Below are 72,089 nucleotides of genomic sequence, written 5' to 3'. Positions count from 1 at the left end.
GCTAGAATAATATCAGGAGCCGTCCAATTTTCCCATGCCATCTTGCTCAATGAATTCAAATGTTCTTGGCCTTAATGTCACCAGGAACTCCTTGAATCCTGAAGACATCTATGTAAACCTGGAGTTCCAATTGAAGAGTTCCTACTTTTTGAAATACTAGGGTGAAAGGATTGAAGACGTCTTATTCTCCCAGGTCAACCAAAACACCAGGTGAGTGCTCTCGTGCTTGACTGTGAGTAATTCCAATCTGGTCTTATCAGAAAAGTTCCCTGACACAGGCAGAACGTTCTATTCTGGGCCTGACCAAGAGCACACGCCCTTGGCCCCTCTGGGCCCCCAAGAGACCATATTATGCTTCGTATTTTCTGTTTGCTTGTTAAGACCAATATAAGCCTGACCCCTACTCCACCACCTTGCACAATATTCTATCCTGCTGGACGGTTTGCCTGCCCCTCATATGTTGAAGACCAAGTTGGGCCTGTCGGTATTTCCTTTTTCCGAACACAAGTTTAGCTCCATTTGTTCAGAAAAGCCTCAAGAAAATGTGCCCCACAATACTACCGGATATCAGCTGTAGCAATTCTGAGAGGTGGAGTTTCACATCTCCTCAAATGCCTGGCTTTCACTGTACCCAGATATATTTCCCAGGGACTCGACTTCTCCTACCCTGCCTCTCAAGGCATGGGGTGAAGTTAACGTTATGGGACAGGAACTTAACCAACATATGTAGCTTTAATTGATCATGAGAGACAACAGTAAGGCTGTCCTTCAGGACTTGTTACCCTAAGACATCTTGCCTTGAAAGCAAAGTTTCAGGCACACTGTAATGACAGGATCTGTGGTCCATCATGGAGAGAATGGGGACAATATGAGTTCTTGCCCTACCTGTATTTAAAGGGTAATTAGAATATTTTATACATTGCAACCAGGCATTTGTTTGACCAGACCCATTTTCAACAGTTATTTTTAGGAAACTTAGTTATGAGGGAGTCAGAATAAAGAAAGAACAGAAAGGTAACTCAACACACTAGATGAACTTTAACGGAAAGTTGAACAGTAATGACATGGCCCCCCCCCACACACACATATATGTGTAAATATATTAAGAAACTTACAACATCATGATTTTCTCCTAAGACTATCCTCTTTTAGGCTCCCTATATTTGAGTGTCTAGAATCCTGTATCATTTGTCATGTCCCATTCTGCTTTTGTTTTTTTTTTTTTGGGGGGGGGTACAGTTGTGGGGCCTGAACTCTGGGCTTGGGCACTGTCCCTCAGCTCTTCAGCTCAAGGCTAGCGTTCTACCAGTACAGCCACAGCTCCAATTCCGGCTTTTTTCTTTTTGCTTATGTGGTGCTGAGGAATGGAACCCAGGGCCTCATGCATGCAAGGCAAGCACTCTACAACTGGGACACCTTCCCAGCCCCCCATTCTGTTATAAATCTAACTTTCATATATCACGGAGAATATGTGGCATTTCTCTCTCTGATTTTGGCTTTCTTCACTTAATATGATTTGTTCTAGTTCCACGCCATTCCTGATGAATGAGGCTGTGTAAAATTCCATTGCATAGAGCTACCACATTTTTTTGCATCCATTCGTCTATTTGGGGGCATCTGCGTTGTTTCCGTATACTGGCTTTTTTGAATAGTGTGGCAATGAACATGGAAGTACAGGAGAATTTATCATATTGGGGTTCATGATGCTTAGGGTAGATGCATAGGAATAGTGTGGCTGGGTCATACAGAAGGTCTGTGTTGAGATTTTGGGGAACCTACTGAATGCTTTCCACAGTGGTTGTATTAATCTACATTCCCATCAACAGTGAAGTAGGGTTCCTTCTCTATCTCCCTGCTAGCATTTGTTGTGGTCAGAGTTCAAAGTATTCGCCAGTCTAACTGGGGTAAGATGATATCTTAGGGTTCTTTTGAATTGTATTTCCTTTATGACCAGGGATGATGAATATTTCCTCATGTGTTTTTTTTTTTTTTTTTTTTTTGCCACACTCACCCCTTCTGAGACGTCTCTCCTTAACTCCATTGCCCATTTAGTGATTTGTTTATTAGTTTTGGGAGGGGTTATTTCTTGAGCAAATTGTATTTGTTGGGTAGTAGGCCTTTGATATATTGCTGGTAATAATGTTTTCCCAATTGGTTGGCTGTCTTTCTAGATTATTAGCTATGTCCTTAGCTGGTCAGAAACCTTTTTTTCAATATAGTCCCATTTGTTGAGTCTCTTTCCTATCCATTGTGCCCCTGGGACTCTATTCAGGAAGTTCCTGCATGTCTGTACCTATGAGTTCTCAAGCCGTTTTCCCTTCTTTTACAGTACTTTAGAGATTTGGGTCTGATGTAATCCACTTTGAATTGTTGTTAGTGTGTGGTGACAAGTAGGGATTCACTTTTAGTTTTCTGCATATGTCTGTCAAGTTTTCCCAACACCAGTAAAAGGCTATTTTTTTTTAACTGTTTGCCTTTGGCTCCTTTGTTGAATATGACTATAAATATGTGGTTTGATGGCTGCATCTTCTAATCTGTTCCTTTGAGCTATTGAGATGATCATGCAGTTCTTGACCATGGCTCTGTTGATGTGATGAATTACATTTATTGATTTAGCTATGTTAAATCTGAAAGGAATCCCTCATATCCATCCCAGGGGAGAATGTGGAAGCTGGAGGCAAGCAGACACAGGAGAAAGATTATTATAAGGTTATTAAAGGGGGCATATTTCCAAGGAGAGGAAGCACAAGGCATTAGTTCCACTCCAGGTAGCTGGATTGTCTGGGGGCAGGAAGTGAGGTAGGCGCATGCTCAGGTGAATCTGGACAGAGAGAGGGAGTGGCCAGCTGTTTGGCCAGAACTCCAGGGCAGGGCGGTGCTTAGGTATGGGTGGTGCTGAGGAACAAATGTGAGGATAATACTAACAAAATCAGCTTTCATCTTTGAGATGAAGGCTACTTGGTCATAATGTAAGGTTTTTTTTTAGCAGTTTCTAGATTTTTTTGGCTAATATTCTATTGAGGAGATCTGCATTAGTGTTCATCAGAGAAATTATTCAATTGTTGTCTCTTTTTTTTTCAGAGCCTTACCTGATTTTAGGATGAGTATGATATTGCCTTCATAGAATTAGTTTGTGATTAATCCCTGTACTTCTATTTCCTGGAAAAGCTTATGGAGTATTGATATTAGTTCATCTTTAAAAGTCTCACAGAATGCAGTGGTTAGTCCATTGAGCCTCCGCTTTTCCTTGTTGGAAGACTTCTGATTACTTCATCTATCTCCTTGTATGCTATTTGTTTGTTTAGTTGTTTAGTTGGTTCAGTTTAGGCAGTTAGTATGTTTCTAGAAATTCTGCTCGGTTTTCCTTCTTTAGTGAGTGTAGATTTTGAGTGTAGTACTTTATAATTATTTGGATTTCTTGGGTGTTTGTCATAATATTACCTGTGGTTTCTCTTATCTTGTTTATATAAATTTCCTCTCTTCTTTTTATCATTAATCTCACAATTAGTCTGTCAATTTTATTAATTTGTTTTCCAAAATATCCCCAGCTTTTTGTTTCATTGATTTTTTTCTTTTTGGGTCTGGTCATGAGTCCTGAACTCCGGGCCTGGGTGCTGTCCCTCAAATCTTCAGCTCAAGGCTAGCACTCTACCACGAGCCACAGTGCCACTTCTGGCTTTTTTTCTGTTTATGTGGTGCTGAGGAATCAAACACAGGGCCTCAAGCATGCAAGGCAAGTGCTCTACCACTGAGCCACCTTCCCAGTACTTGTTTCATTGACTTTTATGGATAGTTTTTTTTTTGTTTCTGTTTTGTTGAATTCTGCCCTAATTTTTGCTACGTATCTTCAGTTAGTCACTTTAGATTTGAGTTTTTCTTGTTTTTCTAACAGTTACAATTGCACCAGGAGGTTATTTACTTTAATGTTTCAATTTTTTTCATATGTACAATTAGTGCTATGACCTTTCTAATCAGCATTGTCTTTGTTCTATCCCAGAGGTTCCATTGTGATGTGTTTACATTTTCATTGAGTTGTAAGAATATTATTATTTCTTCCTGAATTTTTTCTGTGACCTGGGTGTTAGTCAGTAGTGTGCTGTTCAATCTCCATGTTTTTGAGTAATTTCTAAAGTATGATTTGCTCTTAATAATTTCATTGATTCCACTGTGTTTGGATATAATGGTAAGATTTATGCCAATCTCCTTGTATTTGCTTAGGTTCTTTGCATGTGTGATCTATGTTTGAGAATGTTCCATAGGCTGCTGAGAAGAAGGTGTATTAGGTCATTGTTGGGTAGAAAACTAGATGTCTGTTAAGTCCATTTTTATTATGGTGTCATTTAGTTCAGAGGCTTCTTTGTTTATATTTGTTTGGTTGATGTGTCCCCTGAGGAGAGTAAGGTGTTAAAATCTCCCAATATTATTGCATTTGAGTCTATTTTGTTCTGTAAGGCTGAGAGTATTTGTTTAACCTGTTTAAGCACTCTATTGCTTGGTGCATAGATATTGACCACTCTGAATTCCTCTTCATGCATCAATCCCTTTATTGGTATTTAATGTTCTTACTTGTCTCTGTATTTATTTTAGTAAGTCTACTTTCAGATAGTAATATGGCTACTCCTGTTTTCTTGCAGGGTACATTTGAATGGAAGATCTCTTTCCAACGCTTTGCTCACAGTTGGTTTTTATCTTTGGCTGTGAGATTGGTCTCTTAGCAAAAAACAAATGAATAGATCTTTTACTTTTAATCCAATCTGCTTTTCTTTTTCATTCGTTGGGGAATTGAGTCTGTTAATATTTAGGGTTATTATAGAAATGTGTCAATTTTCTTGCCATTTACTTATTTTCCTGTATTTTGTTTCTTTTCTTTTCCCATGCTTACTAAACTTGTCTTGTGTTGGTTTCTGTCTGATATGTTTCTTTCATTTTGTTTGTTTGTTTGTTTGTTTTCAGATTGTATTCCTCCTTTTAGAATTGTTTGCAATGCCAGTTTGATGTTCAAGACTTCTATATGCTTCTGTTAGTGGGTGAGATTTTCTCTCTTATGATGGGGAATTACTCTGTTATTATACCAAATAGGTTTTCCATGCCTCTATTAAATTATGCTCCCTCGTTGATTCTAATTATGCATAGATTTGATTTCTTGGCTGCTTTGGCCAAATCTTGGATTTCCCTTTGGAATGTTCTAAGTGTTTTTTTTTTAATTGTGAAAATACCATACAGAGGGGTTACAATTACATGGGCAAGATAGTGAGTACATTTCTTATCAAGCATTGTTGCCTCCTCCTTTGTTTCCCCTTCCCATCCCTACTCCTCTCCATCCCCCCACCCCACGCCAAAGTTGTAAAAAATTCGTTTTTCGACATAACGTCTGCCTTCTGTTCCAGTTTTTCTGATTTATTCTTGACTCCTGATATGCTTTTATCCATTTCACTTATTCTATTAACTATGGCTTCCACTGGTGTTTGCATTGTGGAAAATGGGCCTTTTATGCTATTAATATCAGTTCTCCAAGTATTAATTTCATGTGTTAATGAAGGGTTTACTGTGTTTTTTTTAAATTTTCTTTGTCGGTTGTGGGGCTTGAACTCTGGGCCTGAGTGCTTTCTCTCAGCTGTTCAGCTCATGGCGAGCGCTCTACTACTTGAGCTACAGCACCACTTCCGGTTTTCTGGTGGTTTTTTGGAGATAAATTTTCAAAGACTTCCTGCCCGGGCTGGCTTTGAACCATGATCCTCATATCGTAGCCTCTTGAGTAACTAGGATTGCAGGCATGATCTATTGGTGCCTGGCTTAAGAAATCTTGGATTTCCTTTGTCATGTGTTCTTTCTTTTTCTTTTTCTTTTTTTTAAATTTTTTACCAGGGAAGAGCATGAATGTCATTCCCCACTATTGCAAATTATGCAATTGAGTTTCCCACATTTGGGGAAATCACAGGGCTCAGCACATCTGGAGTGCAATGGATAATCCTCGCCCTGGGAAAACCACCTTGGTGATCATGGTATCTCCCCTGCCAGGTAAATATTCATGTCTTCTTTCTCCTATTGATACTTTCACATTTCCCCTTTTATTTCTTTGGCCAATTCCATCATCATTTCTTTAATGGTTCTTTTGTCCTCCATCTCTTCTTCAATTTCACTGGGGTCCTTCCCTGGGTTGTTGTTAGATTTGGGATTGGATTGTTGTCCTGATAGTCCATGAATCATGTCTTCTTTCACTGTGATTTACAAATTTGGGTCCTGGGATTGTGGGGATCGTGGCCTGAGCTTGGCCTGCTCACACCAGAATGATGTGACAGCCCTCACTTGCCCCGGGCTAGTTGACACTGGGTAGGACAGCCCATGCCGTGTCACTGGGCCAACAATCACATGTGCGTGCGCTGTCTCTGGCTGGATGAGAGGAGCTTGGTCCCATCTGCAGTGGGGGCTGGCAAGGTTAGAATTAGGGCTTTGGGAGGGTTGGGTTCCCCACATGGGCACAGGATTTGTTTATGCCTTGGCCCTGGCTTGGGTCTGTCCCCACATGTGGTCTATACTTGGCCTCCTATGGCTGGTGGGCACATGTGCATGCTTGATGTATCTGAAGATGAGATCTACCAGAAGCTGTTCCATTGGAAATGTCTGCTGGAGACAGGCATGACGTTTGTGGAGAGGCAGGCACCCTAGAGGGGAACTCTCTGCTAGCAGCCACAGTGCGATTCCTGGGCTTCTGGTAGGGGCCTGTGCACGCATGAGTTTGGGCTTCTGATGGGGGAGTGCTCTACCAGCACCAGCAGGTGCTCATGATAGGGGGTTGCTTCTCCTGTAGCTGGCACTCATGTTCACTTAGCGACTGCAACTGATGAAATGCTTCTCCTGCAGCTGCCATGCAGAAGCATTTCATGTTTCCTGAAGGGAGACGCTCTGTGGGTGCGGGGACATTTGTTTTCAGACCAGTATTGTTATCCGCTGATAGCCAGGGCTGTTGAGGACACCGAGTCTTGGCGCCCAGCACGTGTGAGTCCCTGTGACCTCCTGCTGGAATCCAACATGTGGGATGTGGGCAGTGAGGAAGGGCTCAGACCTCTTTGACATCTTCAAGTGTAATTTTCCTTCATGGGTTGGAGGGAGAGGGGTCCGTGTAAAGATCTGTGGGTCACCACCAGCTCTGATCACCTGTGGGAGGGGAGGGCTTCATCCCAGCAGGGAACTGGTTGTGAGGGTGACCAGCAGTGCTGTGGCAGATCTCTGTGTCTTTGCGAGGAACTCTCAGGTTGGCTCCCATATGCTGGACAGACATGGAGCCGCTCCTGCAGCTCTACTGTTTTAGTTGTGGGCTGAGCCATGGTGACAGGGGAGCTCTCTGGGTATGGGTATTGTGGTGCCTCGCCTCTGGTCTCTTCTGGGTATGGCGTTGTGGGAGTATTCTGTGTTTGCATTCTGCAGTCTGCTGGTTATGGAGCCAGGGCAGCCACATGTTGTTTTCCTAAACTTCTATATTTACCCTTGTTTTATAATGAAATAGGGATATTAGGTCTAAGTAACATTGTCTTGTCCTCATTGTCATCATGGAGTCTGGATGGGTGGTGGAGGCTTTTTACCCAGCTCTGTAAAGCCTAGAGGGAAAACAGGCCATTCTGGGAATATGCATTGGTGTCATGCTGTTTGGTCCCAAGAGAGCTCTGCTACATATAATGCTCAATCCTGATTGCTCCCCTAGATGGTTTGTTTTTGTTGGGTTGGGTCTTTACCCCAAACGTGATTTTTTTGTCTTTACAAGCTTTGTGCAAGATACATTATAGTCTGCAGGTCTTTGAGACACAAGTCCTTCTACAGTCACTTGCTTTCTATTAAAGATTCTCAGTTTGAGCTCTCAAAGTCTGGCTTCTCTGTTTCTCATGAACCAATTCCCATATAACAATTTTAATGAATATTTCCAGTTGAACATTCCACATCAGTCTTAACCATAGCAGGGCAGATACTCTCCTTCTGGGGCTTTATCTCCAAGAGAATGCTGTTTTAAATTCCTCTGTCTCTCTGTCATCACAGAGAGCAAGTAACTTTTTAACCAGGTGTCAAATCCCCATTTCAAGCTTTTAAAAGTAATTTCTTACCTCCAGATCTAGAAGGCACAGACCACTGTCTTCCCTCAGGAGCTCTGGTTACCCAAGTGTAGTAAATCCATCCTTTTCTGTGGTATGAAGTATCTTATCAGTGAATAGCACTAGATCAGCTGGAATTTCATCTTCTTTTAACTCTTGATCAGGATGCAATCTTTAGGCTTACCTTAGTATTTGGGAACTCAAGATGTGGAGTCAGCAGTCCTTGTTGCCTTGAGGGATGAGAAGGCTGAGGAAATACTGAACACATGTTTTTAGAGGAATTGAGAGAGACCAAAAGACCAGTACAGATAAGGAAGACCATCGATTTGAATCCTGGGTTTACCTTCCCTGAGATGATCCTTTAAGGCCTAAAATCCCTAGGCACACATATGTTCTGATAATATCTCACATAGCTGTGTCTCCCAATGGCTCTGGCCTATGTTCTGTAGTGGAGCTTCTATCAGAGACATAAAGGCAAGAGCTAGCCATGTGGCATGCGGTGGCAGCTTCAGGCAAATATTACCCTGTTTCTCTGCACTCAATCTCTTGTGAAAATCTGTTACACTTAACACAAACCCACTGGAGATTTCTTGCACAATCCAAGGTTGATTTACCAATCTTTTAACAGACTCTTCTCATTGATAAGCTGAAACATGAACTATCATAATTTCATCAAGAGAATAAGCACTGTTTAAATTAATCTCTCAGCCCACATTTCCCAAAGATATATATCACATTGAAAGCATATTTATAGTCCATATACATTGTTCCCTTTTTTCTTTTAATATCTTTAAAGTCTGGTTCAGGGCAAAAAATTCACAAGTCTGTGTAAAGTAATTATTATGCAATCTCTCCAATTTAACTCTTAATTTAACTGAGGGAGGATAAACTAGGAAAGATAAGGTGAGCGGCAGCCAGGGATTTAGAAACAGGGTATTTAGAAAGATAGCACTATCTCCGTTGTTTTAAACCTTGTGCTCCTTAATCAGGTGTAGTTTTTACACCAGGGGAAACAAAAGAACAAGAGCTTCTTTCTACATATGACCTTGCCTGCTGTCCCCAATTGGTGTGCTCTAAAAGCTGAGAATGGGCATCATAGAAAAGAGACGTATCCTGGAGAAGGAAACACTTGGAAAAATGGCTCCTCCTGGCAAAAAAAATGCTTATCATGAAATATGGTTACTAGGCCTAAGTAATGCCATCTTGTCCTCTTTACTGTTAGGAAAATGAAGGAGAATGAAAAAGGATTAGAGTGGATTCTCAACAGGCTAAAACTGTTTGTTGCCATTGAGAAGCATAGATCTTCCAGTGATTGTGTGGATTTGGGGTTTGGTTATATGGGTCTTAACAAAGAAGCCAAAAAAAAAAATAAGATTATGGTCTCTTGGGTGTTCAGGGCAGTGTCATTGGCCAGGCCTGGAATGGATACTGCTTGGGTTGGAGACCAAGGACAAACTGTAGGCTATGGTCTCTTGGGGGTCAAGACTTGGACAGACTCAGAATGGAATGCTCTGCCTAGGGTAAGTGGGCTTTCAGCTAAGCCAAGGTTGGAGTGGCCTGCTTGCAGATGGGCACATGAGTGCCCACCTGGTGTTTTGCTTGACCTGGGGAAATATGGCAGGAGTCAATCCTTCAGTTTCATCTTGACACCTTAGTATGTAATAGGGAACTTTCACTTTGAAGAACTATAGATTAGGCATAGGTCATTCTGAAACCTTCGGGTATATCACGGATTGTTAGGCTGTGGGGAATACTTACTCCTGTTTATTACCCTAGATAACTATTATAACCACCTTGAACATGCTGTAACTGCTCCCTTACTCCCTAACTGACCTGTTTTTCTTCTGTAAACACACTTTATTATTCCCCATACCATACAACATTTACCCTGATGTGGTTGCTGTCTTTATAAATTTTATGCTAGCTACAAAACGGCAAGTTTTTTTTTTTTTGGGGGGGGGGGGAATGAGTCTGCTTGTAGTTGCTGGCTTTCTAATAAAAACTCCTGATTTGACCCCTCAAACCGTGGCTTCTCTGTATCTCACCATATAAGACTTAGAAGCCCAGTGCCAAGGGGCTACTTAGGTTCCTTGAAGCCACTGGTTGACAGAAACTACACACAGGAGATAACTTTTGAGATATCCCAGGGCCCCATGTACTTTCCACTGCTCAGAAAGCCAGACTCTGGATGCCTCCCACACCACTAAATCTTTTTGGAATCATTCAGCCGATCTGCAGAGATGAGTAAGATTCTGCTTCTGATTCTGGAGATCCATCTATCTGGACTATGGTGGAAGTGGATCACTTGTAGTCACACCCTCCTCCCCGTACCTCCAACAGCCTCTCTAAGGCTGAAATGTCAGCAAAGAGTTTTGGAATTTTCAGGAACTGGTACCAGTCTGCTGTATAAACTCTTATCTTCTGTGACTTTGTTCTTTGGTTTGTGCCTGTTGGTGATTTTTCTTCACCCCTATTTTTCCTTGCCAGACCTTTGGTGAGTTCATTCCTTTCACTTGTCCTTCGGTGAGTTAACTTGTTTTGTTTTCCTGAATTTGGTTTTTGGGGACTATTCTTTGTCAGAAGGTCTGGGCCTGACAAGAAAATTCATTCGATCTAGCAAGACATGTGAGGTCCTTTTTTTTTTTTTTTAATTTAATTTAATTTTATTTGTGAACATACTGTACAGAGGAGTTACAGTTACATGGGCAGGATAATGCGTACATTTCTTACCAAGCATTGCAGCCTCCTCCTTTGTTTACCCTTCACATCCCTTCCCAGCCTCCCCCCTCCCCCCCTAATCCCAATCCTTCTCCTTCCCTCCCCCCCCCCCCCCGCACCAACGTTGTAAAGCTCGTTTTGGACATGACAACTTGTACTTCTCATTGTTGCAACAGGTCCTTTTATCTGTCTGTTCCATGCATCCACTGTACTTGCATCTCAGTCTCTAGAGATATAGCTCGTCCCATAGTAAGACTACTGTCCCCCAATGTCTGCTTAAAGACTTAATAAAAGACGGTTTAAGAAGAAAAAGTTAACCTCTCTGTGTAATATAATGTGGCTTTAATATAAGTTGATATAAAAAGTGCTCTAGTCTAAAAAATTGGTGAAACACAGACTAAGGCCACTGATTAAAATACCTGGTTAAAATTGTGGAGACTATAAAAATAACTCCTAGCAAATTCAGAATCCTTTGTGAGTCAAAATGCCCACTTTGGGTGTAGGATGTGGGTCATTAGACCCATCTTAAGCTTCTATAATGTTTATAAAATAATTTGGGAGAAGTGTCTGGCTCTCCCCTGAGGAATTCCAGTAGGACACTTTCTCTCCCCTAGTAATTTTTGCAGGCCCTCAAGATTAAGGTCCTTCTAGGAAGTATTACAAAGTCAGTTCATATGCAAGTGTGTCTCATTACCAAAATTGTTTTAAAAGTTTTCTATTCTTTGTAATCTGTTTAAGATTAGAGATTGTGTTGAATTCTGTTTGTGGTTGGTTATTGGAAAAAGTTCGTCTTTGTTTTCTAGCTGATCACATGGTTCTATATTGCTAGCAGCATAATGACAGAACTTAGAACACAGTCAGCTCAGAAATTTATTGCAATAAAGAATAAAAAAACCTATGCCACAGAGAGTGGAAATATCAAGAGGCCAACAAGAAACACAAGATCTACTAAGAACAGAATATTAAGAAAGACAACGATAAGAACTCAACTTTACATTAGCATGCTCTATTTAACACTTTTTCCCAAGGGACTAATAGGGAAATGACCAAAGGAGCCTTATTAACTCTGTCTTTGTTCCCTTGCTCTCTGTTCTATTTCCATTTTTGGCAGGTTTCTATGCCTAAGATTTCTGTTGCACTCAACCTTCTTTATTGGAGTTTTCTTGAACACCTTCCCTATTCTAGGTTTCTTGAAAAACCTTACATCTAATTTTCCTTATTGGAGGTTTACTATACAACAAAACCTGGAGATTACCTTGCAAACTAGATGCTCAATCTCCCAAAGCTAGACATGCTTCACAAACTAGATGCCCAATCTCCCAAAGCTGGAGTCATGTTGTAAATTAGATGCTTAATTTCCTAGATCCCCAAGGAATACTGTACCAATCAAGGGTGTTGGTGTTTCTTGCCTTGCTTCATGCACGATTTTGCTTTGTTGCCATGGCACTTGCGAGAGTTCCCTTTTCCTGAGAAATCAGGCCTGGAACTCTTTAATGCTTTGCTTGCTGTTAAACTTAGGTATAAGTTAGACCTATTTATCATAATCCTCAAACTGTGCTGTCCATTCAGTCACACCTTCCACCACTCTCTTCTTTCCCAGGTGATCCCATTTTCACTCTCCAAGTTCTTCCCCTTTTAGGGATTATTTGTCCACTTCCCACTGATCAGAAAACTTTCAAAGTGTTTACCTTCAATTCTCAGGAAGGCCAAGTAGTTTTCCTTTCTTGGGTATTCTTCTTAAACTTAGATCAGCGTTTGATGCCAATAAATCTCATTATAAATTGTATTACACTAATTAAAATGATTCCTTTGATTATTATATTTTGGCAAGACTGGGATTAAACCCTGACCTTCATACTTACTAGGCAAGAATTCTATGATTAAGCCATGACTACAGCACTTTTGTGCATTGACTATTTCCAGATAGGTCTTAGTCTTTGACCAGGTCTCTATAACATCTATAAATCTCCCACTTTACATTTTTTGTCTTAGATGAGACAATTCCCATGCCCAGATTCTTCCATTGAGATGTTGTCTCACAGTCTTTTATGTTTTCTGGTCTGGAACTATGAACTTTCTGTCTAAGCCTCCTTCATAGCTGGAATGTCAAGTGTGTGCTACCACATCGGGCTGTTGTTTGAAAAAAGGACTCATGAAAATTTTGCCTCAGTTGTCCTTAAACCATAATCCTCTCGATCCCACAGTAGCTGGGATTTCAGGTATAACCCACTCCACTAACATCTCATTCAAAAAAAGTCATTCTTAATGTCCTCACACAAGTGCATTCTTTCCTTTACGTCCAATTCTGTCTGAATCAGGGTTTTGCCCAGTATTTGTGCATTTTGAGTAGAAATTCTATTATATCTTCACTTCCTCATTTCTGATAATGAACAATGTTGGAACAAATGAATATGTAAATATTAAATTTAAATTTATCTAATGAATTTTCACAAAATTAAAAATTATATATATTTAAACTTATATTTAGGTGTGCTATAGTGTAAATATATTACAATTAGTATATAATTATATATTGTATACATATTATATACATATTTAATTACATACTGCACGAATTTCTATATATACATTTGCATTAAAATAGTGAAATCCATTCTAAGATGTTTTATATTTGCACTATGTTTTATAATTCTCTAAAAAATCATTGTCTCAATATTTTAACAACTATTCTTTGGCTATATGAAAAAAATATGTCTTTATCTTTGTTTTACATTTTTGATGGTAATAGTATTTGAATTTAGGCCCTCATGGTTGCTAAGCCAGCATTTTATCCCCTTACCCTTCCTCCCCCTTTTTTTGGTGCCTGTCCTGGGGCTAACCTCAGGACCCAGGCACTGTCCCTGAGCTTTATTCTCAAGTCTAGTGCTCTACCACTTCAGCCACTTCAGCTCCACTGCTGGCTTTGTGGTGTTTGATTGGAGATAAGAGTCTCACAGGCTTTCTTGCTTGGGTTGGTTTTGTACCTCAATCCTCAGCCCTCAGTTAACTGAATTGCACAGATTAGTCATGAGCCACCATTACCTAGCTTCTCCCAGTTTTTTGAGCCCAGCCTCTAGCTCTTTATGGCTTTAGGTATTTTGTAGGTAGATTTTGGATTTTTTCCCAGGACCAACCTCAGATTAGGATTCTCCTACTTTATGTCTCCCAGGAAGAAGTCTATGTTACCCCACTTGGCTTGGTGATTGAAATGGGGGCCACACTACACTCTTCAATCTCTGTCTCCCTTGTAGCTGAGATTATAGGTATAAACCACTTCTCCATTACTAGAAATAAATCCTTCATTTGATTTCATTAGACTAATTCAACTTCTTTTATAAGCTTTGTTCAAATAGTTAATCTTTAGGCCAGCTGTGCAACAATAAACCTCATAATTCATGTTTTTAAATTTTCATCTTATGTAATTAATTAGGCTGGCTCTGTATCTAATAGTTTTATCTGAGATTTCTGAATTGTTTTTACCAAGTATATACCCACAGGAATATTTTCACAAAAGTTACATGCAGGGAAAACTTTCTGAATAGAATTCTGACTAGAAATTTTGTCTTTCTCCCACTTGAATTTAATAAAATATTCTAGAGAAAATTATCTTCCTTCCTCAGGGAGGTTTAGTATTAAATAAGACTGACAAGCTATGTAGATGAGAATTTCTTTTCCTAAATATTTTTAGGGATTCTTTCTCTTAATTTTGGATGGGAAGCAGAATAGAGCATATCTGGCTTTGTATCTTTTCCTCAGTCATCAAGGCTTTTCAATGTGAAGATGTCTTTTTTCTTTCCCATAGTTGGAAAATATTTTCCAAATTCTTGATAATAATAATTTTCGATATATGTCCTATGTCTTCTCATTTGCTAACGTGATTCTGACTGATAGTTGTCATTCTGAGTTCTGAGTTGCTCTTCAGTCTCTTTGCTTTCCTGCTGTGTCTTTAAATTCTGTTATTTTACCATAGAAAATTTCATTTTATAAAGTGTTTTAATTTTTAATCGTCAATAATGTTTCTTCTTAGCATGGTGTCAGTGCCTGATGCCTTTAATCCTAGCTACTCAGAAAGCTGAGATCTGTGGATTGTAGTTTGAAATCAGCCCAGACAGAAAAGTCTGTGAGAGTCCTATTGCCCATTAACCAGCAAAAACCTAGAAGCTGAACTAAGGTTTAAGTGGTAGATTACAAGCCTTGAGGACAAAAGCTAAGCAATACATTCAGGTCCTGCATTCAAGTTCCATTATCAACATCACAGAAAATTTAATGCTGCTTCTTTGAACACCAACAACCAATCTGTTCTCATTTTATATATTTCTTTCCAAGAACTAACATTTTTACAGTCACTTTTTCCTCCTCCAGGATACTTTCTTTTCCATGGCTTATTACTTTTGATGAATTTAAGTTATTTCAATTTTGCATTTATAATGAATAATTGATTTGACTAGCATAGGTAGCTTTCTGATTTTACTTGCCATCCATTGCCTTTTTAACTCATGTGAGTCTCTGTTTAGATTACTTTCCACGTCTTTCAGTTAAAGTAGACTGGTACTCAGTTCACTCTTCTCCAGTTGTCCAAGAGTGGAAGGGGTTGTCTGCAATTAAATCTCTATGTCAAGTCTAAGAATTTCCAGGACAATTATTTCAGTATGCCAATGAATATTTCTCTATCTCCACATTTTTATGGGTGCGAGGCTGGTCCTGGGGCTTGAACTCAGGGCCATGGCTCTGTCCCTGAGCTTCTCTGTACTCAAGGCTAGAGCTCTACAATTGAGCCACGGTGCCATTTCCAGGTTTATATGAGTAGTTTAATTGAGAGTCTCATAGACTTTCCTTCTTGATCCGGCTTCAAACTGTGATCCTCAGATCTCAGCCTCTTCAATAGCTAGTATTATAGACGTGAGCCATCAGTACCCATGTAAATAACACCTTTAAGTTCCCTTTGGACTTAGAGACTTTGCATGACTATAGGACTTTCAACTCATCACTAGATGCGGAAAGGCATCCATGTGTGATGCTTACGGAAGAACACTTCAAGAAAGAGCAATAGGTAGCACAGAACCCAAACTGGCCAAATCTAGAATCCAAACTAGGAACAAAATTGTCTGAATAACCATTAAATCTTTGAGCCCCTTGGTACTGAGTAGCTTGATTAGGAATCCCTTGGTATTTGGATATTTTTCTCTTCCTGAAGGTAATAGTCCAGGAAGAAAAGTTTTCATATATTAATGACAAGTAGTGTTCTAAGGTAACACATACTCTTTCCTTGAACACAGTGATCTAGAGAAGAACCAGAGAGATTTAAATCTCCCATTTGAATAGTTTTATTGTCAATACATCTTGGAAAATAGTTTGAGGAATGTTGATTTTTGTTTTGCATTGCAAATGAAAATACTTGCATTATTAGGTGTCTAGTCATGTGAAAACAAAATTACAAAATACGATATTATATGTAAAGACATTGAAAATATTGTTTAAGGTAGCTTCGGAGAAGTCCTGTGCAGAGATTCAGGAAGAATTTAATGAATGGAAAGAGCTTATGTCTTCTCTCTACCATGCTCTGGCCACATGGACTTCAGGGCTTCATTTCTTTCTACTCAATGAGCTTTCGAGTCTGCTTCATAAAATGGGGTTCCTGATGCGCAACTCACAGAAGTATTGGGGAAAGAAAGGGAAATGAGAAATGGAAAATACTCAGTAGGATCATCGTATATTATTAGGGTTTCTTTCTTCTGCATTTTCCACTCTAATTCTTCCTAACATGAAATCTAATTGATAAATCTTTTTAAGTTTCTTAAATTATTAATTGCTTCAAATTGGTTAGAAAGTTTTACAATTTTATGACAATTATTCTATTAAAGCAGATGGTCCATGGTGGATCATGCCTATAACCCTAGGTACTCAAGAGACAGAGATCTGAGGATCACAGTTGGAAGCCAGCCTGAGCAAAAAAGTCCCACTGATACTCTTATTTCCAATTAACTACTCAATAACTGGAAGTAGTGCTGTGGTTGAAGTGGTAGGGTACTAGCTTTGAGTACAAAGAGGCTTTAGGACAGCTTCAGACCCTGAGTTCAAACCCCACAACTGACAAAAAAGAAATGAAAACTATTTAAGCATGAACAAATTTCGTGGACAAACTGAACATAAAGATTAGAAAATCTATGAGGGAATTGAAATTAAAACATCATATATTATTATACTATAATGCTATATTATAAACAATATTTCCACTATTGTTATTATGATATAATATACAATAAATTATGACATAATGATATATAATATATGATTATATAATTACATATTATAATGTATTATATATAATAATTATATAAATAATGAAATATATTATATAATTATATAATTATGAATTTTATTATACAGCTATATGATATATATGATGTAATATATGATTATATAACATATAGGTACTTGATACATATACTATATTATGTACAATTATATTCTATAATAACTATATTATATTATATAAGTCATATAACTCATTATAATATAATAGCTTATATAACATAGAGATATATATGATATACTTACATATCATATAATACATATGATATGATATTCATAGTATCATAACATAATATAGTTTAACATATATGTTGTACTATGCATACAATATATTATATAGACAAATATAATATATAACATGTCATATAATATATTATAGAATATAACATATGAAACAACTATATACTATATAATATATAATATATATGGTATATGATACATGATATATATCATTATATCACAAAATTCGATTTCTGTAATGTTAAAAGAACTCAACAAATATCATCATCCAAATAAATATTTTGAAACAGTTTTATTTCCCTTGAAAGAAACCAAAGGAGATGCAAACACTAGTTCATGTGGACAGGCTTGTAACATGAGACATAATACAGGATACGTATTTTCATTAACTGACATAAAAATTATTCTCCACTCTTAGCATAATTGCATTTCACAAAACAGCTAAAGGGACAAGCACTGAAAATGATGTTATCACATTTGGATATTGTTGATACAATGACCTACATCTATACTTACAAATTCATGTATGTTGGAGTAGATTCCAACGAATGTGCTACAAAGACTGACTTCTCTAGAGTAACAGGGAGAGATTTGCTAATTTGGCTGTGAGTATGACAGTTCATCCACAGAGATCCCCAGAGGCATTAGAACCTTAGCAGAAGCTCAGCAGTGGTGGCAATAGAACGACATTATTGGGGCAAGACTCAGAACTTTTTAGGTGCTCCTAGCACCAGTTTATTACTAGCTTACCTTTGCACATCAAGACTTTCTTCTACTTCAACCTCTTGTCTCTTCAATGAGGATATTGTGTAGTACAGGAAGATTATTTTACTCTACTCTGGCCAGCTTGAAGGCACCAAAATTGAGGGTATGTTTATTTTCTGGTGTAGAGGGCCATCATCGTTAATCCTCTTTGAAAATCTGCTAGGATTAGAAGATTATTTTTTGGCCAAGTGAAGAGTGTCCATATGCACGATTTAACAAGTGGTACCTAAATGAGAATCCAGTTTCCTCCTTTCCCTTGGTAGAGGACTCTTACTCTGGGCCCAGATTACACAGCATGCAGGGCTTTATATCCTGCGAAACCCAAGGGAGAATAACTTTGACCAGCCTGTCCAACTGTTGTTTAATCGGAATGAGCCACCACTATCATTTTCCAGGGTCTAGGATTCCCTAGGTGCATTGTGGCCTGAGCAAGAATTCAGCTGGACCAGCCTTTCCCCAGCTTGCCCTGCATGGCTGCCAGTACCCGCAGCTGCCTGGACTGCAGTGACTTGTGGGGGCTCTGGCACATGTCTGTGTTTGGAAGATCAATGCTCTGTATCCACGCCATCTGGATGGACCTTATTTTTTTTTAGAATGAAATCCCACAGCTCATAAATATAGGCTACGTTTAAGCATACAGATTTAAGATTCAATTCCATGCCAGCTATTGCTTGTACCAATGGAAGCATTTAACTTTTTGTAGTTCCTTTTTCTGTTTCCAGTGTCAATGTACTGCTTAATCGAGAGAGTTTGTTCAAATATACTGGATTATGGACGAATCTCTATAAGTCCTAGATAAATGTTTCAATATTAACACTGTTCTGCATATTTTGTCATCTGTGTAAAACCAGGACAAGTGAAGTGGCCTGTCCAATAACAACTTGGCTCAAACCCTACACACTCCAAAGATAAGACTGAGCTTCTGGGTGATAACTTGTAATCTTCCAGAAAATCCCACCCATCTCATGAAAGTATACTTGTATATCAAAGATCATATATAGGGAAATTAGTAATAAGAACAATATTCATTGGGAAATTTGTTATAAGAATAGAAAAATGTATTGTACATAATTTAATTATAGCCATGAGAAAAATTATGGCTAGCACTTTTAGAGAATTCCTAACACTCTAAAAAAGAATCATGGGGTGAATCTGAGCTTACACTAGCAAGGCAATCAAGGCCGTTAAAGAAGGAAATTTGGGTTGCCTGGTGTAAAATTGACTTCTGGTAATTGAGTAAATGAAGTAAATTAAGAAACTGCCCTGTGTCTATGTGGACAATTCAGAATACAATTCTGGAGGACATAGCTAGGTGCATATCTCTGTTTGTCCACCCTTCATGAATCTTCATTTACACTGTCCTCCATCAACAGCAAGAGAGTTAGATGACATCAATTTAAAATCCCTGGGAAGTTACTTTTCTTGTGGAATTGCACTACCTATTAGCCAGCTGCATTAATGTTTTGAGAACCCAGACTCCAAGAATAACTGATGGAATGTGGCCGGTGTGACATCATGTTACAGAAATGACATCATGTTATTCAGTGAGACAAGACATACCTTCTACTGTCATTAGTTTGATGTATGGAACTAAAATTTCCAGGTGAGGAAGTCAGGATAGTATATTGAAACAAGTCACTGTGGGAGAAAGCTGTGTTATTTCAGTCCACAGCTAAAATCAATGGAGAAACAGTGAGTTGAAGCCATCCTGACCTTTGTTCAGCCAAATTTCCAACATGGACTGTGAGGTTCATTGCTTTACAACTCAACAGAAAAGAGAAAGCCTGGTGTAGGGGATTTGGTGCTTTCTGTGTAGACAGAAATCATGGTTGATTTCAGGCCATCAGTGTGATGTTATTTGGTCCAAAGAAATCTTGCCATTAGCAGCATGTGGAACAGCTACGAGCCAAGGATAGCCTAGTTCAGTCTTTTGTTAAATGCAAAAACGTGAGCAAGTCCATTGGAAGCCAGAAAAGGAGCTGCATTTTCAACTCACATAAAAACACACTATAAAAGTCATTGTTTGAAGCTAAATATTAAGTTAATCAGTCAAGCAGTTAATGAAACGGACAATAAAAATAAACTGATATGTTGTGGTCTCAATCTTAAGACTAAAAATTATGTTTAGTAAACAAAGAAATACAGTTGGTAATATATGACCTTTTCTCCAAAATAGATGGCAAAAATCTGTGTGTGCATGTGTGCCTGTGTGTGTGTGTATGTGTGTGTTTGTGTGTGTGTGTGTGTGTGTGTGTGTGTGTGTGTGTGTGTGTGTGTGCTGATCCTGGGGCTTGAATTCAGGACCTGGGTACTGTTCTCAAGCTTTTGTGCTCAAGGCAAGTGCTCTACCACTTGAGCCATAGCTTCAGTTCTAGCTTTTTGGTAGTTAGAGATAAGAGTCTCATAAACTTTTCTTTCCTGTGCTGGCTCCAAAGTGAGATCCTCAGATCTCAGCCTCCTCAGTAACTAAGATTACGGATGTGAGCCACTGGCACTAGGCTCTGATAAAGATATTTCTATATAGGAGAAATCCATGAGAGTCACAGCTTCTCTGGATTTTGTACTACCATGAAATAATTTTCAAAAAGAAATGCATGAGAGATGATTTGCAGCTCTGTTGTCTCACTTGATTTCTAGCACCAATTCTCCAAGGAACAGTGATACCTCTTTATGTAAGCAAAATAATGGGCTCATCATCAAGATAAATAAAAAACCCATGGATTGGGAGAAGATCTTCACTAGCCATAAAACAGACAAGGGTCTCATATCTAAAATATACATAGAGTTCAATTAATTAAATCCCCGACATAAAACCTTCAAAGGAACAAGCACCCCATTACTGATTGGGCTAAATAATTAAAAAGAGACTTCTCTAGAGAGCAAATAAGAATAGAAAACAGATATATGAAGAAATGTTCAACATCTCTTGCCATAAAAGAAATGCAAATCAAAATCACCTTGAGTTTCCACCTCACCCCAGTTAGAATGGCCATTATCAAGAAAACAAATAATAGTAGATGCTGGTGGGAATGTGGCCAAAAGCGAATGTTACTATACTGTTGATGGAATTGTAAAGTGGCTCAACCACTCTGGAAAGCATCATGGAGGTTCCTCAAAAGATTAAACATATAAATCCCCTATGATTCAGCAATCCCACTCCAGGCATTTATCCAAATTATCACAAGCAAGGCCACACTAAAGCTCCCATCACATTGCAGTATTATTGACCGTAGCTAAGATATGGAACCAACTCAGATGCCTTTCAATAGATGAATGGATCAAGAAAATGTGGAATACATGCACATTGGAATTCTAGACTTCCATCAGAAAGAATGACATTGTCCCATTTGTAAAGAAATGGAAAGACTTGGAAAAAACCATTTTAAGTGAAGTGATCCAGACTCCCAAAACATAGGCTCCATGGTTTCCCTCATTTGTAACAATTAGTTTATGTCTAGGATAGTTCCTAGCACAGGAACACACTAGCTCAGTAGCTATAGACATAGGACCTTATAAAATGATGCCTATCAAAATGAACTCCAAGATATAGAAACAAGAGCTAGATTTTTGTGTTGACTTTGCTGTTATCAATGTATTATATCAAGTTCTTTCTTCTTCTTTTCTTTTTCCCTTTGGTTTATCCCTCGTCGCCACTGTTTTTGATTCTGGTACACCTGCATCTGGTATATACATTTATCTGATTTGGGGAAGGGAATGGAAATAACAAAATGGTGAACCAAGGACAAAGGGTGAACCAATGCAACAATGATACAAGACACTATGTTGGAAATGAACTTTACAACTTCAGGGGGTAGGGGATGGGAGGGAAAGTAGGAGAAAAATGAGGGAGGGGGGGGTAGCAATGATTGACAAGAAATGTACTCATTACCTTACTTATGTAACTGTAACCCCTTTCTGCAACACCTTTGCAACAAAATTAAATTAAATTTAAAAAAATGGGCTCATAATGTTTGTGTAATTTTTCTAATTGGGAATTAAGAGAGAAGACAGAAGATTAGTTTTATTCTGAAGGTCCAAAACATACTCTTCCATTCTACCTTACTGTCTACTAATTGATATATTTTAAAAACATAAAAATGTGTTTTAAACAAGAACTATCCTTTCACTAAGCCCCTATGAATGCTTCCTCTACTATCCTTAGGTATCCTTCTGGTTCATCCTTTGAGATAAGTCCCTAGGAGCTACTGCTAACCCACTTTTTATTATGATTTTATTTGTCATTAATGAGGATTTGTATATTGAAGAGCTCACGATTGGTGAGAACCTGTGGGAGTTTAGCATGCAGTTAAAACTATCAGCCTCACATTTTGGAATGCTCTGCATATTGATAATAACTACCACAGGCATTTTTTAGCAGTAAAGTACAGCACTTAGCTTATAATGATAGCTAATAGAAATATTCCCCAATAAATAAGATGGAGAATAGCAATTTTTCTCTCCTGGAGCTTGTGGGCAATCAAGGAAAGCGTTTGGATAGACTTAACGCCTATAGCATTATGAATTACTTTTCCTAATGAGGATGAAGAGCTTTTAAAGACTATGTTCAGAATGCATCTATTACTAGGGCAAACTTAAGTTAATAAATGCTCATGGCTTTTGCAACAAGTAAAACAGTTGACTGTAACCAGAGGTGCTAGAGTTGTGGCGGAGGGACTGCTGGTTAGGAATGTAGTAGAATACAGCACCATGAGTAGTGGGATTAATTCATCTCTAGTAACTTTTAAAGCAGATGATCTTTATTTCAATGGGATCATGTGGAGATTGTATATCCATCTTTGTGAAAATGATGCTGAATTATGTTTTCAATCACTGGAATTTGATTTCTTGGGCACAAACCTTGGCATTCTAACTACATATGGGTCTGAGAACTGAGGATTGCAGTTTGAAGCCATCCAGGGACAGGAAAGACTGTGAGACTCTTCAACAAACTACCTAAAAAGCAGTTGCTCATGGGGGTAAAACACTAACCTTGAGCAGAAATGCTCAGAAACAGAGCCCAGACCCTTAATTCAAACCCCAGGGCCTACACACACACACACACACACACACACACATACACACACACACACACACACACACACACACACACACATGCACGCAAAAGTAACTCACACAAACACACACACACACACACACATGCACGCAAAAGTAACTCTGCCAACATCATTGGGAATGAAGGGAACAGTGTCAAAGATCTTGAAGTTTTGAATAATTCTTTCCTGAGAGAATTTATATAGAATTTTTACCCAGGGCTGGTTTAGACCATGGGAATGTATAGAGATTGGCAAAGAAGAAGGGAATACACAATACAACAAACAAACAACAACAACAAAAAGCACCATGCCTTTTATACAGCTACAGTGCGGCAGATTTGACCTTTAGTTGTCAATCCAAAGTCATAAGAAATGTTATGTTGCATCCACAAGGTGGCGCTCCTGTTACCACCGTAGGATGTAGAAATGTTTTTGGAAAGGTCACAATAAAAACATGTTATAAAGATGTATGCCAAGAATGACAGAAATAATATAGAACTAAAATGTCCAAATTCTCATGCCAGAATTAATATTTTCCTTCCATGATATTTTATGTTAGGTTTCAGCAGTAAAAGAATAATTCCTTTCACAAATATATACATATGAACATAAAATCATGCATAAACTAAAAATTAACTTTGAAAATAGCCTGTCACTTGAGCTTTACCTTAATTATTTTCAAATATAGTCTCACATTTTTTCCCCAGCCCACAATTCGCAATTATGTTGATGGCCTCCTGCATTGCTAGGATTACAGATGGGTTGAGATGGAATCTGGCTCCTTTCTTATAGCAAGTCTTAAACCATGATAATCCTGACCTCTGCCTCCTGAAAAATTGAGATAGCAGGCATGTGCTACCAAACTTGGACTGATTAACTTTTCCACAAAAACATGTTCTACATAGATAAAATATTTCTGAAACCAGACATTAGGTAAATGAAACCTGATATCCTATTAATGATATCATTAGTGTAGTCTAACTTAGGTAAATGAAACCTGATATCCTATTAATGATATCATTAGCGTAGTCTAACTTGGTTGGTGAATAGATCCCAATATTTATAAAGAATGAAGTACACTTGATGTGTAATGTTTTTGACCCTATATTTGCACAGACCAGGTTAAATGCATTGTGGTTCAATAATTTAGGATTCAGACTCTGTGGTCTCTAGCAATTTCAAATATGGCTTCTCTGGACTCTTCCATTTAATTAAGGGAAATTAAGATCATTCTAGAAATCTTCTTTATTCTAGCTCCTAAGTAAAAGGAAGTGAGTGTAAGAAAAATTTCTCAGCTCAAAGTTTTACAGGCCATATGTTCAAAGAGTATTGAGCCAGGGGTGTTGAATCAAGGATATTGAAACCACAAGGAAATAGTGTCATTTTCAACAAATATCTCAAAAAACAGACTTGGAATTTCAAATCAGGCAGTGTACTGAAGAAGCAGACAAGCTTTCCCTCATTTAATGTTAAATTACAAGATTAGGAAATCATCTGTCCTCTTTCAAAACATAGGGGCTATCTAAAATACGTCTTTTCTAAAAAGGTAAAAAATCTTGTGGGGTGCCAATGGCTCATGCCTGTAATCCCAGCTACTCAGGATGCTGAGATCTGAGGACAAAACTTAAAGCCAGCCTGGGTAGAAAAATACATGAGAATTTTATCTCAAATTAACACCACCACCACGAACAACAACAAAAATGGTCATGACTTTTAAGAAACTAAATTTCTATTTCCCTACAAAGCAATGATTTAGGTTTACTAATCTAGTATTACTATTAAGTTTAGAGAACATAATTGGCATGAAAAACAGCTAACTATACATCTTGTTTCTTGAATGAGTGATGTTTTAAACACTGTCTTTTATTCAAATGAATACTTAGGTTTACTTTTCAAAATAAATGCAATTTTATCTCCTTTCAGAACAAGTACTTTCTCTGCAATTAAATGTATTAGTATATTCAGGTATTTAAAAGCTAAATGTTTGTTATGTAGCTCTAAATATTCAGAATGACATGCCTTTTCTATTTGTAAATGTGTTACCTCTGGGATTTTTGCTTCATTAATATAAATTATTTCATGAAGTTGTTGTGAAATTTCAAGTAAAAAGTATTGTCAAATTATTTCCTGAATTCTAAATTTTAAATCTAACAATTTTAGCCTTTGATTATATCATTCAATGTCTCTTTAGAGCAATTAAACTAAAATAAATACTACTTTTTCAACATTTCACTCACATTGTAAATAATATTAACATAGCTGACATAGAGACTAATTATTTCAAACTCACCATATGTGATTAATTTAGTGTGAAGAATGTAGAGATTAGAAGATCATACTACTAAATAATATTTACACTTAATACTAACTTCTGTAATCAGACAAATCATGCCTGTACACACTAACTTACATAAGATAATATTCAAACAAAATTATCTGTTTTCCTGTCTCCCACAGGGAAGAGTGAGGTGCTGGAGTATATTAATTGAAACACTCTAAAAGAGAGTCTTTATGAAATGGAAATTTGTAACGTGAGGATGGGATTATGAGCACATTCTACTTGGCTGAACAGGAATTCTCGTTTTTACAGTACTTTCTAACCTGAAATCACTCAGGGAAATCCACAAAATTTGAAGTTCATATGAAGGAATTACATTCCTAAAAGATGTGGCAACCCTGCTCAAAAGTTCAGTCTCATGACTAGTTCTTTGTGCTTGCTGGCTGATCTATTTCTATCGTATGTTTCATATTATTAAGCATATTAGTAATTCAGCTGTGAGTACATAGCAGGAGACTCCTGAAATCACAGCTATTGCTGGGTAATATTCAGGAGAGAGGAAAAAGATTATATCAATCTCCAATTCCTCTTTTTGGCCTTCAATATACCAATTAATTGTCAAAAGAATCATGTAATATGTTAGTTTATATTTCTCTTTTTAAGTAGGATTAAGCAAATATTTTTCAAAGTAAAAAGTGATGACAGTAGTATCAGAGCTCTGATATGAGCACCTTATCCCTAACAAGTAATGCTCTATGGGCTGTAAATATAGAAGCCACACTAAAATTCTCTCTCTCTCTACACACACACACACAGACACACAGACACACACACACACACAAACACAGCTGCGACCCAGACACATCAGAGATCAGTTCAATTCCTTTGTAATGATAGTTGATTTATGTTTGCTCCATTGGTCTTTGTTTTCTTGAGGATCTTGCCTGGACCTGCATCTTTCTCTGAAATCAAGTCCCTTGCTCTTAGTGTAAAGTGTGTCTATGTATTCATAGTATGTAGCTGCTTCAGGCCAATTAACAGTACCGTTAATATGGTATCCTCACACTTGTCATTCAAGTCAAACTCCATGAATTCATACTACTATTCCAAAGTACTAAAGTTTATTCAATCTAGAAACCAAAAATATACCCACCTCGTTACTTTAGTAGCAATTGACATCATGAAAGTAGAAGAATATTCATCAGGAACTGAGGTAAGAGGACAGAAGTATGTGGGAAAATGTAGAATACTGGATGAGTGTTGGAGATATAAAATCATTTTCTATAGGCTAATTTATTGTAAACTTGTCATCATATATTGAAATCTCAATTTAAATATACTGTTTTCCAGATTCTTTGCTTACCTATCACTTCTGATCACACATCCTCTTAATAAATTTTATAGTATCTTTGAATAAATCACATGATTTGCAATGACTTATCATCTTAAGGAAAGACTGTCTGCTTCTACATCTTTCATTCTATGTGACAAACCCTTATTTTGTGTTTCCTGTTTGCTGAATAAATGTATTCCTGGAAACACGATACTGACAGCAAATCTGGGTGTAATTTTCATTTTGAAAATTTGAAATATGATATAAAGTTTGTTGAGACTAATCATTTTCTAAAAATGAGTGATATCCATGAACACTAACATTTTGGTGCCTTTAATTAAATTGAGACTGTATGTGGTACAGTAGTTCTTGGGTCTAATTGATTAACTATTAGATTATTCACAGAAACAACTAACTCCAGGGTGAGTAGCCAACAGGGGACAGTGTATCACTCAAGGGAGACCAGAGCTGGAGGGAATCCCAAGACCCTAACCCAGACTCCCTACCCCAACATCTCGACCACAGGAGCCACTAAAACTGGGAACTGGGAACTGTTTGAGAGCTCCACCAGCCCGTGGAGCACACTCCACTGGCCAGGATCGAGCAAGAGGGCCCCTGGAAGGGAGCTTAAATGCCCAAGCCAGGAAAAGTGCCCCTGGGTCAAGACAACCAAAAGTAGAAGAAATTTGAATTGTGTACCCCAGGCTGCATAAGCTAGGTGGTATACACAGCAGCACAGGCTTAACCAGCGTGCCCCAGTTGGGGGGCCGGGACCAGGCCTGGGGATCCGGCACCTGAACAGCACAACCAACTCCTCCCAACTGAAGCCAAAGGCTGAGCATATGCTTCAGCAGAGGGGAGAAAAACATAGAACTGCACCCCCTGGGAAGCATGCCTGTGAGAGCAAAAGACCTGGAGGCGGCTTAGGACAAGAGAAGCCCAAACACCACCAAAACCCGACCCATATACTCTAGGCTGGGAATTGGGCAACACAGGCCATCAGCACCTGATAGTAGGCAGGAGCTCAGGCTGGTAAGGTGGCTCAACAGTAGAGTGACAGTCTTGGGTACATGAGGCCCTGGATCTGAATCCTCAGCATCACATAAGCACAGAGGGTCAGAAGTGGTGCTGTGGTTCAAACGGTAGGGTGCCCGTCTTGAGCTGAAGAGCTGAGGGACAGCATCCAAACCTAGAGTTCAATCCCAAAAGCTGGCCAAAAAAATATACATCAGGAGCACATAGCGGACTCCAGCATCTGGGAGAGTGCATCCAGAGCATCTGGTCTTGCCAAGAGCACCTGTAGGAGACAACACGAAGTCTAGGCTGCTCAACCATTCCAAAGTACACATTCTTTTCAACAGCTCATGGAACTTTCTCCAAAACAGACCATATTAAAGTTCATGAAAGGAACTTAAGCAAATAGAAAGGGAACAACATAATCCCCTGTAACCTATCTGACCACAGTGGAATCAAGCTAGTTCTCAATAACAAAGCATACCACAGAAATTCCTCTAATACATGGAGATTGAGCAGCACACTCCTTAGCAATGCCTGGATAACGGAAGAGATCAGAGAAGAAATAAAACATTTCCTACAACTCAATGAAGATGATAACACCTCGTAAAGAAACTTGTGGGACAGAGCAAAAGCAGTCCTAAGGGGCAAATTTATTGCCCTCAGTGCCCACATCAAGAAAATGGAAACAGACCAAGTAAATAATCTCATGTTGCAATTAAAATAGCTTGAAAAACAAGAAACAATGTAACTTAAAGTTACCAGATGGAGCCAGATAACCAAATTAAGAGCAGAGATTAACCAATTAGAAAATCAGAAAATTATAGCCAAAATTAACCAAACAAAAAACTGGTTCTTTAAAAAATTAAATAAAATTGATGGCCCGTTGGAAAGATTAAATAAAAAAAGAAGAGAGGAAACCCATATTAACAGGATTAAGGATGCCACGGGAAAAATCACAACACGTACCCAAGATATCCAAACAATCCTAACGGACTACTTTCAAAAGTTATACTCTCTAAAGGAAGAAAACCTGGCAGAAATGGATGCATTTTTAGAAAAATACAAATTGCCCAAACTGAGCAAAGAAGTAAACCAATTAAATAAGGCAATATCCTACAATGAGATACAGGAAGCTATCAAAAGTTTTCCGACAAAAAAAAAAGCCCAGGACCAGATGAATTCACAGCAGAATTCTATAAGACCTTTAAAGAAGAACTTAAACCTATACTCCTCAAGCTCTTCAGAGAAACAGAGAAGGACAGAGCTATCCCAAACTCATTCTACGAAGCCAATATCACACTCATCCCCAATCCAGGCAAAGACCAAACCTAAAAAGAGAATTGCAGGCAAATTGCCTTGATGAACACAGATGCAAAGATCCTTAACAAGTTTCTAGCTAACAGAATCCAGAAACATAAAAAAAAATCACACACTATGACCAGGTAGGCTTCACCCAGAGATGCAGGGATGGTTTAACATACGTAAGTCAATAGAAGTAATCCAACACATCAACAGAGCCAAGGTCAAGAATCAAATGATTATCGCCACAGATGCAGAATAAGCCTTTGATAAAATTCAACATTCATTCATGCTAAAAGCTCTGGAGAAAATAGGAATAGAAGGAACATTTCTTAAAACAATAAAAGCCATTTATGACAGACCAATAGCCAATATTATACTTAATGGGGAAAAGCTACAACCAATTCTCCTAAAATCAGGAACAAGGCAAGGATGCCCACTGTCTCCACTCCTCTTCAATATAGTCCTGGAACACTTAGCCAGTGTAATAAGGCAAGAAAAAATACTAAAGGGATCCGCATAGGGAAGAAGAAGTTAAACTATCCCTTTTTGCAGACGACATGATACTATACCTTCACGATCCCAAAAACTCCATCCGCAAACTCTTAGAAATCATAAATCACTTCGGCAAAGTAGCAGGACATAAAATATATCCACAAAAATCAGTTGCCTTCCTGTACACTGACAATGTACAAGAAAAGAGGGAAATAAAGGGAGCAACCCCATTCACAATAACCTCCCCCAAAATAAAATATTTTGGAATTAACCTAACCAAAGATGTAAAAGGACTATTTAATGAAAACTATAAAAAGTTAAAGAAAGAAATTGCAGAAGACACTAGGAAATGGAAAGACCTCCCATGCTCTTGGATAGGCTGACTTAATACAGTGAAGATGGTGATACTGCCAAAATTAATATACAAATTCAATGCAATTCCTATTAAAATCCCAATGACGTACATTACTGAAATACAGAACACAGTCCAAAAATTCATATGGAACAACAAAAGACCTAGAATAGCCAAAACAATTCTAGGGAATAAAGACAACATGGGAGAGATATCCATGGCGAACTTCAAACACTATTATAGAGCTATAATAACAAAGACAGCATGGTACTGGCACAAAAACAGACCCGAAGACCAATGGAACAGAATAGAAGATACAGAAATAAATCCACAGGCCTACAGCCAGCTAATATTCGACAAAGGAGCCAAAGACATACAATGGAAGAAACACAGCCTCTTCAACCACTGGTGCTGGGAAAACTGGGTGGCCACATGCAGAAAACTAAAAGTGGACCCCAACCTATCACCATGCACCAACATCAACTCAAAGACCTTAACATTAAACCTGAATCTCTGAAACTATTGCAGGACAGAGTAGGAGAGACACTAGAACTAATAGGCACAGGAAGGAACTTCCTGAACAGAGTCCCAGGGTCACAACAAATTGGAGAGTGACTCGACAAATGGGACTACCTTAAAATAAAAAGCTTCTGCACAGTTAAATCTATCTCAACCAAGCTAGAAAGACAACCAACTAATTGGGAAAAAATATTTACCAGCAATTTATAAGACAAGGGGTTAACATCCAGTATATACAGGGAACTCAAGAAACTAATCCCTTCCAAACCTAACAAACCAATTACTAAATGGGCAAGGGAACTAAAGAGGGACTTCTCAGATGAAGAAATAAAAATGGCATAGAAACACAAGAGGAAATGTTCATCATCTCTGGTGGTGAAGGAAATGCAAATAAAGACAACCCTGAGATACCACCTTACCCCAGTCAGAATGTCCTACACTCACAAATCAGCCAACGACAAATGCTGGAGGGGATGTGGAGAAAGAGGAACCCTATTACACTGCTGGTGGGAATGTACACTTATACAACCACTTTGGAAAGCAGTCTGGAGGGTCCTTAGAAAGCTAAAGATTGACCTCCCTTATGACCTAGTCATACCACTTCTAGGCATCTACCCTGAACAACAGGAACCAATATACAAGGACACGTGAACCTCCATGTTTATTGCAGCACTGTTCACAATAGCTAAGATATAGAAACAACCCAGGTGCCCCACCACAGATGAATGGCTCCAAAAATTGTGGTATCTATACACAATGGAATATTATGCAGCCATTAGAAATGACAAAATAATGGCATTTGCAGGGAAATGGATGGAGCTAGAAGGAATCACGTTGAGCGAGGTAAGCCAAGAGCAAAGAGACAAATCATAAATGGTCTCCCTGATAAGTGGATGCTAAATCCAAAATGTTAGGTGATATGACAAAATTAACAGGACTTAAGAAACAAAGAACTTCCACTCATTTGGTCGAACCACTACTAAATATCCCCATGCTGCTTATCACATGTATGGTGTATATGTGTACACCATTATGTTATAGACCGCAATAGACAATTTACTCCAGGAAGGTTAGAATGAACTTGTGACTTTAAATGAACATCATTATTCCACAATACTGTGAAATTTGGGAAATTATGTAATCACTTAATCACAATTTAAAAGAAAAGAACCTTGGGGAAGTTAGGGAGGGAAGGGATGGTAAGGAGAAAACAAGGTAGGGGGTAACAATGCTCAATAGGAAGTGTACTCATTACCTTGCTCATGTAACTGTGACCCTCTGTATAGTATCTTTACAATAAAAAATTAAAAATAAATAAATAAATTGGCTCAGGGACAGCAAAAAAAAAAAATATGAGAGAAGACACAAACAAAACAACCCTCTGAACACCCCACCCAAAGGAAAGATGTAAAGAAAGTCCATACAAGACCTAAAACAAAGCTTTAATGAAGAGATAGAAGCCCTAAAAAATGACTAATTAGAAGACAGAGAAATCAAAAACAAAATAGAATGTATCCACAGCAAATAGATAACATAGAAGATTATCTCAGGGGTCAAAGACCAAATAGGTCTACTAGGAAAAAGGAAGTAAGCAGTTAGAAATAATCCAGGAAATAAGAAATGTTCTTGCCAGAACATCAAAACTCGATTAGAAGATCAAATTTGGGGAAGATTTGTATCAAGAAGGAGAAGAGCAGGAAACTAAATGGATGGGAAACATATTACAGAATTCTAGCATAGAACATTCCAAACATTCAAAGAGAAAGAGATAGGCTCATTCATAACAGAGAAGCATTTTGAACACCTAACAGAGAATTCTAGAACAGAACAACCCACCACCACATCATAATCCATTAGAGGATCATTTGAGATCAAGGAAAGAGTTCTTAAAGCTGCCATAGAGAAAAGATTGATTATTTATAAAGAATATACAGTCAGAATAAATACATATTTCTTAGCTAATATGTTAAAAAGAAGAGCCTGGCATGATATATAACAAACATTAAAGGCAAACAACTACCAACCGAGAATACGGTCCCAAGACAAGCTCTCCTTTACATTTAAAGGATATATAAAAATATTTCATGACAAAGAAACTTGAAACTATATATCTCCACCAAATAAGCAGGTTAGAAGTTAATCAAATATACCATGCATAGAGAAGATGAAGAAGAACTGGAACTGGTTATATAAGATGATAACTGGGCTAGGAATGTGGCTCAGTGTTTGAGTGCTTGCCTTTCATGCTTGAGGCCATGGGTTCAATTCCTCAGCCCCACATATGCAGAAAAAAAGCCTGAAGTGGCACTGTGGATCAAGTGGTAGAGTGCTAGCCTTGAGATGAAGAGCTGAGGGACAGAGCCCAGGCCCAGAGTTTAGGCCCCTGACGGGATCCCCTCCCCCCCCAAAAAATAAAATAAAACGATGCTGCCTACCAAAGAACAAGGTAAATATATTAAGAATACATGAGGCACAGCTCCTAAAAGCTCCTAAGAGAAATCACCCAAATAGATAAAATTAGAGGAAAAAATGAGACATAACATCATAAATAAACAAAACTGAAAATGTTATAAGAGTGTACTTTAAAAACCATATGCCAATCACCTGGATAATCCTGGAGAAATTGATGTTTTCCTATACTCGAACTGAACCAAGAAATGATACATCAGAAGTAATGAAAATGAAGTGTCAATAAACAATTTCCCATACCAGAAAAATATAGGACTCAATAGATTTTCCATGAAATTAAGGTCTGCAAAGAATTTAAAATACTCAGATCTAACTCTTCAATGGAATAGAAAGGGAAATGGAATTATCAAACACATTCTATGAAGCTAGAATTAGACTCTTCCCCAAATCAGGTAGGGACTCATCAAATAAAGAGAACTATGAACCCAACTCTTTGATAAGCATTGTTGCAGAACTTCTCAATAAAATTCTCACCAACCAATTTCAGTAGCTAACAAAAAATTCATATGGTATGATCGAATAAGATTCATCTTGGGTACAATTTGATTCAATATTCTTGTCAATAAACATATTACAAACCATCAGCAGAAGCAAGGACCAGAACCACATGATCATCTATATGGATGTAGAAATAGCTATTAAAAAGCTCCAATACCCCTATGTGATTAAAAGGTCTGAGAAGCTAGGAACGCATGCAACTTTCCTCAATATAATACAGAGTATGTATATGACAAAGAGACAATAAGCATGTACCTAACGGTGGAGGCATGAACACATTAAAATCAGGAATGAGAAAAAGATGTCCATTCTCTCTCCTACTCTTCAATATAGTAGTGGACTTTCTAGCAAAGGCAATAGCCAAGAGAAAAACATAAAGGGGATCCAAATAGGGAAGAAGTAAAACTATCCCTTTTCACAGATGAAATGACCTTGTATTTAAAGGACCCTATAGCTTCCTCCCTCAAGGTAGTAAAGGTGATGCTAACCTTCAGCAATATAGCAGGGTATAAAACCCACAAGAATCAACAGTTTTTCTGTTTTAGCAACAATGGGAAGATCCAGGCTGATATCCCCAAAACAACCTCATGTGTATTAGCCTCAAAATCAAATCTAAACAAAACAAAATAACAAAAATAAAACAAGGAATTTACTAATTTAACTAAAAATATGAAGGACCTCTATTGTGAAAACTTTAAAACTCTAAAAAGGGAAATTGAAGGAGATTCAAAGAAATGGAAAGTCTTTCATTGCTCCTGGTTGGAAGAATTAACATTGTGAAAACTGCAATACTTCCCACAAACAATTAACAATGCAATACCCTTCAAAATCCCAACCATATTCATCAATGCAGTATAGAAGGCAATCCAAATTTAATATGAAATTACAAAATTTCAGATGAAACAGAAGGCTTAGAAATGAACTCATGGACCTAGAGTCATTTTACACACACACACACACACACACACACACACACACACACACACACACACACACACACACACACAAAGGCACACACACATACAATGGAATTCTATTTACGAATCAGAAAGGACTTTTCACCAGTCTTAAGGAAAATAAAAGGCTTGGGAAAATTATACTGAGAGAAAGGAATGCACACCCAGAGCAACACACTCAGAGCACTACAGGTTTCATAGATTCATTAATTTATGGTAGCTAGAAGGTGCCTACAAATCTACAAGTACAAGACAGAGTCTATCTCATCACAGAATGGCCACTATCAAGAAAATTAACAATTGCAAATGCTGAAGTGTATGTAGTCAAATGGGAACTCTATTACACTGTTGGTGGGAAATTCAACTTTTTCAACCACTCTGGAATGCAGTACGGACTTTCCTCAAAAGACTAAACATAGATCTCCCTTATGACCCAGTAATTCCTCTCATGGGCAGTAATCCAATGAATAACAAACAAGCTCACATTAAAGCTACCAGCATAACCATATTCAGGGCCCAGGCCCAGAATTCAAGGACTGGAAAAAAGTTACCACTGCTGGTATTTGCTTCCCCAAATATGAACCTTTTGACATAAGATACCAAATCATTCTATTTGCAGCAGCTAGGATAGGTGTTAACTGTAGTGGGTGATAAAATGGCTTTTTTTGTTGAATGTTAGGAAAACTGTAGGCAGTCCAAGAAAGGGAGATTTTTTTGTTGTTCTTGTTGTTCGTCAAGGGGCTTGAAGTCTGGGCTTGGACACTGTCCCTGAACTCTTCAACTCAAGGTGAGTGTTCTACCTCTTTAACCACAGTGCCACTTCTGGTTTTCTGGCGGTTAAATGGAGATAAGAATCTCAGGGACTTCCTGCCCAGGCTGGCTTTGAACGGCAGTCCTCAGATCTCAGATTCCTGAGTAGCTAGGATTACAGCTGTGATTCACTGTCAATAGGCTAAAAATGGGGGATTTTTATAAAAGAAAATCCACCTCTTCACCTGTGTCTAAACCTCAGATGTCACTATTAGAACACTTCACTCTCAACTCATTTCATCAGACATTTGTTAATTTTCTCTTTTCCTTCATGTGGGAATACTGCAATCAATATCAACTCAGTTGTGAGACTGGACCAATTGTATGGTAATTGCTAGCACCTAAATCAAGAACACTTACACCAGAACAAATGAAACCCTCATTTCGAATAATTGTTTTCTCTTTTTATTACAAATATGTGCTTCATTATTTCCTAATGTGATATTGGACCTCCTAACAGAGTGATGGTATTTTCTTTCTCTTCAGCAATTGGCCTTCTCCCACATGTGGTCAAATATTTAAGAATTCAAACATTCCCATTGATAGTTCATTAAAGCTGAGCTTTAAGAAAATGTGCATTTCTGGAGTTTGGTCTGCTGTCTTGTTCTTACATACACAGGCATTCTATTATTATTTGTTCTACAAGGAATTCTATTTTCTAATCTTTGAATAGCCAATTTTAGGCTCTCTGATGAGTCTTTATGAGCCTCTCTCGGGAGTCTCATTTCATTCTGCCTCATAAAAAATATATTACTTATCAGCTAAATGACTCTCAGCTTCTGTTTTTTTGCCTGACATCATGTAGCCTGGATAGCACCCCTGACTAGCTGTGCTTACTGGATGTTTTTGTTTTGTTTTGTTTTGTTTTTAGAGGTCTAGGATTACTATTCAATGTATTAGCTTCTCTGGACCCCAGTGATCCCCTGGCCTAGAGTCAATGGGTTTTTTTCCCTAAAGATACAAAGAACAGCTGACTAAATTCCTGTTTATATTGTCTCAAAATGAGGCAATCTGGCATCCTTGCAAAGACATGAATAATCCTCTGTGACCACTTACAGAAATGGTCTATCAAGATGGCTTTTCAAGTTTGACTGTGAAAAATGTTTATTTCCAACTTCCCAGCATAAAACATATGACATCCTTGGGAGCAGAAGTTTGGAAGGAAGGTTCCCCTTCCTTCCTTCTATAATGATAGATCAAACCATAATATTCTGCAGTTGTGGCCAGCGTGGAGCACATTTTCATTTTTCCAAGAATATTCTGTAGTGTAAAATAAGACCAACTATCAAAGTAAAGGTGACTGATTTGTCTTGGATATAGCTTTTGTTGTTTTCATTACTTCAATCACATGCATAATTTATATTGGGATTAGACAATTTGCAAAGGATTAATGGAATAAACATCAGTTTACTTTCTTTTATTTATTTATTTTTGGGGGGTCCGGTCGTGGGGACTGAACTCTAGGCCTGGGCGCTGTCCCTCAGCTCTTCAGCTCAAGGCTAACGCTCTACCACTTGAGCCACAGCACCACTTCTGGCTTTTTTCTTTTTGCTTATGTGGTGCTGATGAATCGAACCCAGGGCCTCATGCATACAAGCCAAGCGCTCTACCACTGAGCTACCTTCCTAGCCTCTCAGTTTACTTTCATATATCCAATATAATACACTTAACCCCTTATGGAATATTAAATCCAACTGTAGAAACAATGTCAAGAATATAAAATACGCCTAATTACATATAATCAGGCACACATACATCATCATCTACTCAAAAATTCAGTCTCTCTATAAATATTTATTTGGTACAAAATAATAAAAAATTAATAAATGAATATGACATTTATGTATCATCTGAAATACTCCTCATATATATGTGTATATAATTTTATAGATGTCACCCAGACAGGAATTTAACATGCATGTAGAAATCAAATTTCCACAATTTAAGCTAGATGAGAAGAGTCATACCGTCATGTACTGTTTGGTGTGAATTTTAACACAGTGCTGAACCCTTCCACCTAATACCAAGAGTCATGTACAATAATTTATTATTTCATATTAAGGTGAGTGCTAAGTGTAGAATACACTTTGAATTACTACATTAATTCACAGAAATGAAACAATAATGATATATTTGTTTAAATTCTAATGCATCTCAATTTTACATATATTATTAAATTAGTTTCACTTTCTATTTTCTATATCTACTAAAATTATATTTTAAACACTCAATAATAAGAAATCAATAATAAGTAACCTATGATTAAAATGATATACTATTAAACTGTGATTTGAATTATAGTTCTAACAAATTGTGATGTAAAAAAAAATTAATAGAATTATGGGTAATATTTTTTAAACTTACCAGCTTGTTATTTTTTTCCTAGTAGTATCATCTGTTATTCTTTGTCCGAGTCAACTCTCCACCTAATTGCTTAATTTTCTATTTTATCTCTGTTGGTTTGCTGATTGTGCATTTTGTTTTCCCTTTTTAGTGTATGCTAGTTTATTATTTCCTATGTTACAGTAAAATTCCTGTTCTCCCCAGCTGTTCTACTCTGCTTTATATACTACATTATTTCCCCCACTCCCATCTCCTGTATTGCTGCTCTCATATATTTTATTTTATTTTTTATTTAAATTGTATTGTCAAGGCAATGTACAGAGGTGTTATAGTTACATAAGTAAGGTAATAAATTCATTGCTTTTCTAACTTGTTACCCCTTCCCCCATTGTTCTCCCTCTTCCCTCCCTGTGGCCCCCAAGATCATTTCCAACATATTGTCTTGTGAATATTACTGTGGCATAGGTTCCACATTTGTCCTTTGTTTCACCATTTTATTTTTTCCCTTTCCCTTCCCTAGTTCATGTCAACATATTTACAATACCCAGGGTATCAAAATCAAATATGGTGACTACAGGGGATAAAAGTCAGAATAACACAAAAAGTTAAAAAGAAATCATGTAGTACATTAAGAATAACAACAACAAAGAATATATTTTGAAGTTCATTGCACTTGTAATCACCTTATATGGTATTATGTACATACCAATTGAGCTATTCTGCTCATCTAGTAAGCTTATCCATAGTGTACACAATAATGCTCACCTATTACCGAGTAGTCCAACTTCTGGGCATTTACCCAAGTGACCACAAACAAGGCCACACTAAAGCTACAAGCACAATTATGTTTATCACAGTATTATTTACCATAGCTAAGATATGGAATCAACCCAGATGCCCCTCAGTAGATGAATGGATCAAGAAAATATTACACACACGCATACACACATACATACACATGGAATACTATGCTTCCATCAGAAAGAATGATACCACCTCCTTTGTAAGGAAATGGAAGTTCGTGGGAAAAAATCACATTAAGTGAAGTAAGCAAGACTTATAGAAAAGTAGGTCCTTATTTGTAATAATTAGTAAATATCAAGGATAATCTCATGAATTTTAATTTGATATTTTGTTCTATGTTGAGCATACAACATTCTTGCTATATTGTTTGTTAATGTTTCTGCAAACAAGCAGGTATATTTAAAGAATTACGTTCATCTCATCCATTACTGAAGGAAGAACAACTAAAAGAGCAACCCCTACAAGGAAGAACAACTCCTACTTACTTAGCTTCATTCCTATGTAAGGCCAATGTTGTCCCCTGTATCCTCATGTTGTACAACTCTATACTTGGTCATCCTGTACATCTACTATCATCTCTATTGTGACCTAAATGCCCCAGCAATTCCACTTTGCTTTACTTTTTTGAAAAATTTCTGTTTTTTAAAGTTGTGTGTGTGTGTGTGTGTGTGTGTGTGTCTGTGGTTTTACACAGACCAGAAGACAACATTTTTCTTCATTTAGAATACATCTTTCAGGTCATTGTAAGTTGTGGCTAATGGGAGAAGTCTCTTGCTATTTTAAGGATGAAACAGAAAACTATATTTGTGTAGGCACCACAGTTGCTTTATTAGTCTGTAGTTGAACACATAACTTCAATTGATATCTTGCCTGTTGTGAATAATGTGACTAACAATGAACTACAGATGTATTTATGAGTTACCCAGAGAGAAATAATCATGATTGGTGGGTCAGATGATATTTCAACTTCGCATTTCTTTAGAAAATTGCATACTACTTTCTACAAAGAGAATGCTACCCTGTATTGTGACCAAGAGTGTAGAAAATTTCCTTTTCTCCACACTCTCACCAACAGTATTACCTTTTGAGTTTTTTGAAAGGGCAAGTTTTTACTATGTGCAGTACTGCTGACTGGCCTTAGACTCAAATACTTTTACTCCAACCTCCCAAATTCTTAGAATTACCAGCTTTTGCCACCACACCAAGTTCCATTGATTTTTTATGAGTTATAATAGTTACCAAGTATTATCATCGTAATTTTGAATTGCATTTCTCTAATGACTTCTGTTCACAAAGCATTAAACCAGCACAGAAGTAGTATTAAACACAACTTTGTAAACCCACTGGTGATTTTCAGGGCATTTTGGAAAACATGTCTATTCAGAACTTTTGTCGGTTTTTAATCAAGTTCCTTGTTAATCTCATCTTTAATCTCTATATACAAAATCAATAATTAATTGAAGGTAGTAGAAAGGAAAAAATTGAGCAACTCCTAACATTTTTCAACTTTCAATAACATGATATTTCTTAAATCATTTTCTGTTTACGCTTGAGACTATATAACTCAATTTGGTTGGACCTTTTACAAGGCTATATGTATGTTATTTATTTTACAGAGATTGCTCTTCCTAAAGCCTGAGGGTCTTATTTTCCTTGGTTTCTTTCAGTCACATGTACTTCAAATTTCAAACCGAAGAATAAATTGAAGGAAACAACAAAAAAACTAGAGTTCCTCTTATCTGATGATGCCTCTACAAGAATGAGGAAAGTGTTCATCATGCTAAGGACCTATGATAGGATATGAAAAAGAGAATTAATTCTTCTGGGTCTTCCCTATTTTTGCAATTTAACTTAAATGATGTAAAACACAATATACTGCTCATTTACTTTTAAATTTTATCAATTTTGCACATATTCATATGGACTTTCCCTTAGTCTACAACATTCCTTCATTATTCTGTCCCTGATATTTTTATAGTATCAAGACATAAGATAACCAGTTTTAATTTACAGCATGAGAAGTTTTTCACCTGGCTTCTTTGGAAGGAAAGCATAGCCAACAGATAACATTACTCCTAGTTGCTCACTTCATGGAATGATTTCTGTAATACATATCAAATTCAGTTTAGTATTAAAAAAAAACTGCTGGCTAAACTCAAAATTCATTTATAGAAATTTATGTTAAGTATTTCAAAGTCTCAATTCAATATTCATATTGTCCAATAAATAATAGCATAACAATTATTGCCCATGGTAATTATTTTGTGTCACATTTTGTCTTCAACACAGACTGTGTTGGTGACATTTGGTTATCATGCACAGAGCTGAGATTATAAATAGAGGTCCAAAGAGTGCCAAATTTATTCTGTCCCACAGTTCCTGTATCCTTTTTACAAAGTACTAAAACTTTTAAATACCATCACTTACTGTCTTTTAAATATCCCAAAGTGAAATAAATTCACATATAATCACTCCAAATTGCTTTAAAAGTAGGAAATGATAAAACAGACTCCCGTGAAGTAAAGTTTCTTCTACTTTTAAAATTATTCTTAAAGCCTTGTCCTGGTTGGTCACACCTGTAATCCTGTCTACTCGGCATATCTACTCAGGAGCTTGAGATCTGTGGATAAGTGTTGGAAGCTAAGCAGTGCAACAATAATTCATAAGATTACTCTTCAAAAATTTAATTGAACTAGCAAAGGTCCAGGAATGGAGATGTAGCTCATATAGTAGCTCACTAATCTAGAGAGGAAAGGCCTAGCAAGACCTTGAAGTACTGAGTTCAAATTCTGAGCATGCCCACATGCAGGCCTGCACACACACACACACACACACACACACACACACACTTATTCAAAATATCTTCAGGTCATTTTTTGCATTAATTTCTTTGTTAATGACATTCTATGGGTAAAATAATGGAAATAAACTCTTCCATCCCAGAGCATTTCTAAATGTTTTCTTTTATCGTAAAAATACTATACAGAGGTGTTACAGTTACATGAGCAAGGTAATGAGTCTATTTCCTATCAAGCATTGTTGCCTCTCACTTTGTTTTTCCCCCACCATCCCTTCCCTTCCACCTCCACAAGTACATTCCTCACCCCACCAACACCCCACCCCCATCCCCACCTAAATTGTAAAGTTCGTTTTTCAATATAGTGTCTTGTGAATCTCATTGTTACAATGGGTCAACCTGTAGCTCCATTTAAGCATTTTGTTTTTCCACTTTCCCTCCCCAAATTAGAGAATTGTATATATAAGATGCAGACGGACCAACAACAAATACAGCGAAAAGAGGGGTTATACTGTGGAGGAGGACCATATAAAAAAACAAAAAAAAATCACATTGTACATTATAAATACATTAGAAACAACAGCAAGAAAGAAAAAAAAACAGCTTTTGTCCCAATCTTGGGGTTCATTTAGCTTTAAGATCACCTTATCTAGTCATATGCACATAGCTTTTGACCTTTTCTGCTTATCCCAGACATATATTAGTTATTGCAAATTAGCGATATCATGGGACCTATGTTTCTTTGGGCTTGGTTTAGTTCCATTAATATAATTTTTACCAAGTCTTTCCATTTTCTAACAAATTGGGTAATATTCTTTCTGATGGACAATAGAATCCCATACACACACACATACACACACACATACGCACACACACGCACACGCACACACACACACACACACACACATACAAACACACACACAACGTTTTCTTGATCCATTTATCTACTGAGGGGCATAAGGGTTGGTTCCCTAACCTAGCTAAGTTAAAAAATGTTGCAATAAACATAGTGTACTGGTAGTTTTAGTATGCTCTTCTTTGTGATCATTTGGGTGAATGCCCAAAAGTGTGATTGCTGGGTCATAGGGGAACTCTAGGTGGAATCTTTTGAGGAATCTCCGTACTGCTTTCCAAGTGGTTGAACAAGTGTACACTCCCACCAAGAATGAGATAGCGTTCCCTTCTGGCCACATCCCATCCAGCAGCTGTTCTTGTAAAAATGTGGAAGTCTTCATAAATTTGCATTTCATTCTTACACAGGGACCATGTTAATCTTCTCTGTACTGGTATGTTTTAGTGAGTGTGCTACCGAATAGAGCACAGAACATTTTTTTAATATATAAAGTGGAATTGATTTTCCTTTTCTTTTTTATTATCAAAATACCATACAGAGGAATTACAATTACCTGGGCAAGATAACAAGAAAAGTTCTTATCAAGCATTATTACCTCCTTCTTTGTTTCCCCTTCCTCTCCCTTCCCATCTGCCCCCGCCCCCACGATTTTCCCGCCCCCCCCCCACAGGGCCAGAGTTGTAAAGTTTGTTTTTCGACATAACGACTTGTACAGCTCATTGTAGCAATAGGTCCACGTGTATCCTTATTTAAACAATTTGTTTTTTCCCTTCCCCTCCACAAATTATACCAACATCAAATACAGTGAAAGCAGGGGTTATATCTTGGGAGAGGCACATTCAAAGCAACCAAGAAATCAACTTATAAATATGTCAGAAACAATTGCATGAAATAAAAAGCATTTGAATATTATTATTTCACCTAACATCAACTTATCTGTATGTTTCTGCTTGTCTCAGACATATACTGGTAATTACAAATAAAGGAAATCATGGGACCTATCTTTTTGGGGCCTGAATTACTTCACTTAATATAATTTTTTCCAACTCTCTGTTTCCTATCAAATGGGCAATGTCATTATTTCTGATGGAGGCATAGAATTCTATTGGGTATATATACCACATTTTCTTGATACATTCATCTACTGAGTGGCATCTGGGTTGGTCCCATAACATAGTTTTGGTAAATAATGCTGCAATAAACATAGTTGTGCTGGTAGCTTTAGTACAGTCCTGTTTGTGAACATTTGGGTAAAATGCCCAAAAGTGATATTGCTTTGCCATAGGGGAGCTCTATGTTGAATTTTTTGAGGAACCGCTATGCTAATTTCCAAAGTGGTTGAACAAGTTTACACTCCCACCAAAAAGGCAGTAGGGTTTTCTTCTTGCCAGATTCCCTCCAGCATCTGTTGTTCTTAGAGTTCTTGATTATAGCCATTCTAACGGGTGTGAAGTGGTACCTCAATGTTTGTTTTGATTTGCATTTCTTTTATGGCTAGGGAGGTAGAGAATTTCTTCATGTATCTATTGGCCATCCTTCTTTCCTCCTCAGAGAAGTTTCTCTATAAGTCTTTAGCCCACTTATTAATTGGGCAGTTGTTTCTTTGAGGATTTGATGTTTTTTTGAGTTTCAGGTATATTTTTTATATGAGACCTTTGTCAATCGTATGGCCAGTGAAGATCTTCTCCCAATCCGTGGGCTTTCTACTGATTATGCTAACTATGTCCTTTGCCAAGCAGAAGCTCTGCAATTTCATGCAATCCCATTTGTCCCACCTTTCTTTGATTTGTTGTGTTTCTGGGTCTCTATTAAGAAAATTTTGGACTGTCCCAGGGAGACCTAGGGTTGTTCCTATTCCATTCGGTAATGTTTTCAGAGTATCTGTTTTAACTCTGAGGTCTTTGATCCATGTGGAGTTTATTCTGGTGCAGCGTGGTATATAAGGAGCTAACATTATTCTACAAGTAGTTAACCAGTTTTCCCAGCACTCAAAGGCTGTCTTCTTTCAGAGGCTGCCTTCTTTCCATTCTATTTTTTTTTAGCTCTGTTCTCAAAGATTAAATGGCTATAGGATTGTCAGTTCATTTCTGGGGTTTCAATATTATTCCATTGGCCTGAGGCCTGTTCTTGTGCCAGTACCAAGCTGGTTTAATTACTATGGCTTTGTAGTAGAATTTGAAATTTGGTATTGATATTCCTCCAGCACTGTTCTTTGTGTTGAGGATCAATTTTTATATTCGGGGTCTTTTATTGTTCCATATGAATTTTTGAATTGCCTATTCTATTTCTTAAAAGAATGAGTTTGGAATATTGATAGGTATCACATTGAATTTGTAGATAGCATTGGGAAATATTGCCATTTTCACAATGTTGACCTTTCCAATCCAGGAGGATGGGAGTTTTTGCCACTTTCTAAGTTCTGTTTTGATTTCATCTTTCAGGTTTTTCAAGTTTTCATCATAGAGGTCCTTCACTTCTTTGGTTAAGTTAATTCCTAGGTATTTTATTTTTTGTGGGGATATTACGAATGGAGTTGCTTTCCTAATTTCACCCACACTTTTCTCACTGTTGGCAAACAGAAAAGCAATTGATGTTTGAGTGATAATTTTATACCCTGTTACTTTGCCAAAGTTTTGAATCAGCTTGAGTAATTTGGGACTGGAGTCTATTATATTCTATAAATACAAGATCATGTCATCTGCAATGTGGGAGAGTTTTACTTCTTCATTCCCTATTTGGATCCCCTTTATGTCTGCATCTTGTCTTATTGCTGTAGCTAGGCATTCTAATACTAGATTGAAGAGAACTGGAGAGAGTGGCATTCTTGTCTTGTTCCTGAGTTAAGAGGAAATGGTTTTTGCTTTTCACCATGAAATAGATGTTGGCTGTAGGTTTGCCACATACAGCCTCCATTGTATTGAGGAATGTTCCATGGATTCCCAATTTTTCCAGAACATTCATCATAAAGGGGTGTTGGATCTTGTCAAATGCTTTTTCTGCATCTATTGAGATAACCACGTGATTCTTATCCTTGCTCTTGTTGATGTGATGAATTATATTAATTGATTTGCATATGTTGCACCAGCTTTGCATCCCTGAAATAAATCCTGTTTGATCATGGTCTATGATTTTTTTGGGTGAAATGTTGAAGTCCATTTGCCAAATTTTGTTGAGAAGCTTTCCATCAATGTTCATCAAAGAAATGGGTCTATAGTTCTCTTTCTTTGCTGAGTTCCTGCTCAGTTTTGGGATGAGGGTTATGATGCCTTCATAGAATGTGTTCGGTAGTGAACCTTCTCTTTCAATTTCATTGAAGAGTTGGAGGAGTATTGGTATGAGCTCTGTTTTGAAGGCCTTGTAGAATTCCGCTGTAAAACCATCTAGTCCTGGACTTATCTAAGATGGGAGGTCTTTTATTGCTCTTTTTATTTCAATGCTTGATCTGGGCCTGTTAAGATGGTTTAATTCACCTTGATTTAGTTTTGGACTGTCAATATTTTCTAGGAAACGGTCCATTTTAGCCAAGTTCTCAAACTTATTAGCATAAAGTTTTGAGAATTATTCCCTTATAATATTCTGAATCTTGGTTGTTTCTCTGGTGATGTATCCATTCTCAATTCTGAGTTTATTTATTTCAGTGTGTACTCTTCTTTTTCTGATAAGATTTGCTAAGGGTCTGTCAATTTTGTTAATTTTTTCAAAGAACCAACTCTTTGTTTTGTTGATTCTTTCTATAGTTTTTTAGATTCTAATTCATTTAATTCTCATTTAATTTTAATTATTTTTTTTCTATCTACTGGATTGGGGTTTATCTTGTTGCTCTTTTTCAAGGAGGTTCAAATGTCTCATTTTCAATTGTTGGTTTCAGATCTCTCCAATTTGTTGATGTAGGAACTCAGAGCGAAAAACGTGACCCTCAGTACTGCCTTTGCTGTGTCCCAGAGGAACTGGTAATTTGTGTGCTCATTTTTGTTGAATAGCATGAACACTTGAGTTTCCTTTCTAATCTATTCCATGACCCACTCGTGATTTAGCAGTGTGTTGTTCAGCCTCCATGTGTTACAGAACTTTCTTTGGTGGCTTTTTGTGTTGAGTACTAATTTTACTCCCTTGTGGTCTGATAGAATGCAAGGTATAACTTCAATGTTTCTGAATTTGGACAAGTTTGCTTTGTGGCCTAAAATGTGGTCTATTTTAGAAAATTTTCCATGTGCTGCTGAGAAAAATATGCATTCTGATGCTGCTGGGCGAAATATTTGGTAAATGTCTGTTAAATCTAGTTGATCTTTGCTATTGTTTTGATCTGCAGTTTCTCTGTTGAATTTTTGCCAAGTTCATTGATCTAGTGGGGAAAGTATTGTGTTAAAATCCCCAAAATGTAATGTCTTTGGATCTATGTAGGGCTTGAGGGAATGTAGTGTTTCTTGGATAAATTTGGGTGCTCTGTTGTTTGGTGAATAGATATTTAGAATTGTAATATACTCCTAAAGGAGAGATCCCTTAATTAGTATGTAGCGTCTTTCTTTATCCATTCTCACGAATTTTAATTTGAAGTCTATTTTATCTGATGTTAGGATTGCAATTCCTGCCTGTTTATGGGGTCCTTTGCTTGGTAGATTTTGTTCCAGCCTTTAACATTGAAAATGTGTTTGTTTTTATGGGCAAGGAGTTACTCCTGAAGGCAGCAGATAGAAGGATCTTGCTTTTTAATCCAACTAGTCAGTCCATGTCGCTTAATTGGAGAGTTAGGTCCATTAATGTTGAGAGATAGGACTCAGAGGTATTTGGGAGTTCCTGCCGTTTTATCCACCTTCGTGGGGACTGCAGCTACTGGGTTCTTCCTATGGTTCTTGAATTCTCAGTTTGGGAGTGGTTTCTTGGCCTTTATTGTGGTCTTGTTGGTTTTCTATGTGTAAGACATCTTTAATTATATTTGTAGGGCTGGTTTTGTGGAGATATATTTTTTCAATTTTTGTTTGCTATGGAAGTTTTTTATTTGGCCTTCAGTTATGAAGGAGAGTTTAGCTGGGTACAGTGTTCTTGGTTAATTGTTGTTTATCTTTAGGGCATGGCATACATCATTCCAGGCTCTATAATATCTCTGCTGTCTTCAATCCCTGAGATTCGATCTTCTGTTTGGTTTAACCTGCAGTCAAGACTTTCTACTTTGTATTTTTTTTAAATTACTTTTCCTTCTAATTGGTCAGCTTTGATGGCTTCATATTCTTTGTTGAAGCTTTGTTTTATATCTTTTATGAACTTGTTTACTTCCTTAATTTGGTGTTCAGTGTTTATTCTCAAATCACTTAGTTGATTGGTTATGGTTTCCTTAGACTCTCATTCCTTCTGTTGGGTTCCATTCAGCATTCCCTTTGTGGTGTCCCTGACTTCCTTCAGCTCTTTGTTAATGGATTCCATGAAAGCCTTTCGTGATCTTTGTGTATTCTCATCCTGCTCTCTCAATTCCTGTATTACTCTTTGCTTAGCTTCCTCACGTTCATGCAATTCCTGTAGTTCTTTTTGAGTGTTCTCAGCCTGATCACGCCATTCCTGCCTTTCTCTTTGAGAGTTTTCTAGCTGCTCACGTAATTTCTGTATGAGTTATTTTTTTTGGGGGGGGGTCTGTTCGTGGGGCCTGAACTCTGGGCCTGGGCGCTGTCCCTCAACTCTTCAGCTCAAGGCTAGCCCTGTACTCCTTGAGCCAAAGCACCACGTCCGCCTTTTTTTCTTTTTGCTTATGTGGTGCTGAGGAATCAAACCCAGGTCCTCATGCATGCAAGGCAAGCACTATACCACTAATCCACCTTCCCAGCCCCCGTCCTGTATCAGTTTTTGATTAGCTTCCTCACACTCATGATATTCATGTATCAACTTTTAGTTTGCTCCTCTCTCTCCCTATCACATTCATACAGAGTTCTTTGTGTGTTTTCAATCTTTTCATTTATCATGTTTGCCAGCAGTGTTTGTAGAACTATTTGGGAACTCTCCTCTGGATTATTCATCATCTGTTCTGTCCCCTGATTATCATGAGTGGGAGTTGAGATACCCGGACTCGCCATTTTTCTTGTCTTTTTCTGGCTTACTGTGCCCATTTGGGATGAACGTAACACCAGTTTTGTGCTAGAACACTATCTTAAGGCAAGCATCAACCAAAGTCTGTAGTTGCACAGTCAAAAGTCTGCAGATACGATCTAGTTCAACAGATATATCTATTCAACATCAAACAACTATATACTAATGGGCTACAAACAGCAAAGAAGAATTTGGCAAACCAGAAATTATTAGGTTTAGGGAGAGATGTGTGTAAAAATAGGAATACAGAGATGTGGGAAAGCACAGGGAGAGTTAACTAAGGCTAATCTCAAATCGGGAAATAGGTTGGATAGAATGAAAGTCGAGACAGAGAAAATAAGAAGAAAGATAAAGAGACAAAAAGAGGCAAGAAAAAATAAAGCAAAAATTAAAAATTAAAAAGTGCAATGCTTAAAAATTATGCAAATTGAAAACAAAATGTTCAGAGAAGAATGTGGTTATAATGAGAGAAGGGGAGGGATAGAAAGGAGACGTGAAAAAATTAAATATAAAATTGCTTAAAATATTGTATGGGCATAAAGAGGTAGTACTGCTATTAAGGAATTTAAGTCTAAGGTATTGAATTGAAAAATAAATTTCTGGATTAAGTGTGTACACAATCGGGGATAAGGTCTAATAATCGAGTTCCGGGTATATGTTAGGATGTGCAGAACAGCACTTAAGTCATACAAAGAAGAACGAAAGAGAAGAAAAGGTGAAAAGAATGAGAAAGAAAGAAAAAAAAGATCAAAAGTTTAGTAGAGCTAAACAAAAGACAAAAATATAAAATTTTTAAAAAGAAAAAAAATGGAAAGCAAAATGCACACACAGATATACCCCTAATATTAAAATTATAAGAAAAAATGGTACTAGAAATCAATTTTTTAAATTAAAAATTAAAAAAATGTCTTAGAAAAAAAATTATAAAAGGTACAAAAAAAAAGGTTCTTTGATTTTTTTGAGGAGGGGTGGGAAGATCCTGTATCTCCCTTGGGTCTGTAAACAGCCTCTTCTTGGAGTTGCTGGTCTGCCTGTGGTGTTTGATTTTCCTGTTGCTTGGTTGATTTTCTTCAGTCAGTTTGTTTGAGCAGGCAGAAAAATGCTCTGCTTTACCCAGAATTTTGTGATCCTCCCCCCAGTCTAGTTCAATGGGAGGGAGATATACTTTGAGTATCTCAAAAAAGGGAGATGGCTGTTTCCTCTAGTTTGAAGATGCTGTGATCAGACTAGGTTCTGGGTAGAGTTGAAGCCTTTCAGCAAACAGTAGCTTTTCCTTGAGGGGCTACCTAGTGAGAAAATCACAGAGATCCGCTTGGAGCCATTCTCAGGGTTTATGTTTACTTAATTTCAATTGATTGTCAAGGCTGCTAAAGGGAGGGGCAGCCTCTGGCTCTGTTTACCCAGTGAAGAAAGCCACTCCTGGAGCTGACAGATCAGGCTGAGTGATTTTTCCCTGGGTGGAGCTGTGCCTGGCAGTCCAGGTTAGGTTCTTGTGACCTGCTAAATGACTGTAGTTTTCTTCCAAGGCCTGAGTTGGAGCTAGCAGTTCAGCTGGGCATTTGTTAGTGTCAAAGATGGAGATCTCTGGTAGTGGGAGAGGAGGGGTGGCCTTTCCTCCTCTGCTCCTTGAGAAGGAGTGAGAATGTCAGGCTTCTACTCACGCTGAGACTTGGTTCCTGGGTCTTCTCTGGTCTGCGAACTGCAGGATGAAGATGTCTGCTCCTTATCGGTTCTTGCTGGTGTTGAGTAGAATCTGCTAGTCTGCTGTGTCTGGCTCCATTGTCCCGGACTCTCTGTGTTGCAGGTATGGTGGCTATGGCTGCCACTGCTGCAGCCGCATCTGCAGCTGCAGCTGTTGGCAAGTGGTAAGATCTGTCTCCTTGCCTGGATTTTCCCTCTCTGTACAGTGATTGCACACTTGGTATGATTCTCTGGCTTAGGGCTGTTCACTGGAACATTAAAAAACTGCTTTCTATGCGAGAGTTGTTTAGCCTCCAACTTCTTCTCCGCCATCTTCCCAGAACTCCTCACCTTGTTATTTCTGATAATTAATTGTTGGTTTCATTCATGCATGGAGAACATGCAAAGAAGTGACAATTCCAACGTTGCATTTACTAAAGGGTTAACTTGCATGAAATTTATGTTGAGCTAAATAGCAGATATTATTAATTGCACTTTTCCATTCCATCCTTCCTTCCTTCCTTCCTTCCTTCCTTCCTTCCTTCCTTCCTTCCTTCCTTCCTTCCTTCTTTCCTTCCTCCCTTTGTTCTTTCCTTTCTCCCTCCTTCTTTCCATCCCTACCTCTCTCTGTCTCTTCCTTCTTTCTCGCTATTCCTTCTTTCTTTCTTCCTTTCTTTCTTTCTTCCTTTCTTTCTTTCTTCCTTTCTTTTTCCTTCCTTCCTTCCTTCCTTCTTTCTTCTTTCTTTCTTTCTTTCTTCCTTCATTTCTTTCTTTCTTTCTTTCTTTCTTTCTTTCTTTCTTTCTTTCTTTCTTTCTTTCTTTCTTTCTTTCTTTCTTTCTTCCTTCCTTTCTTTCTTTCTTCCTTCTGTTTGCCTGCCTTTTCATTTTTCCATTCTTCCTTTCTTTCTTTTACCCAGAATACTTCTTAAAGATGTAGAAAAATACCAACTGTTGTACTCCAAGTTATTATCAGTAATTTTAAACATTAACTAGACTCATATTAATTTTAAAACCACTTCACAAAAATTGCAGGATATGTAACAAATGTTACTTTTCATAATATTGTTTATTTCTTCAATCTAAGAGACATAATATTCTGTGTTTGTGTGTGTGTGTGTGTGTGTGCATTGTTCTTGAGATGTGAACTTTAGACCCATCCCTTTGGTTTTTTTTTTTCACTCAAGGATAGTTCCCTAACATTTGATCCACAACTCCACTTCTGGCATTCTGTGTGTGTGTGTGTGGGGGTGATTAATTGAGATGTCTCACAAACTTTTTCCAAGCCTGGCTTTGAACCCCAGCTACCTGAGTAGTGAGGATTACAAGCTTGAGACACTCATATTCAGCACAGATTTTATATATCTAATAATAAAATAAATTTCTTATTATTTGAAATCTAGAGGACAATTTAACAAATTAACATTTAGATATTTATTTACTTATTAAATCTGAACTTGCACTGTGGAAACATACTTTTCACTCAGAGTTTTAAATGACAAAATCTTTGGACAAATTGAAATAATCTATTATTCAAAAGTTACAAAGGGATAATTAATCAAATTTTTCATATAAGCTAAAAGCTCTGTCAGGCTAATGAAGCAATTTGTCATTAACTTTAAATATTATATACTGCGGTCACATGATTTTCTATTCTTTTTCCCCTAAACTTTTTTGACATAAAAATGTAGATTCATTCCATTTTTTGAGTATACAGATTTCTGCGTTACTGGTCATGTACTTCTGAGGTTTGAGTACCAAGTCATTTCAGAGAAACACTGAATTTCGAGTATGTCATATAAACAGTGATTTTTAGAAATTGAATCAATGCCAATATGAGATTATTGAGCAATATATTCCATGACTTATCCAATTATTCCTATTGACTTGAATATAACTTATTTTTGAATGGCAGGAAATTCATATTATACTTACTCTCTATAGGATAATTAAGAAATAAATGATTGTGATAGTATTCATTTTTACTTCAATTAGAAATAATGAACCTCAATATAGATGACAAAAAACTTGAATGGAGATACCATAACATTATGAAAATTCAAATCATTATGAGTCAGATGAAAGTCATTATTGAAGGTCAGAAAATGAAGTATCTTGAAGCTTTTTTGTTAAATAAAATGTATTTGTATTCCAAATATTTCATTCATCTCTCCAGCAATGGTAAAACCAAACCACCTCCATGCCAAATAGCTCCTCAAGTAAATATTTAGGAATAGAAGTTATCACAATTGTATAAAAATATCTACCCACCACTCTAGAAATTAAATCTGAACTTATAAAGGATTGGGATTAATAATTACCTTTCCCTATGTTGCCAGAAAGAGGTGGTGAATATTTTCAAGTGGGCACAGTTGTAGAGATTTGGTCACTGAGAACTTGTGATCAAAGAGGATGTTAAGATCAAAGTCGTTTCCTCTTCTTCCTTCTTTTTCTTCTCTGTCTCCTTCTCCTTTTCCTTCTACCTCTCCCTCTCCCCCTACATCTTTTTCTGCCTCACCCACTCCTATTCCTCTTTTTCATTACTTCCAGGCTTCCATGAATACATACACATATTACATCATACGTTCCTGACATGGGGTACTGTGCTACCACCAACCCAAAGCAATGAGGCTAAGAAACATGAACTTAAATGTATAAAATCAGAAGTCAAGACTAATCTTTCCTCCTTTTAAGTTAATTTTATAAAGAATTTTTTTCATATTAATAGGAGACTGACACAGAATATTCTCACTTATTATAAGGGATAGGATTTACTGGAAAAAAATCTTACCAACATCACCCTAATGAAGTTATTATAGTAGGAAAAATACACTTTTATTTATCAGATATACTTCAATAAGAGGCAAAAATAACCACCTCTATGGTTTGCTACAAAAAGACAGCAGAATTCAATCTGTTCCTCAAGGAAGTTGACCGATAATTGGCAGTATTGTCAATTTCATAAATGATTTAAGAAGACTGAAGAAAAAAATACAACTCAAACTTCGAGATATAAAATTTACATTGTCCCCTGTAAACAAGTTTTTTATTCTAGCGATGGTCTACAAAATGACTTGTATTTTATTCTAATTATATTTTAATTAATTTAAATAGTTGTATGGGAGTTGCTTTTTGACCATGTACTTGATGAATAGTATTTAGTGAGTTATTTTTCTTTTCTTTTTTCTCTCCTGAGGATTGAACTCTGGGCGTGGGCACTGTCCCTGAGCTCCTTTGGATGAATACTAGATCTCTATCACTTGAGGCACAGCAGCACTTACAGATTTTTCTGAGATTTATTTGGAGATAAGTATCTTACAGACTTTCCTGCCTAGGACAGCTTCAAACCTCAATTCTCAGCCTCCTGAGTATGTAAGATTACAGGCATGAGACGCTAGTGCTTGTTCTAATACAATACATCATTGCCAATTGTGGAGCTTGAATTCAGTGTTTTGGCGATGTCCTTGAGCTTCTTTTCCTCACACTAGCACTCTACAGCTTGTGCCACAGTTCGAATTCCACCTTTTTTTGTTTATGTAGCACTGAGGAATCAAACCCAGGGCTTCACATTGCCACTGAGTACCAGTAAGCCTCATTATTCCTCAATCCTATATCATCCCTCAATTTACATAATTTTGTAGAATATTCATTTACTCACAATGTCATATAGAGTCACTCAGAGTATATATCACAGATCATATATTATGGATATCTTAGTCATCCACATACTAAATTTATGCATTACAGAATTCTGTGATATTAAATTCTAAATTATCACTAAAATTCACCCACTACTATTCTATAATTTTTCCTAAGGTTCAGCCAAATGCAATCTGTAATTCTTCTATGAAGTACAATGATATTTACAGTGTTAAAGAGTTGGAGTGCGAACATCACCTTCAGTTCTAGAACATTTTATCATCATTACCCTCTCAAAATACTCCAATATTTATTAGCAGACACTTTCTGTCATCATTTCAACCTACCCTCCACTTTACCAATCATAATTTCATAGTCTACCACTACAGATATGCCAATTTTAAAAAGCTCATAAAGTTAGAAAATTTAGTCTATTTTATCCATTTCTACCATGTAATATTAGTGTTTCCAAAGTAAGTCCATGTAAATTTTTGCATGGATAGAGCACATTGTTTTGTATGCATTTATATAATTGTATAACATCCTCAATGGGCATTTCAACATTTAGGTTTTGTACATGTGTCACATTGGACATATGTTGAAATATATTTTGTATATAAAATTTGATTCAAAATACTTGATAATAGATGCAACAATATGTGTAATATCTTAAAGACTGCCAGTATGTTTAACAAACTGACTATATAATTTTAAGTGCCAAGCATAAATGTATAAAGATACCAATTTCTACAAAGTGGTTGTGCAGTGTTGTCTTATTTTTGTGCCTTTTTTATTTTTGATTGTAAAAATACTGTACAGAGGGTTTACAATTATATGGGCATGATAATGAATATATTTCTTGTAAAGCATTGTTGCCTACTCCTTTGTTTCCCCTTCCCATCCCTTTCCATCCCACACACTCCCCTACCCATTCCTCCACCCCACCAAAGTTGTAAAGTTTGTTTTTCGACATAACGACTTGTACATCTCATTGTTGCAATGGGTCCACCTGTATCCCTATTTAAACGATTTGTTTTTGCCCTTCCCCTCCACAAATTATACCAACATCAATACAGTGAAAGCAGGGGTTATACCGTGGTGAAGGGACGTACAAAGCAACAAAGTAATCTCTATTTGTTTACAATGCCTAGGTACGTTATGATCCTTCCATATCTTCTTTGGTTGTTGTTGTATTATTATGGAGATATGCATTTGGATTTTTCGATCATTTATTCAGGATGGTTAAAGATTTTCATTGGCATTAATATGCTTTTAATGTATTTTTGATTGGCCTCCTTAATTAAATATATATGTATACACATTATTTGTACATATGCATATATTCCTACCTATATGTGAATACATAGAAATACCTATATATATGTATACATACATATGAATATACATATATGTACATACCTGTATATAAATATATAGGTATATTATTTTTATTTGTCTGTAAGTTATCATTTTACTTTTAACTTGTCCTTTATTGATTTTACATTATTTTATTTTATTGTTAAGATGTTCTACAGAGGGGTTAGAGTTATAGGAGTAAGGCAATTAATACATTCCTTGTTGATCATTGATACCCCTTCCCTTCCTTGTTGTCTCACTATCTCTTCCCTCCCCCAGCTCCCACATTTCTATCTACCCACCCCTCATAGCATGAAGTGGTAAAGTTCATTTCCAATATACTGTCCTATGGGTATCTTTTTATGCAATGGGTCATCCTGTTTCCTTGTTTCAGTGTTTTTTAATTCCCCTTCCCCTCCCCAGATTAGACATGCATATACAAGATGCAGGGTATCAAAATCGAGTACAGGGACAACAGGAGATATGTCACAGGGGAAAAAACATACAAAAGAAATAACAACAAAAATAAATAAAATGACAATATACATTTCCAACAGTAACAATAAAGACAGAACTACTCCCAAACATATCCTTTATTACAAAGGTTGTTATTGCAGCTCATATCCTTAGCATTTTTGGAACTTGGCTAAAATGATTTGTAGCGTTCCATGTGGAATTATATGCTCAATTTTTCCTAAATCTATTTACTCATAAGATACCTGCCAACTCTCTTCTGAAGACAAAAGGGTAGCCTCCTACAGCTTGTTTCCAAACCACTTGTATTTTTCCCTTGTACTAAGAATACTGACATAAGCCTGGTGCCGGTGGCTCACACTTATAATCCTAGCTACTCAGGAGGCTGAGATCTGAGAATCATGGTTCAAAGCCAGCCTGGGCAAGAAAAGTCCATGAGACTCTTAGCTCCAATAAACTACCAGAAAACTGGAAGTGGCGCTATGACTCAAGTGGTAGAGCTCTAGCCTTGAGCTGAAGAGTAGAGGGACAGTGCCCAGGCCAAGGGTTCAAGGCCAATGACCACCACCATGACCACCACCATCACCACCACCACCACCAACAACAAAGACACTAACTTCAAAACAATAGCATTAAGCAGTTTTAAAGATATGCTCAAGTCTAACATTTTAATATTATCTTAGATACCAATAGCCTTCTAATCTAATGCGCAATGAGCCCTCAGTATGTTGACCACATTTCTTGCTTTATTTACACAATTACTATAATTATGTATTTTCTTATCTCTTTCATTTCGCCACAGTATCCGTATTTATCCCTTATGTCATACTTTAATACCAACACCTTTGGAAGAAATTTATAAATTTGTGTATATAAATTGTAGGAAGAAATTTTATTGAAATATTTTACACACTCACATAATGATCAAGGGCCTGATTAAACTGTTTCTATCTTTCTCCATTCCCATTGCCTCTTATTTTTCAACTGTTTTCTGTGAATTTTTTGTGCTATCTTCACATCTCGTCAAAATGTATTTCAGTGTTGTTCACCACTGTCACTGAAAATTATACAATGCTGAATGAAAAAGCAAAAATCTAAGTAAATGGAGACATATAATTTTTGTGGAATGGAGGATACAATTGAGCAAACATATTAATTTTCCCCTGCCCAATTTTTTTCTGTCATTCATGGGGCTTGAAATCTGGGCCTGGGCACTGTCCTTCAGCTCTTCAGCTCAAAGTGAGTGCTCTAACCCTTGAGCAACTGTGCCACTCTTGGTTTTCTGGTGGTTAATTAGAGATAAGAGTATCACAGACATTCCCGTTCCAGCTGGATTTGAACCACAATCCTCAGATCTCAGCTTTTTGTGCACGTAAGATTATAAAGCCAACAGCGCCCAGCTTCACAGTTTTATTTATGTTTATGACAATTTCTATAAAGACTGGACCAGCACTCTTTGAATCATTGACAAAGAAAATTCAACTGGAATATATTTCTCTGCCCAGTATTAAAGCTGTTAGTGTAAAATTGTTATATAATAGAGAAAAGATTATATAGCTCAATGGGTCTATAGGGCACCAGATTAGAGCTGCATAAATATTATCAAGGAATATTTAATAAGAGTGTAAATCCAAATACTTGTGGAATGACATTCTCTTTAATAAGGGGTGATAGGTTAGACAGTATTGGGAAAAATTAAATGTGAACGTTGACTTAAACCTAAAAATTTATTCAAAAATTAACTTCAAGCAAAATTTCAAGCTGACATATAAAACAAATGAATGATATAAATGTAAAGCAAAGGAAGATGTCTTGACAATTTTGGAGACAGAAGCATTCTTATATTTGGCATTAAAATTATAGGAAAGGAAAACTTGATATGGTACAACTCAATAAAAGTGTAAAATAATTTAGTCTGTGAAAGCTCATGTACAAGTAGTAAATAGAAGTTGGGAGCAGGTGGCTCATGTATCTCATTCTAGCTACTTGGGAGACTGTGATTTGAGTATTGCTACTTGAAGGCAGCCCACAAAATCAAGTCCATGAGAATCTTGTCTCTGATTAATCAGCAAAGAAACCAGAAGTGAGGTATGACTCAAATTGTAAATTGTAACAAAAGGCAACACATCTCAGGGACCCTGAGGTCAAGCTCCAGGACCATAAAGATATGTACAAAAGTAACAGTAGTAATACTAATAGTGATGATGATGATGATGATGATGATGATGGTGATGATGATGAAGGGTACCCATAGTCTAGGATAAAATATTTGAAAATCCTATACCTGAAGAATGCCTCAAATCTAGACTTTAAATAGAACTCTCAAAACATAATGTTAAAAAAAGTCAATTAGAATCCAGCAGAATACATCTTGTGAAAAATAAGCATAAGAAAAGCATCATCAGTCATCAAATAAATGCACATTAAAACTAAAATGACATCCTAAAGCAGGTAAGAAGTTTAGTTCACATAGTACAATAATGACCATACTAAATGCTATCAAGAAACAGAGAAAGTGGATGCTGGCAGGAATGTCAAATGGGAAAACCTCTTCTGAAAATATTTTGACTGGTTCCTAGAATATGAAATATAGAAGCACCCACAGTATAGCACAGGAATTGAGCTCTTCAGGCTTTGTCTCATAGAAATAAAATGGAACATTCACCTGAAGGCCAAAACACAGAGGTTTATAGCAGCATTATTTCCTCTAGTTAAAAAAACTGAAACCAGTTCAGGCTATCTTCAGGCGAATGGGAAACAAATAGGGTTAGACTCTCTAATGACAGAAACAAAAGGATACTTGAGTGAATAGAATACAATATTAAGGCACACAACTACTGGGAACAATCTACCATCTATTTAAGGCAATCCTAAAAGCTTTTTATTGCATGATCTAGAAGTTGGAGGAAAATATATGTTGGTTGCCAGGATGAAACAGGTTTGAGATAGGACAAAGTGAAGTAGTGGGTTTAATTATAAAAGGGAAGCACGAGACAGACTTATTTTTGGTAAAGAAATTTATTTGTAAATATGGTATATTCATATAGAGTTGATAAAATTGTACTGGACTTAATGTGCACAAAATAATTAAAACAACTGAAGTCTGCATAAGGTATTTGTGAAATATTAGTGTCCTACTTGTGCTGTCATACTATAAATATTTAAAGAAACTGGGAAAAGTATTCAAGGGATTTCTCTGTGTTCTTCTTATAACATCACAAAGATATATCATAACCTCAACAATATTTACTGATATCTAGAAAACAGAAGTCAATATTTAATGTTTACTTTGAAAAATAGTCTGGGTTCAAGATTTAGATGAAATAAACCTTGCTAATTAGAAGGCAGAGATTTAGAAGACTGATATCCAGGGCCAGTTCTGACAAAAAAATTCGTGACAAAGTACAAAAACAAAGAAAACTAGATATAGTGTAATTTCCCTGATATCTCACGTTTGTGGAAGCCATAGGCAAGAGATTATTGCTCAAGGGATGCTTGGCCAAAAAGTAAGACCACATCTGAAAAATAATCTAAAGTGGTCAGAACCTTAGCAATTTCATGCACGAATAGCACCAAAGGAGGAAAAAGAAGAAGAAAACAGAAAAGGAAAGGAAAGGGTAGAAAAGGATAACTATTCCCTCTGTATTCTTGTAGTTCCATGTCTTACGATATAAGAATTGAGAGTATTTTGCTTATTGTTTTAGGATTCAAGCCTCTAATATGAAAACATTCATTTCAAGTAATTATTTTATTATTACTATTTATTAACTTATTATTAAGCCTTCTTGGAGATTGAGCCCATGGCTTTATATATATATTAGTCTGGTCCAACAACTGAACTGTAACCCAGCTCTCTTGTATAGTTTTGGAAATTGTTTATGAATTCTTCAATAGATAGCTACTCTACTTTTCATCTTATCTTTTGTCTCCCACTTTTTCCTACTCATATTTTAGTTCATGTGTTGAAAACTTTCCTCAATGTTATCTTCTAAACTTAGAATTTTGCTTTTGAGATTACAGGGAAGGCAGTTATTTTCATGACAGCTATTAAAATTATATACAGATATATGCATTTCACATGCATGATTGATTCTTAGAATTCATTGAATAAACATTTTATATGGTCATAGGCACAGAGCTATTGTGCCATTGTGATCCTCTTCAAAAAATAGCTTCCCTTGTTCTCACCATGTGAATGCCTAGAGTATTGTTAGTTAATCATGTCCAAGTGTAATTAGTTGTCTTTTACTATCTACTGGATTAACTTGTACATTTATGGATATATTCGAGTTCTTACAAATGAGGAAAACCATGCAGCATATATTTAATTGGATCTGGCTTATTTCAGTTAATATCATTTTTTCCCAGTCTTTCTATTTCCTTAGGAATGGGGTAATGCCATTCTTTCCAATGGAAGCACAGAATTCCATCAATACAATAGAATTGAAAGCCCAGAAATGAAGCCACTCCTATAGGCACAGTTCTTTGATAAGGGAACCAGAAACACAAGATGAAAGAAAAAAAAAACCCTTCAAAAATTGTACTGGTAGAATTGGCTGTACACAGAAAACTGAAGTTAGATAATTATATATCCCCCTACCACAGAATTGATTCCACATTGATTAAAGACCTTAATGTAAGACCAGATACCTTGAAAATGTTACAGGAAGGGTTCGGGGAAACACGAAGGATCCTTGGCACAGGTCAAAACTTCCAAAAATCACAAAGCAAAACAAATCAATGTAAGTCTGGGTAAATGGGATTAAATGAAACCAAATCAATCATTTGTTAGATTCAAAAGCCATGGAGAAAAAACAGCTAGTGTAGCACAGATTTATGAGGGAGCAAACCTACAGATGGTAGCTTCAGCCAATATTAAACACTTACTCTCTTTTCTACCTAGGTTATTTATAGTGGGTTTACATGAATATAAGAGTTTTCTGGTAGGGGGATAGAAAGAAAACAACTAAAGCTAAGACATAGAAAAGAGTCATACCTGGAGGAAAGTAGGGAATAAGGAAGGGGGGTTCTAGTTCCAAGCTTTGGCTTTGTACCAGCTAAGTAAGGTATAGCTGCACAAGGGAAGGGGTTAGAGTGGTAAAGCAGGAGTGGTTATTAACAAAAGCCCTGGTCAAGCCTCAAAATTAGGACCCCTGTCTATGTGAACCAAACAGTCTCTAACATGAGGTTTTATTTAAATTAACAAGCATGAGTTTAGACTTTTGCAGAGTGGGATGTTCCATAGTCACAGGCAATGTCTGCAATTTCAGGTAATCCAATCTACTCTTTCTCGTGTTACCCAGTAGTCAGGTTTCAACACAAATGAGTACAATGCGATTGTACAAATGAGACTGATTTTTCTCTCTCATGAATCAAAATTCTGTCAATTGATTTCTGTCTTCCAGGTGTTTACACAAGATTTCTCCTAACCTTTTCTAATATTTTGTCTTCATACTGATGTTCATAATATATTTTTATTCTTTTCTTGTGTGTATGTGCCATTTATAGGCCTTGAACTCAATGTTTAATGGTCTTCCTTGTATTTTTTTCTCATGGCTGATGACACTCTATTCCTTGAGCCACATCCTCACCTTCTCCTTCTTGCTGGATAATTGGAGATAAGTTTTCACATTTTTGTCTGTTTAGATTGACATTGAACCAAAATCTTCAGGCTGAAGCCTCCTGAGTTTCTAGGAATCTACACATTAACAGCTAGCATCAAGCTTTGCTTTACTGTTATTTTAATTATGTGTAGAAGAAAGTGGAATTATGTCTGTGTTAAGTGTGCAATTTTCAAATACAAATTTGAATCAACTTGATATAATGTAACTGTTATTAATTTTAACTGTTAAATTAATTAATATTGTACATTCCCACAGAAATATAATTGAAAACAAAAGACATTTTTCTTAAAACAAGTAATGGAATCATTAATTTCTTTCACTTTACAATTCATGCTTTATATAACTTTAATTAGCCAACTTCCATGAATAAAATAAATATATTAATTGTACAGTGTAAGAAGCAAAGTGATTATAGTTAAGAATAGTTATTTCATCACAGCCCAAAGATAAGGTTTTGAACAGTCTCACTAAAAAACAGTGTTACATACAGAAGCTAAGGGATATGATATAGCTTGACCATTACACAACATATAAATGCATGATTACAACTCAATACTTCATAAATGTGTAAAAATAATTATGTATTTTGAGCCAGAGGTTAATTCTTATAATCCTAGCTACTAAGGAGTCTGAGAGCTGAGAATCATGATTCAAGCCAGCCTAGGCAGGAAAGTCCGTGAGATTCTTATCTTCAATGAGCCACCAGAAAACTGGCAGCAGATCAAGTGGTAGAGCCCTAGCTTGGAACTGAATAGCTGAGGAGAGCCTCCAGGCCCAGATTTTAAGCCCCTAAAGTGACAAAATTTGAAAATAAACACACAAATAAACAAATGTTTTGACATAAATGTTAAAATATATTCTAAAATTTTTTAAATCCTCACTAGATATACTAGTTTATATAAACATAGAAAAGTGTTTTCTGGTTTTAGTTGTCATTGAATAATTGTGTAAATCACACATTTCTCACACAATTTATATTTATATGTTTATATACTTATATGCCATAAGTATTACTTATTGATAAGTGATAGGCACTGCTGTTTTAGGAATCTCCCTTGGCTTTCTAACATAAACCGTTCTAACCTTAAATCGATATGCCCTCCATCCTTGTCAGAGGTTTCTTTGACCATAAAGTTACTCATCTCATTGGAGCAGAAAAGTATAAACCATAATCATTGTTTGGAACAACTGTCATATTTTATATGTATTTCTCTTAAAGAACCATGCCAGTAATAGCAAAATCTCTTCTGAGATTTTCAGTCTCTTAAGAGATGAAAATCTTTAATTATACATCTATTTTTTCTGCCTAACATCCTATTCCTTAGAAAGATCTTTTTGTGTAACCCTGTGATTCTGATTAGAAGATGGAAAAAAGGCAATATTGAAAATAGCCAAGAAAAATACTTGAAAACATTTAATAAAGCAATCACAGACACTCCTGTTTTTACACATTTCATCAGAATGTACGTTAAAGTATCACATTTTTGTTATCACTTAAATAACAATAATTAAAGTTCATTTAGCAGTGAAGAAGGGAACAGAAAACTGTGCTTGAAGACATCTTGACATTGAACAATTCAAAATAAGCATAATTGATTTATCTTGTTTTTCTATATAGTTGCCAAAATAATTGAGAACAACACACAAAGGAAGGAAAACACCTAAGCCAAAGCAGTAAACTTTTGTCTATAAAATATTTCTGAGAGTCTAACTCTTTCAAAGATAGGCTTGCAAATAGGAAAATGTACTTGTTTTAGTGTGAACCATACAAAATATAAAAATCCTTTATTAATGTTTTACATATCTTGACTAGGACTTCTTGTGTTAGAGAAGAGGAAAGGTATGAAGTTCAAGATTGTTTGACTATTCCCAAAGATCATTCTTATTTATCATCTATAGAAGCGGAAGTAGCTTGGTTTACTCTTAATATCATGCTTGTTTACATTTAGAAGCATTATTTGTTGCTGGATTATAAGCTGCAAACCCTTGAGTATTAATAAAGAGTCATTTCCTAAGAGAGGAAAGTTGATGTGTAAACAAACGAAAAATATCAAAGACAACATAGTGGAAACTATTTTCTAGCTATATCACAATCTGTTGGTGTATATTTTGTTTCCCATTGTTCCAGGTGACCCATTTTTATTATACTTTTTTTTTTTTTTTACCATCTATGGAGCCTATAACATCTTATACCATTCTGGGATTGCTGTATTTTTACTGGATTCTCTAATTTCTGTTAGAAAGTTAAGGATAGAAAATTGAGTTTCTCTTTCTCTTTTACCTTATTTTTTATTACTTTAGAGACTGTAACTCAAAATGATATAAATTACCTTTATAATATTCGGAGACAGATTTCATTTCCATATTCTTACCCTAACCTTCTACATAACTTTGGTATTTAGTGATCCACAAATGTGAAAATAAAGATACAGCTTCTTATTTAGATATTATTTAGAATTCAAGATTTCATTAATGCACGGCCTTTAGTAGTATGTACATCATACAGGTGTCCAAAGCCGATGACAACTTTTTCTTATTTTCAGAAACCAGGATATGTGCTGAACCTGTAGTTGCATCAGGAAAAGGCTGTAGTTCAGTTAGTTCACTAAACCAAATCTGCTGTAACAAATTTCTACAAGTTAAGTGGCCTGTACAATCCGTATTTATCATTTTACAGTTCTAAAGGAGATATCTAAAAGAAGTCTCACTAAATTAAAATCAAGCCACTGACAGAGCTGAAATAATTTTCAGATGATTCTTGTGGAAAAGACATTTACTTCCTCTTCCTCTTTCCAAAAACTTCAGAAATTGGGTTGTTGTCTTTTCCTTTATCTTCTAATTCAGCATCTTTACATACTTGTGATGGTTCTTACCTAATTATGTCCCTTTCCAACTACAGCGGGGACTTTTAAGTACCCATATGAGTATACTTTCCCCATCTGAATATTATTCAAATTTGTGTTTTTTTGGTAAAGGAAGATCATTTTTTACAAACATATATATATATATATATATATATATATATTTGTATATATACATGTATATATATTGCAAATCTAGATTTGAGGGCTTAGATATTTGGCAAAGATAGATATTTTGGGAACGTATTTTGCTGCCTTCAACAATGAGTGTGTAACATTCTTTCTCCTATAACCTGTTATTTTTTCGTTAAATTTCAATAACGTATTTCTTCAATGAAATATAACTAAAATCAATTTAGTACCTTAAAGTAATTAATCCTGGTTTAAATATTGTCATGTACTAGAAACCGTAAATCCCAGAGAGCAACTCTTGAAGCAGTTCTGGCATTGTCACTTTTTATACATTCTGCTTAAAATCTTCTCTTTTCAAGAGCTTTTGACTGCTATTATTTTGGAATTATGGTTAGTATTTATTTGATTGTTATTTTTAAAGAATGCACCACCCTAACTTTTTTTGTGGATAATCTATTTCAGAAAGAAACACAGCCATTTGAATGACATGAACTGCTTATTGAAGAATCATTGTGGAGAAGAAAAGAAGGAAAAAAAAAGATGTCTCTGTGTGTATGTCATGTGAAAAATGTACCTATAAACTATTTGTCTTAACATAATCTATTTTTATTTATGTTTAGATTCTGATTAAATTTAGCCTCTCAACTCACACAATGTTAATGCCGTCTGATTTCCTGCCTGCCAAAAGTACACAACAAATTAGTATATATTCAAAATTATTTTTAAAAATTTTAAATTACAATTTATTTTAAAAACTATTTAAAAAATTTGCTACGGCAAATGGTTTATTAGATATTTAGAGTCATTTTCAGACACCATGATGGAAGTTAGACAGGGAAAACCATCATGTTTTTATTCTTCCTCGAGATACTCTTATTGACTTCACTTATTTCTGTAAGAATGAAATACTTGTTTTGAAGCCTTTTGCTTGATATCCACATTGTGTCATTCTTCCTATATTAATAGGCAAATTTGGAGAAAGGATGAGAACTCACACTAGAAAAAGGAGAATAGTAAAAGAGAAGGAGAAATCCAAACATTTTGTTCCTCCTCATCTCAATCACAAGGGCTAGATAATCTTTGTGAATATTAGATACAGTGCTCTAGAGTGATTAAACCAATCTATAGAAAAAATAATCCCTCAAGTGATCATGTGAAGAATGCTTTTTTATAAAAAATGTAAAAGTATCAAATAGGAAATGTTATCTATTTGTTTAGTCCTTGTTTAGTTCCTTGTTAAATTCTGGTGTGCTATAGTCAACCATTATAAAGGTATACGAGGATGGTAAGAAACTCACAGATTAATATGATATTCTAATATTTGCTTAGTTCTTGCTGTGTTATATGTATGTGGCAGTATTTGAGTTGTGCCTCAATTTCACATGCTATATTCTTCCAGTATATAAGTTGAAAGAATACTCCCTTTGGAGACATACTATTTTTATACCTAAGAGAAAACAAGTCTGCTGTTAGACAGAAACAATGAGATAGAAATCATCCCATAGAAATAGTCTTTCACCACTTCTGGTTCATTTTTGTAAGCTGAATTAGGTCACATGACCCATCTTGACATTGCAGAGTAGAGGTAAATCATACCTACAGGGAGCTGATGCAGCACATAGAGTAATACGCTAAGATATGCATCAGTTAAGATAAAGATAAAAAGATAACTATAATAACAGTCAATCATACTTACCTTCACATGGCTCTGCAGGAAGGAAGCTATTATGTACTTTTGTTTCTGAAACCACTGAAATCTTCAAATGATGTCTTTTATGCTTGGATGTTACAGGAATTAGAGAAAATTTTGATTATGAGACATCATAAAATCTCAGAGAAAGCTGGAGTAATCATTTCAATACTAAATTTTTCTCCTAGGAAAAGAAACCATTTTATAGACAATACTTTATTCTTTCTTACTTTGTATCTCTTTTTATCCAGAAATGGATTTTGTTAATATATGTGACTATCCACCAGAATAATTGCCTTCATTTATGTGCATCTGATGCAGATAGCATTGTCAATTAGATGTAAATGGGAGTTCATCTGTAGCACTTTTTAAAAAGGCAAAATTGTGGACAGGGAACCAATATACATATTTTTCCACCATCACCTTCCTCATTCTCCATCTTCCTTTCTAGGAAACACACTCAATCAATACAAAGGCTGAGATATTTGGCTCTTGACCTTGAAAATGGAAGCCGAATGTTATGGATGCCAGAAATGGCTGTTAATATGACATGCAACAGCACTAAGTGTCCTGCAGATCTTAACACTGTACTTCCTTAGTGATGTGATAGGAACGTCAGCCTTACTGGACTTAGTATTGTTTCCCACTTCATTTCTACCACCTGACCAAAATTATAATACATAGTAACGGAATGAAAAAGTAATGTTACCTTAAGAAAGTCTTTTAGTGCTCTGGGAATGTGGCTTCATGGTACAGTCGTTTCCTAGAATGCATGAAACTCTGGGTTCAATTCCTCAGTACCAAATGAACAAAAAAATTAAACACTGGAAGTGGTGATGTGGCTCAAGTGGTAGAGTGCTAGACTTGAGCAAAAAAAAAAAGCTCACCAACAGTTTTCTGGCCCTGAGTTCAAGCCGCAGGCCTGCCAAAAAATCATTTAGTTAGTAAATACAAAATAAAGAACCCATACTTGGAATACATAATTACTCCTTCCATACTGTAACTGACAAGAGTCCTTAATTCATGTACTTTACCTATACTAAAATTTTATGTTGAAAAAAAATATTTAGTTAATAGGTCACAACAATTATTGCCAGGATTGTGCTTTGATATCAGGTGAAGATTAATCCTGTAATTTCAAAGATTCCAGGATTTTGAATGGTCACTGCTATTCACAATGAGAAGGATAGTATAAGTGAGATTTGGAAATCTTTCTGATACTGTATAGCACCAAAAAGGCAGAGGCTAATTAATATTAGCTTTATAATGAACTTCATCTAGTTTTTCTAGGTTCAAAACAGAAATCTTGTTACCGTTGATGTCAGTTGGCTTTCTTACTATCTCAGTTCAAAGCCAACCCAGGCAGGAGAGTCTGTCAAATTCTTACCTGTAATTAAGCACCAAAAAAGCCACAAGTGGAGATTTGGCTCAAACAGTTGAGTACTAGCTTTGGGGGCAGTTGGACAGGGAATTCATTATTATTCAGGGACATGGTCCAGCCATTGAATTCAAGCCCCAGAACCAGCACAAACTAAACAAACAAGCAAGCAAAAAAACAAAACAAAACGAAAAAAAACCCACGTATTTCTTTGGGACCATCCATAATGCAATGGTTTAAGAAGAGAATCCTTTTGCTGATCATACTCACTGGATCCTGCTTTTTTTTTTTTTTTTTTTTTATGTTTTTTTTTTTTTTTTTTTTAAATTTTATTTTATTTTATTTGAGAACATACTGTACAGAGGGGTTACAATTACATGGGCAGGATAATGCATACATTTCTTACCAAGCATTGCAGCCTCCTCCTTTGTTTACCCTTCACCTCCCTTCCCAGCCTCCCCCCTCCCCCCCCACCCAATCATACCCCCCCTCCCCCCCCCACACCGACATTGTAAAGCTGGTTTTGACATGACATTTTGTATTTCTCATTGTTGCAACAGGTCCACCTGAATCCTTAAATGACTTGTTTGTCCCCATCTCCTCCACATGTTATACTGACATCAAATATAGTGAAAGCGGGGGTTACACTGTGGGGGAGGGACATACAAAGCAACAAAGAAATAATCTTATAAATGCGTTAGAAACACATGCATGAAAGAAACAAAAACATTAAAATACATATTTGAGGTTTCGTTTTCCTAACATCACATTATCTGACTTTTTCCGCTTGACTCATACCTATACTAGATATTGCAAATAAGGGAAACCATGGGACCTATGTTTCTTTGGGCCTGGCTTACTTCACTTAATATAATTTTTTCCAAGCCTTTCCATTTCCTAACAAATGGGGAAATGTCATTCTTTCTGATGGAGGCATAGAATTCCATTGTGTATATATACCACATCTTCTTGATCCATTCATCTACTGAGGGGCATCTGGGTTGGTTCCATGTCTTAGCTATGGTAAATAATGCTGCAATAAACATAGTTGTGCTGGTAGCTTTAGTGTGGCCTTGTTTGTGATCATTTGGGTAAATGCCCAAAAGTGGGATTGCTGGGTCATTGGGGAGCTCTATGTGGAGTCTTTTGAGGAACCTCCATACTGCTTTCCAAAGTGGTTGAACAAGTTTACATTCCCACCAACAATGAAGTAAGGTTCCTTTCTGTCCACATCCCCTCCAGCATCTGTTGTTGTTAGAGTTCTTGATTTTTGCTGTTCTAACTGGAGTGAGGTGATATCTCAATGTTGTTTTGATTTGCATTTCTTTTATGGCTAGGGATGTTGAACATTTCTTCATGTGTCTATTGGCCATCCTTCTTTCTTCTTCAGAGAAGCTTCTCTTTAAGTCTTTCGCCCACTTACTTATTGGGCAGTTGTTTCTTTGAGGATTTGTTGTTGGGTGGTTTAATTTTTTGAGTTCCAAGTATATTTTAGATATGAGACCCTTGTCTGTTGTATGGCTAGTAAAGATCTTCTCCCAGTCCGTGGGCTTTCTATTGATCTTGCTAGCTATGTCATTTGCCCTGCAGAAGCTCTGCAACCTTATACAATCCCATTTGTCCAGCCTTTCTTTGATTTGTTGTGTTTCCGGGTCTCTATTCAGAAAATTTCGGCCTGAGCCAAGGAGACCCAGGGTTTCTCCTATTCCATCCTGTAATGTTTTCAGAGTGTCTGCTTTGAGTTCAAGGTCTTTGATCCATTTGGAGTTGATTCTGGTGCAGGGTGATATATAAGGATCTAGCTTTAGTTTTCTACATGTAGTTAACCAGTTTTGCCAGCACCATTTACTGAAGAGGCTGTCTGTCTTCCATTCTATTGTTTTAGCTCCCTTATCGAAGATTAGATGGCTGTAGGTCTGTAGGTTCATTTCTGGGTATTCAATTCTATTCCATTGGTCCTGAGGTCTGTTCTTATGCCAATACCAAGCTGTTTTGATTACTATGGCTTTATAGTAGAGTTTGAAATTTGGTATTGATATTCCTCCAGCAGTGTTCTTTCCGTTGAGGAGCGTTTTTGCTATTCGGGGTCTTTTATTGTTCCATATGACTTTTTGGATTGCCTCTTCTATTTCCTTGAAGAATAAGGGTGGAATTTGGATAGGTATTGCGTTGAATTTGTAGATAGCCTTGGGAAGTATTGCCATTTTCACGATGTTAATCTTTCCAATCCAGGAGCATGGGAGGTTTTGCCATTTTTTAAGTTCTGTGTTGATTTCCTTTTTCAAGATTTTAAAGTTTTCATCATAGAGGTCATTCACTTCTTTAGTTAAGTTAATTCCTAGGTATTTTATTTTTTGTGGGGCTATTACAAATGGAGTTGCTTTCCTAATTTCAGCCACACTTTTCTCATTGTTGGCATACAGAAAAGCCATTGATTTTTGGGGGTTAATTTTATAACCTGCTACTTTGCCAAAGTTTTGAATCAGCTTGAGTAATTTTGGAATGGAGTCTATGGGAGTCTTTAAATACAAGATCATGTCATCTGCAAAGAGGGAGAGTTTTATTTCTTCTTTCCCTATTTGGATCCCCTTTATGTCTGCATCTTGTCTTATTGCTGTAGCTAGGCATTCTAATACTAGATTGAAGAGAAGTGGAGAGAGTGGGCATCCTTGTCTTGTTCCTGAGTTAAGGGGAAATGGCTTTAGTTTTTCACCATTGAGTATAATGCTGGCTGTAGGTTTGTCATATACAGCCTTTATTGTATTGAGGAATGTTCCATGGATTCCTAATTTTTCCAAAACCTTCATCATAAAGGGGTGTTGGATCTTGTCGAATGCTTTTTCTGCGTCTATTGAGATAACCATGTGGTTCTTATTCTTGCTCCTGTTGATGTGATGAATAATATTAATTGATTTGCGTATATTGAACCAGCTTTGCATCCCTGAAATGAATCCTGTTTGATCGTGGTGTATGATTTTTTGGATGAATTGTTGAAGTCGGTTGGCCAAAATTTTGTTGAGAAGTTTTGCATCAATGTTCATCAAAGAAATGGGTCTATAGTTCTCTTTCTTTGATGAGTCCCTGCCTGGTTTTGGGATGAGGGTTATGATGGCTTCATAGAATGTGTTCGGTCGTGAGCTTTCTCTTTCAATTTCATTGAAGAGTTGGAGGAGAATTGGTGTGAGCTCTGCTTTGAAGGCCTTGTAAAATTCCGCTGTAAAACCATCTGGTCCTGGACTTTTCTTAGCTGGGAGGTCTCTTATTGCTGTTTCTATTTCAATGCTTGATATGGGCCTGTTAAGATAGTTTACCTCATCTTGGTTTAGTTTTGGCATGTCAATATTTGCTAGGAAGAGGTCCATTTCTGTCAAGTTCTCAAACTTATTAGCATAAAGTTTTGAGAAGTATTCCCTTATAATGTTCTGAATCTTGCTTGTTTCCGTGGTGATGTTTCCATTCTCATCTCTGAGTTTATTAATTTGGGTGTGTTCTCTTCTTTTTCTGATAAGATTTGCTAAGGATCTGTCAATTTTGTTAAGTTTTTCGAAGAACCAACTCTTTGTTTTGTTGATTCTTTCTATAGTTTTTTTGGATTCTAATTCATTTAATTCTGATTTAATTTTGATTATTTCTTTCCGTCTACTGGATTGGGGTTTATCTTGCTGCTCTTTTTCAAGGAGGTTTAGATGTGTCATTAAATTGTTAGTTTCAGATCTCTCCAATTTGTTGATGTAGGAGCTCAGAGCTATAAACTTGCCTCTGAGTACTGCCTTTGCTGTGTCCCAGAGGAGCTGGTATTTTGTGTGTTCATTTTTGTTGAATAGCATGAACATTTGAATTTCCTTTCTAATCTCTTCCATGACCCACTCATGATTCAGCAGTGTGTTGTTCAGCCTCCATGTGATACCGGACTTTCTTTGGTGGCTTTTGGTGTTGAGTTCTAATTTTATTCCCTTGTGGTCAGAGAGAATGTAAGGTATAACTTCAATGTTTCTGAATTTAGACAAGTTTGCTTTGTGGCCTAAAATGTGGTCTATTTTAGAAAACGTTCCATGTGCTGCTGAGAAAAACGTGTATTCTGATGCTGCTGGGTGAAATGTTCGGTAAATGTCTGTTAAGTCTAGTTGATCTATGCAGCTGTTTAGATCTGCGGTTTCTCTGTTGAGTTTTTGCCGAGTTGATCTATCTAGTGGGGAGAGTGGTGTGTTAAAATCCCCAACAATTAATGTCTTTGGATCTATATGGGATTTGAGGGAAAGTAGTGTTTCTTTGATAAATTTGGGTGCTCCATTGTTTGGCGAATAGATATTTAGAATTGTAATATCCTCCTGAAGGAGAGATCCTTTAATTAGTATGTAGCGACCTTCTTTATCTCTTTTCACGAATTTTAATTTGAAGTCTATTTTATCTGATATTAGGATTGCAACTCCCGCCTGTTTATGCGGTCCGTTTGCTTGGTAGATTTTGTTCCAGCCTTTAACATTGAAAATGTGTTTGTTTTTACGGGCAAGATGTGACTCCTGCAGGCAGCAGATAGAAGGGTCTTGTTTTTTAATCCAACTAGACAGTCTATGTCTCTTAATTGGAGAGTTCAGTCCGTTAACATTAAGAGATAGGACTGAGAGGTATTTGGGAGTTACTGCCATGTTATCTACCTTCTTGGGGGCTGCGAAAACTGGGTTCTTCCTATGGTTCTTGGATTCTCAGTTTGGGTGCAGTTTCTTGGCCTTTATTGCGGTCTTGTTGGTTTTCTATGTGTAGGACATCTTTAAGAATCTTTTGTAGGGCTGGTTTGGTGGAGATGTATTGTTTCAATTTTTCTTTGCTATGGAAGGTTTTTATTTGGCCTTCAGTTATGAAGGAGAGTTTAGCTGGGTACAGTATTCTTGGTTGATAGTTGTTTGTTTTTAGGGCATGGCATACATCATTCCAGGCTCTTCTTGCTTTGATTGTCTCTGCTGAGAAATCTGAGGTGATTCTAATTGGTTTCCCTTTAAACAGATTTCCTAGACCATTAACTTCTGTTTCTAGGTGTTCCTCTACACCCATTATCCTTAGATTAGGCCTTCTGATGGTGTCTTCCAGGTGTTGGATAGATCTATCATACTTCTTGGACTTGTCTTGGATGGTTGTATGTTCTTTCTCTATAATATCTAGGCTGTCTTCAATCCCTGAGATTCGATCTTCTGCATG

General features: G+C 36.7%; 2 non-coding genes across 2 annotated transcripts; both read right to left on the bottom strand.

Moving 5' to 3' along the window:
• Positions 1-5,862: 5,862 nt before the first annotated feature.
• On the bottom strand, positions 5,863-6,026 carry LOC122126364. Its single transcript, XR_006150905.1, has one exon. It is a non-coding gene; the product is annotated as a U1 spliceosomal RNA (small nuclear RNA).
• Positions 6,027-42,355: 36,329 nt separating this feature from the next.
• On the bottom strand, positions 42,356-42,461 carry LOC122126377. Its single transcript, XR_006150916.1, has one exon. It is a non-coding gene; the product is annotated as a U6 spliceosomal RNA (small nuclear RNA).
• Between the last annotated feature and the right edge of the window lie 29,628 nt (positions 42,462-72,089).

This window comes from Dipodomys spectabilis, unplaced genomic scaffold (genome assembly GCF_019054845.1).
Source record: "Dipodomys spectabilis isolate Male_0828 unplaced genomic scaffold, ASM1905484v1 ptg000276l, whole genome shotgun sequence".
Lineage (NCBI taxonomy): Eukaryota > Metazoa > Chordata > Mammalia > Rodentia > Heteromyidae > Dipodomys > Dipodomys spectabilis.
Note: the sequence above shows the minus strand (reverse complement) of the source record. Positions and strands in the feature narration are given on the sequence as shown.